The following is a 72,089-nucleotide window of genomic DNA, read 5'->3' as shown; positions in this document are numbered from 1 at the left end:
TTCGGCTTACACTTCCATGCTGCTGTTCATCACCAAAGGAAGTCAGGACTGGAACTCAAGCAGGTCAGGGAGCAGGAGCTGATGCAAAGGCCATGGAGGGATGTTCTTTACTGGCTTGCCTCACCTGGCTTGCTCAGCCTGCTTTCTTATAGAACCAAGACTACCAGCCCAGAGATGGTCCCACCCACAAGGGGCCTTTCCCCCTTGATCACTAATTGAGAAAATGCCTTACAGTTGGATCTCATGGAGGCATTTCCTCAACTGAAGCTCCTTTCTCTGTGATAACTCCAGCTGTGTCAATCAACTTGACAAAACTAGCCAGTACAGTGGTCCAGCCCCTGGATGCTCCAGGGGCTTGGCTGATTGACACTCTTGCTCCCCCCTTGCGGCTGCAAACCACTTCAATTCCTTCAGTCCCTTCTTCAACTCCTCCATCAGGGACCCCACATTCAGTCCAATGGCTGGCAACAGGCATCCAATTCTGTATTTGTCAGGCTTTGGCAGAGCCTCTCAGGAAACAGCCATATCAGGTTCCCCATCAGCAAGCACTTCCCTGCATCCACAATAGTGTAAAAGTCCTGATTCCCAGGTGGGGCAGTCTCCAGATGACCTTTACTTCATTCTCTCCTCCACACTTTGTCCTTGTATTTCTCCCATGAGTACTTTGTTCCCCCTTCTAAGAAGCACTGAAGAATCCACACTTTAGCATTCCCTAAAAGTCTGTGTCTTTGGTATTTCGAACTTTCAAACTTTCGGGCTTTGATGAAGTCATTGTTTTTAATAGCTGAGTAGTAATCCATTGTGTAAATGTACAACATCGTCTGTACCCATTCCTCTGTTAAGGGACATCTGTTTCCAGCATCTGGCTTTTATAATTAAGGCTGCTATGAACATAGTGGAACATGTGTTCTTATTACAAGTTGGATCATCTTCTGGGTATATGCCCAGGAGTGGTATTGATGTATCCTCAGGTAGTACAATGTTAAATTTTCTTTGGAACTGCCAGACTAATTTCCAGAGTGGTTGTAGTAACTCCCACCAAAAATAGAGGAGTGTTCCTCTGTCTCCATATCCTCACCAGCATCTGCTGTCACTTGAGTTCTTTTATCTGAGCCATTCTGACTGGTGTGATATAGAATCTTAGGGTCTTTCGATTTGCATTTTCCTGATGACTAAGGATGTTGAACATTCCTTTAAGTGTATCTCAGCCATTTGACATTCCTCAGTTGAAAATACTTTGTTTAGCTCTGAACCCCAATTTTACTAGAGTTATTTGCTTCTCTAAAGTCTAAATTCTTGAGTTCTTTGTATATTTTGGATATTAAGTGTTTTCTTTTGTGATTGGGTTACCTCACTCAGGATGATATCCTCCAGATACATCCATTTGCCTAAGATTTTCATGAATTCATTGCTTTTAACTGCTGAGTAGTACTCCATTGTGTAAATGCACCACATTTTCTGTATCCATTTCTCTGTTGAGGGACATTTGCTTTCTTTCCAGCTTCTGGCTATTATAAATAAGGCTGCTATGAACATAGTGGAGCATATGTCCTTATTACAAGTTTGAAAATCTTCTGCGTATATGCTCAGGAGAGGTATTGCTAGATCTTCTGGTAGTACTACATCCAATTTTCTCAATATTCACCAGACAGATTTCCAGAGTGGTTGTACAAGCTTGCAATCCTACCAAAATGGAGGAGTGTTCCTCTTTCTCCACATCCTCACCAGCATCTGCTGTCACCTGAATTTTTGATCTTAGCCATTCTGACTAGTTTGAGGTGGAAACTCAGGGTTGTTTTCTTTTTTCTTTTTTTTTTTTTTACTTTTTTTTTCCCAATTTTTATTAGGTATTTAGCTCATTTACATTTCCAATGCTATACCAAAAGTCCCCCATACCCACCCACCCCCGCTCCCCTACCCACCCACTTCCCCATTTTGGCCCTGGCGTTCCCCTGTACTGGGGCATATAAAGTTTGCATGTCCAATGGGCCTCTCTTTCCAGTGATGGCAGACTAGGCCATCTTTTGATACATATGCAGCTAGAGTCAAGAGCTCCTGGGTGCTGGTTAGTTCATAATGTTGTTCCACCTATAGGGTTGCAGATCCCTTTAGCTCCTTGGGTACTTTCTCTAGCTCCTCCATTGGGAGCCCTGTGATCCATCCATTAGCTGACTGTCAATATCCACTTCTGTGTTTGCTAGGCCCCAGCATAGTCTCACAAGAGACAGCTACATCTGGGTCCTTTAGATAAAATCTTGCTAGTGTATGCAATGGTGTCAGCGTTTGGATGCTGATTATGAGGTGGATCCCTGGATATGGCAGTCTCTACATGGTCCATCCTTTCATCTCAGCTCCAAACTTTGTCTCTGTAACTCCTTCCATGGGTGTTTTGTTCCCACTTTTAAGGAGGGGCATAGTGTCCACACTTCAGTCTTCATTTTTCTTGAGTTTCATGTGTTTAGGAAATTGTATCTTATATCTTGGGTATCTTAGGTTTTGGGCTAATATCCACTTATCAGTGAGTACATATTGTGTGAGTTCCTTTGTGAATGTGTTACCTCACTCAGGATGATGCCCTCCAGGTCCATCCATTTGGCTAGGAATTTAATAAACTAATTCTTTTTAATAGCTGAATAGTACTCCATTGTGTAGATGTACCACATTTTCTGTATCCATTCCTCTGTGGAGGGGCATCTAGGTTCTTTCCAGCTTCTGGCTATTATAAATAAGGCTGCTATGAACATAGTGGAGCATGTATCCTTCTTACCAGTTGGGGCATCTTCCGGATATATGCCCAGGAGAGGTATTGCTGGATCCTCCGGTAGTACTATGTCCAATTTTCTGAGGAACCGCCAGACTGATTTCCAGTGGTTGTACAAGCCTGCAATCCCACCAACAATGGAGGAGTGTTCCTCTTTCTCCACATCCACGCCAGCATCTGCTGTCACCTGAATTTTTGATCTTAGCCATTCTGACTGGTGTGAGGTGGAATCTCAGGGTTGTTTTGATTTGCATTTCCCTGATGATTAAGGATGTTGAACATTTTTTCAGGTGCTTCTCTGCCATTCGGTATTCCTCAGGTGAGAATTCTTTGTTCAGTTCTGAGCCCCATTTTTAATGGGGTTATTTGATTTTCTGAAGTCCACCTTCTTGAGTTCTTTATATATGTTGGATATTAGTCCCCTATCTGATTTAGAATAGGTAAAGATCCTTTGCCAATCTGTTGGTGGTCTTTTTGTCTTATTGACGGTGTCTTTTGCCTTGCAGAAGCTTTGGAGTTTCATTAGGTCCCATTTGTCAATTCTTGATCTTACAGCACAAGCCATTGCTGTTCTGTTCAGGAATTTTTCCCCTGTGCCCATATCCTCAAGGCTTTTCCCTACTTTCTCTTCTATAAGTTTCAGTGTTTCTGGTTTTATGTGAAGTTCCTTGATCCACTTAGATCTGACCTTAGTACAAGGAGATAAGTATGGATCGATTCGCATTCTTCTACATTATAACAACCAGTTGTGCCAGCACCAATTGTTGAAAATGCTGTCTTTCTTCCACTGGATGGTTTTAGCTCCCTTGTCGAAGATCAAGTGACCATAGGTGTGTGGGTTCATTTCTGGGTCTTCAATTCCGTTCCATTGGTCTACTTGTATGTCTTTATACCAGTACCATGCAGGTTTTATCACAATTGCTCTGTAGTAAAGCTTTAGGTCAGGCATGGTGATTCTACCAGAGGTTCTTTTATCCTTGAGAAGAGTTTTTGCTATCCTAGGTTTTTTGTTATTCCAGAAGAATTTGCATATTTCTCCTTCGTTGAAGAATTGAGTTGGAGTTTTGATGGGGATTGCATTGAATCTGTAGATTGCTTTTGGCAAGATAGCCATTTTTACAATGTTGATCCTGCCAATCCATGAGCATGGGAGATCTTTCCATCTTCTGAGATCTTCTTTAATTTCTTTCTTCAGAGATTTGAAGTTTTTATCATACAGATTTTTCACTTCCTTAGTTAGAGTCACGCCAAGATATTTTATATTATTTGTGACTATTGAAAAGGGTGTTGTTTCCCTAATTTCTTTCTCAGCCTGTTTATTCTTTGTGTAGAGAAAGGCCATTGACTTGTTTGAGTTAATTTTATATCCAGCTACTTCACCAAAGCTGTTTATCAGGTTTAGGAGTTCTCTGGTGGAATTTTTAGGGTCACTTATATATACTATCATATCATCTGCAAAAAGTGATATTTTGACTTCCTCTTTTCCAATTTGTATCCCCTTGATCTCCTTTTGTTGTCGAATTGCTCTGGCTAATACTTCAAGTACTATGTTGAAAAGGTAGGGAGAAAGTGGGCAGCCTTGTCTAGTCCCTGATTTTAGTGGGATTGCTTCCAGCTTCTCTCCATTTACTTTGATGTTGGCTACTGGTTTGCTGTAGATTGCTTTTATCATGTTTAGGTATGGGCTTTGAATTCCTGATCTTTCCAAGACTTTTATTATGAATGGGTGTTGGATCTTGTCAAATGCTTTTTCTGCATCTACCGAGATGATCATGTGGTTTTTGTCTTTGAGTTTGTTTATATAATGGATTACATTGATGGATTTTCGTATATTAAACCATCCCTGCATCCCTGGAATAAAACCTACTTGGTCAGGATGGATGATTGCTTTAATGTGTTCTTGGATTCGGTTAGCGAGAATTTTATTGAGGATTTTAGCATCGATATTCATAAGAGAAATTGGTCTGAAGTTCTCTATCTTTGTTGGATCTTTCTGTGTTTTATGTATCAGAGTAATTGTGGATTCATAAAATGAGTTGGGTAGAGTACCTTCTACTTCTATTTTGTGAAATAGCTTGTGCAGAACTGGAATTAGATCTTCTTTTAAGGTCTGATAGAACTCTGCACTAAACCTGGCTGGTCCTGGGCTTTTTTTGGCTGGGAGACTATTAATAACTGCTTCTATTTCTTTAGGGGATATGAGACTGTTTAGATGGTCAACTTGATCCTGATTCAACTTTGGTACCTGGTATCTGTCCAGAAATTTTTCCATTTCGTCCAGGTTTTCCAGTTTTGTTGAGTATAGCCTTTTGTAGAAGGATCTGATGGTGTTTTGGATTTCTTCAGGATCTGTTGTTATGTCTCCCTTTTCATTTCTGATTTTGTTAATTAGGATTTTGTCCCTGTGCCCTCTAGTGAGTCTAGCTAAGGGTTTATCTATCTTGTTGATTTTCTCAAAGAACCAACTCCTCGTTTGGTTAATTCTTTGAATAGTTCTTCTTGTTTCCACTTGGTTGATTTCACCCCTGAGTTTGATTATTTCCTGCCATCTACTCCTCTTGGATGAATTTGCTTCCTTTTTTTCTAGAGCTTTTAGATGTGTTGTCAAGCTGCTAGTATGTGTTCTCTCCCGTTTCTTCTTGGAGGCACTCAGAGCTATGAGTTTCCCTCTTAGAAATGCTTTCATTGTGTCCCATAGGTTTGGGTACATTGTGGCTTCATTTTCATTAAATTCTAAGAAGTCTTTAATTTCTTTCTTTATTCCTTCCTTGACCAAGGTATCATTGAGAAGAGTGTTGTTCAGTTTCCACGTGAATGTTGGCTTTCCATTATTTATGTTGTTATTGAAGATCAGTCTTAGGCCATGGTGGTCTGATAGGATACATGGGACAATTTCTGTATCTGTTGAGGCCTGTTTTGTGACCAATTATATGGTCAATTTTGGAGAAGGTCCCGTGATGTGCTGAGAAGAAGGTATATCCTTTTGTTTTAGGATAAAATGTTCTGTAGATATCTGTTAAGTCCATTTGTTTCATAACTTCTGTTAGTTTCACTGTGTCCCTGTTTAGTTTCTGTTTCCACGATCTGTCCATTGATGACAGTGGTGTGTTGAAGTCTCCCACTATTATTGTGTGAGGTGCAACGTGTGCTTTGAGCTTTACTAAAGTGTCTTTAATGAATGTGGCTGCCCTTGTATTTGGAGTGTAGATATTCAGAATTGTGAGTTCCTCTTGGAGGATTTTACCTTTGATGAGTATGAAGTGTCCCTCCTTGTCTTTTTTGATAACTTTGTGTTGGAAGTTGATTTTATCCGATATTAAAATGGCTACTCCAGCCTGTTTCTTCAGACCATTTGCTTGGAAAATTGTTTTCCAGCCTTTCACTCTGAGGTAGTATCTGTCTTTTTCCCTGAGATGGGTTTCCTGTAAGCAGCAGAATGTTGGCTCCTGTTTGTGTAGCCAGTCTGTTAATCTATGTCTTTTTATTGGGGAGTTGAGACCATTGATATTAAGAGATATTAAGGAAAAGTAATTGTTGCTTCCTGATGTTTTTGTTGTTAAAGTTGGCATTCTGTTCTTGTGGCTGTCTTCTTTTTGGTTTGTTGAGGGATTACTTTCTTGCTTGTTCTAGGGCGTGATGTCCGTCCTTGTATTGCTTCTTTTCTGTTATTATTCTTTGAAGGGCTGGATTCGTGGAAAGATATTGTGTGAATTTGGTTTTGTTGTGGAATACTTTGGTTTCTCCATCTATGGTAATTGAGAGTTTGGCCGAGTATAGTAGCCTGGGCTGGCATTTGTGTTCTCTTAGTGTCTGTATAATATCTGTCCAGGCTCTTCTGGCTTTCATAGTCTCTGGTGAAAAGTCTGGTGCAATTCTGATAGGCCTTCCTTTATATGTTACTTGACCTTTCTCCCTTACTGCTTTTAAAATTCTATCTTTATTTAGTGCATTTGTTGTTCTGATTATTATGTGTCTGGAGGAATTTCTTTTCTGGTCCAGTCTATTTGGAGTTCTGTAGGCTTCTTGTATGATCATCGGCATTTCTTTCTTTATGTTTGGGAAGTTTTCTTCTATTATTTTGTTGAAGATATTAGCTGGCCCTTTAAGTTGAAAATCTTCATTCTCATCAATTCCTATTATCCGTAGGTTTGGTCTTCTCATTGTGTCCTGGATTTCCTGGATGTTTTTAGTTAGGATCTTTTTGCATTTTGTATTATCTTTGATTGTTGTGCCGATGTTCTCTATGGAATCTTCTGCGCCTGAGATTCTCTCTTCCATTTCTTGTATTCTGTTGCTGATGCTCGCATCTATGGTTCCAGATCTCTTTCCTAGGGTTTCTATCTCCAGTGTTGCCTCGCTTTGGGTTTTCTTTATTGTGTCTACTTCCCCTTTTAGTTATAGTATGGTTTTGTTCATTTCCATCACCTGTTTGGATGTGTTTTCCTGTTTTTCTTTAAGGACTTCTACCTGTTTTGCTGTGTTTCCCTGCTTTTCTTTAAGGGCCTGTAACTCTTTAGCAGTGCTCTCCTGTAATTCTTTAAGTGACTTATGAAAGTCCTTCTTGATGTCCTCTATCATCATCATGAGAAATGTTTTTAAATCTGGGTCTAGATTTTTGGTTGTGTTGGGGTGCCCAGGACTAGGTGGGGTGGGAGTGCTGCGTTCTGACGATGGTGAGTGGTCTTGATTTCTGTTAGTAGGATTCTTACGTTTCCCTTTCGCCATCTGGTAATCTCTGAAGCTAGCTGTTATAGTTGTCACTGTTAAGAGCTTGCTCTTCAGGTGACTCTGTTAGCCTCTATAAGCAGACCTGGGAGGGTAGCTCTCTCCTTAGTTTCAGTGGGCAGAGTATTCTCTGCAGGCAAGCTCTCTTCTTGCAGGGAGGGTACCCAGATATCTGGTGTTCAAACCAGACTCCTGGCAGATGTTGTGTTCCACACACTAGTTGTCTTAGGATCCCGCGTGGAATCCTGAGTGGGCCCGTGCAGGTGTTGGGCGAGTCCGCTGGCAAGGTACACTCGGGCTCGAGTGGAGCAGAAGGGGCTTGTGCCCCAGGTCAGGCCCCGGGTAGCCTGCTTCCCTATTTCCAGCTGTTTCAGGTTCATTGCGATTGGATTGGGGAAGTCGCTGTGTTCCACTCACCAGAGGTCTTAGGATCCCATGGGGAATCCTGTGTGGGCCCGTGTGGGTGTCGGGGGAGTCCGCAGGCAAGGTACCTCAGGGTTGTTTTCATTTGTATTTCCCTGATGATTAAGGATGTTGAACATTTTTTCAGTTGTTTCTCAGCCATTTGGTATTCCTCACTTGAGAATTCTTTGTTTAGTTCTGTATCCCATTTTTTAATGGGGTTATTTGATTTTCTGGAGTCCATCTTCTTAAGTTCTTTATATATATTGGATATTAGTCCCCTATCTGGTTTAGGATTGGTAAAGATCCTCTACCAAACTGTTGGTTGTCTTTTTGTTTTATTGACAGTGTTTTTTGCCTTACAGAAGCTTTGCAGTTTTATGAGTTCCCATTTGTCGATTCTTGATCTTACAGCACAAGCCATTGCTGTTCTGTTCAGGAATTGTTCCCCTGTACCCAAATCCTTGAGAATTTTCCCCACTTACTCCGCTACAAGTTCCTGTGTCTCTAGTTTTATGTGGAGTTCCTTGATTCACTTAGACTTGAGCATTGTACAAGAAGATAAGAATGGATCAGTTCACATTCTTCTACATGATACTGTGCCAGCACCATTTGTTGAAAATGCTGTCTTTTTTTCCACTGGATGATTTTAGCTCCCTTGTCAAAGATCAAGTAACCATAGGTGTGTGGGTTCATTTCTGTGTCTTCAATTCTATTTCGTTGATCTTCCTGTCTGTTGCTGTACCAGTACCATGCAGTTTTTTGTTTTTTTTTTTTTTTTATCACAATGTTCTTTAGTACAGCTTGAGGTCAGGCATGGTGATTCCCCCAGAGGTTCTTTTACTGTTGAGAATAGTTTTTGCTATCTTAGATTTTTTGTTATTCCAGATGAATGTGCAAATTGCCCTTTCTAACTCTATGAAGGATTGAATTGGAATTTTGATGGGGATTGCATTGAATCTGTAGATTGCTTTCAGCAAGATAGCCATTTTGACTATGTTAATCCTGCCAATCCTTGAGCATGGGAGATCTTTCCATCTTCTGAGATCTTCTTTAATTTCTTTCTTCAGAGACTTGAAGTTCTTATCATACTGAACTTTCACTCTTATGTTAGAGTCACACCAAGGTATTTTATATTATTTGTGATTATTGTGAAGGGTGTTATTTCCCCAATTTCGTTCTCAGCCTGTTTACCCTTTGTGTAAAGAAAGGCCAATTATTTGTTTGAGTTTATTTTATATCCAGCTACTTCACTGAAGCTCTTTATCAGGTTGTACTGGATAGTTTTGTGTCAACTTGACACAGCCGGAGTTATCACAGAGAAAGAAGCTTCAGTTGAGGAAATGCCTCCATGAGATCCAACTGTAAGGCATTTTCTCAATTAGTGATCAAGGGGGAAAGGCCCCTTGTGGGTAGGACCATCTTTGGGCTGGTAGTCTTGGTTTTATAAGAGAGCAGGCTGAGCAAGCCAGAGGAAGCAAGCCAGTAAAGAACATCCCTCCATGGCCTCTGCATCAGCTCCTGCTTCCTAACCTGTTTGAGTTCCAGTCCTGACTTCCTTGGATATAAACAGCAGTATGGAATTGTAAGCTAAATAAACCCTTTCCTCCCCAACTTGCTTCTTGGTCATGATGTTTGTGCAGGAATAGAAACCCTGACTAAGACACAGGTTTAGGAGTTCCCTGGTGGAATTTCTAGGGTTACTTATATATACTATGATACCATCTGCAAATAGTGATATTTTGACTTCTTTGTTTCCAATTTTTATCCTCTTGATCTCCTTTTGTTGACAAATTGCTCTGGCTAGGACTTCCAGTACTATATTGAATAGGTAGGGAGGAAGTGGGCAGCCTTGTCTAGTCCCTGATTTTAGTGGGATTGCTTTAAGTTTCTCACTTTTAGTTTGATGTTGGCTACTGGTTTGCAGTATATTGCTTTTATTATGTTTACATATGGGCCTTAAATTCCTGATCATTCCAAGACTTTTATCATGAAGGGGTGTTGGATTTTTTCAAATGCTTTCTCAGCATCTAATGAGATGATCATGTGGTGTTTGTCTTTGAGTTTGTTTATATAGTGGATTACATTGATGGACATCTATATTATAAACCATCCCTGCATCCCTGGAATGAACCCTACTTGATCATGATGGATGATCATTTTGATATGTTCTGGATTCGGTTAGTGAGAATTTTATTGAAGTTCTCTTTCTGTGTTGGGTCTTCATGTGGCTTAGGTATAAGAGTAATTGTGGCTTCATAGAATGAATTGTGTAGATACCTTCTGTTTCTATTTTGTGGAGTAGTTTGAGGAGAATTGGAATTAGGTCTTCTTTGAAGGTCTGATAGAACTCTGCACTAAACCCATCTGGTCCTGGTCTTTTTTTGGTTGGGAGACTATTAATAGCTACTTCTATTTCTTTAGGGGATATGGGACTGTTTAAATCATTAATCTGATCCTGATTTAATTTTGGTACCAGGTATGTGTCTAGGAATTTGTTCATTTCATCCAGGTCTTCAAGTTTTGTTGAGGAAAGTCCTTTGTATTAGGATATGATGATGCTTTGGATTTCTTCAGGTTCTGTTGTTATGTCTCCCTTTTCATTTCTGATTTTGTTAATTAGGATACTGTCCCTGTGTCCTCTAGTTTGTCTGGCTAAGGGTATATGTATTTTGTTGATTTTCTCAAAGAACCACCTCCTGGTTTACTCTTTAAATAGTTCTTTTAGTTTCTACTTGGTTGATTCCATTCCTGAGTTTGATTATTTCCTCCTGTCTAGGTGTGCTTTCAAGTTGCTACTGTATGCTCTCTCTAGTTTCTTTTTGGAGGCACTCAGAGCTATGAGTTTTCCTCTTAGAAATTCGTTGATTGTGTCCCATAAGTTTGGGTATGTTGTGGCTTCATTTTCATTAAACTCTAAAATGTCTTTAATTTCTCTCTTTATTTCTTCCTTACCAAATTATCATTGAGTAGAGTGTTGTTAAGCTTCCATGTAAATTTTGGCTTTCTATTATTTATGTTGTTATTTAAAGATCAGTTTTATTCTGTGGTGATCTTATAGGATGCATGGGATAATTTCAATATTTTTGTATCTGTTGATGCCTGTTTTGTGACCAATTATACGGTCAATATTGGAGAAGGTACCATGTGGTGCTGAGAAGAAGGTATATTCTTTTGTTTTAGGATAAAATGTTCTGTAGATATATGTTAAATCCATTTCTTTCATAACTTCTGTTACTTTCAATGTGTCTCTGTTTAGTTTCTGTTTCCAGAATCTGTCCATTGATGACAATAGGGTGTTGAAGTCTTCCACTATTATTGTGTGAGATGCAATGTGTGCTTTGAGCTTTACTAAAGTTTCTTTAATGAATGTGGATGCCCTTGCATTTGGAGCATAGATATTCAGAATTGAGAGTTTGTCTTGAAAGACTTTACCTTTGATGAGTATGAAGTGCCCTTCCTTGTCTTTTTTGATAACTTTGGGTTGGAAGTCGAGTTTATTCGATAGTAGAATGGCTACTCCAGCTTGTTTCTTTGGATCATTTGCTTGGAAAATTGATTTCCAACCTTTTACTCTAAGGTAGTGTTTGTCTTTTTCCCTGAGGTGGATTTCCTGTAAGCAGCAAAATGTTGGGTCCTGTTTGTGTAGCCAGTCTGTTAGTCTATGTCTTTTTATTGGAGGAATTGAGTATATTGATATTAAGAGATATTAACGAAAATTAATTGTTGCTTCCTGTTATTTTTGTTGTTAGAGTTGGGATTCTGTTCTTGAGGCTGTCTTCTTTTTGGTTTTTTGAAGTATTACTTTCTTGCTTTTTCTAGGTCATAATTTCTGTCCTTGTGTTGGTATTTTCCCTTTATTATCCTTTAAAGGGCTGTATTCGTGGAAAGAAAGTTTGTGAATTTGGCTTTGTTGTGGAATACTTTGGTTTCTCCGTCTATGGTTATTGAGAGTTTTGTTGGGTATAGTAGCCTGGGCTGGTGTTTGTGTTCTCTTACTGTCTTTTTAACATCTATTCAGGATCTTCTGGTGAGAAGTCTGGTGTAATTCTAACAGGTCTGCCTTTATATGTTCCTTGACCTTTTTACCTTACTGCTTTTAATATTCTATCTTTATTAGTGCATTTGTTGTTCTTATTATTATGTGTCAGGAGGAATTTCATTTCTGGTCCAATCTCTTGGCAGTACTACAGCTTGAGGTCAGGGATGGTGATTTCCCCAGAAGTTCTTTGATTTTTTTAGAATAGTTTTCGATATCATGGGTTTTTTGTTATTCCAAATGGACTTGAGAATTGCTCTTTTTAACTCTATGAAGAACTGAATTGGAATTTTGATGGGGATTGCATTGAATCTGTAGATGGCTTTTGGCAAGATGGCCATTTTTACTATATAGATTTTTCCAATCCATGAGCATGGGAGATCGTTCCTTCTTCTGAGGTTTTCTTTCTTCAGAGATTTGAAGTTCTTGGCATACATAGCTTTTACTTGTTTGACTAGAATCACACCAAGATATTTTATATTGTCTGTGAATACTGTGAAGGGTATTGTTTCCTTAATTTATTTCGCAGCCTGATTATCCTTTGAGTATAGAAAGCTACTGATTTATTTGAGTAATTTTATATCTAGCTACTTTGCTGAAGTTGTATATCAGGTTCAGAAGTTCTGTGGTGGAAATTTTGGGGTCACTTAAATATACTATCCTAAAATCTGCAAATAGTGATATTGTCAACTCTTCCTTTCCAATTTTTAACTCTTTGACCCCCTTTTGTTGTCTAATTGTTCTAGCTAGAAATTCAAGTACTATATTGTATAGATAGGGAAAGAGATGGCAGCCTTGTCTAGACGCTCATTTAAGTGAGAATGCTTCAAGTTTCTCTCCATTTAGTTTGATATTGGCTACTGGTTCGCTATATATTGTTTTTACTATGTTTATGTATGGGCCTTGAATTCCTGATCTTTACAAGTCTTTTATCAAGAAGAGATGTTGAATTTTGTCACATGCTTTCTCAGCATCTAATGACATGATCATGTGATTTTTCCCCTATAGTTTGTTTATGTAGCAGATTAGTTTGATGGATTGCCTTACATTGGACAATCCCTGCATCCATGGGATGATGCCCACTTGATTGTGGTAAATGATCATTTTGATGTGTTCATGGATTCAGCTTGCAAGAATTTTACTATTTTTGCATCAATATTCATAAAGGAAATTGGTTTGAAGTTCTCTTTCTTTGTTGGGTGTTTTGGTATCAGCACAATTCTGGCTTCATAGAACAAGTTGGGTAATATCCCTTCTATTTCTATGTTATGGAATAGTTTGAAGAGTATTGGTTTAGGTCTTCATTGAAAATCTGTTAGAATTCTGCACTAAACCCATCTAACTGGTCCTGGGCTTTTTTTGGTTAGGAGACTTTCAATGACAGCTTCTGTTTCTTTAGGGGCTATCAGACTGTTTGGTTTATCTGATGCTAATTTAACTTTGATGTTTGGTATCTGCCTAGAAAATTGTTCATTTAACCCATATTTTCCAGCTTTGTTGAGTATAGGCTTTTTGTAGTAGGATCTGATTTTTTTTTTTAATTTCCTCGGTTTCTGTTGTTATGTCTCCCTTTTCTTTTCTGATTTTGTTAATTTGGATAGCATCTCTGTGCTCTCTGGTTAGTTTGGCTAAGGGTTTATCTATCTTGTTGATTTTCTCAAAGAACCAGCTCCTGGTTTTGTTGATTCTTTGTATAGTTCTTTTTGTTTCTACTTGATCGATTTCAGCCTTGAGTTATCTTATTTACTGCCATCTACTCTCTTTGGTGTATTTCCTTCTTTTTGTTCTAGGGCTATCAGGTGTGCTATTAAGCTGGTAGTGTATGCTCTCTCCAATTTCTTTTTGGAGTCACTCAGGTGAGTTTTCTTCTAGGCATTGCTTCATTGTGTCCTGTAAGCTTGAGTATGTTGTGACTTAATTTTCATTAAATTCTAAAAAAAGTCTTTAATTTCATTCTTTATTTCTCTTTTGACCAAGTTATCATTGAGTAGGGTATTGTTCAGCTTCCATGTGTTTGTGGGCATTCTATAGTTTTTGTTGTTATTGAAGACCAGCCTTAATCCATAGAATGCATGGCATTATTTCAATCTTCTTGTATCTATTGAGGCCTGATTTGTGACCAATTCTATGGTTAGTTTTGGAGAAGGTACCATGAGGTCCTGAGAAGGTATGTCCTTTTGTTTTAGGATTAAATGTTCTATAGGTACCTGTTAAATACATTTGGTTCATAACATCTGCTAGTTTCACTGTGTCTCTGTTTAGTTTGTTTTTCCAGGATCTGTCCATTGATGAGAGTGGGGTGTTGAAGTCTCCCACTATTATTGTATGGGGTGTAATGTGTGCTTTGAGTTTTAGCAAAGCCTTTTTAATGAATGAGGATGCCCTTGCATTTGGAGCATAGATGCTCAGGATTGAGAGGTTATCTTGGTAAAATTTTGCTTTGATGTGTATGTAGTGCCCTTCCTTGTCTTTTTTGATAACTTTTGGTTGAAAGTCGATTTTATTTGATATTAGAATGGCTACTGCAGCTTGTTTCTTGGGACCATTTGCTTGGAAAATTGTTTCCCAGCCCTTTACCGTGAGGTAGTGTCCATCTTTGTCACTGAGGTAATTTCCTGTATGCAGCAAAATGCTGGGTGCTGTTTTCATATCCAGTCTGTTAGTCTGTCTTTTTGTTGGGGAATTGAGTCCATTGATGGTAAGAGATATTAAGGAATAGTGATTGTTGCTTCCTGTTATTTTTGTTGCTAGATGTGATATTATGTTTGTGAGACTATCTTATTTTGGGTTTGTTGAAAGAATATTACTTCCTTGTTTTTTCAATGGTGTATTTTTCATCCTTGTGTTGGCATTTTCCATCTATTATCCTTTGTAGGGCTGGATTTTTGGAAAGACATTGTGTAAATTTGGTTTTGTTATGAAATATCTTGGCTTTTCCATCTTTTGAAATTGAAAGTATTCCTGGATATAGTAGCCTGGAGAAGACAGGATCTTCACCTTATCCTCTTATTTACTGTATGGGTAGCACATATTAAATTCACTCGTCTTCAAAAATTTATATAATAGACTCACTATAGACTTTTATGTCTAAAATTTCTTAGCACTTTGGAGTTCGGGAAGCAATAAACTCTTCATTTATTATGTTTTATTATAACATTAAATTCACTAGGTACTCTTGATAGTGTCTTTAATAACTCCTTTTCTGTGAATATTTGACTGCAAATATTGATTGCTGTGCTTTTCCTGAAGATATTCATTCTTTCAGGCCTTGAGTTTGCAGTTCTCCAAGTACAGCTGTTGCAGGTACTATTCTAAACATGTGTTATAAAAAAGCCAAAAAAGAGGATTATAAGAAAACCCTATCCTGGAACACTTTATTTGTAAGGTTCAATAAATACTCAAAGCAATAATTAATGCCTTGGATGGAGATAGCTGCAAAGGAAAAATATAAAGAGGAGTGTGAGGGGTAGACATAACAAATCACTTCTTGGTATTGTTGCATCAGACAGATTTTCTAGCTAGGATAAAAAGGGATGGCAAGAATGCAAAAGAAAATAAAAATGCAACACACAACTATGTGGTGAAAATCTATCAAACAAAGGCTACAAGAACAATGATCATGACAATGTGAGTGTGTCCAGGGCAACAAGAAGAGAAGGAAAATACTGTGGCTATATTATAGTAAGTAGATGAGACAGTTGGTAAAAAAATGTATGTGCAAAAAATGAAGTAGGGTATTGCACAGAGGCTGTGGGCCATTGTAAGATTTACTTTCACTGGAAGCAGTCTATGAATCTCTTGAGGTATATATGGACAGAAAAACAATTTGCTATTTTCAATTTTAAAAGAATCACTCTTTAACATGTGTTGAGAATAAAGAGAAAGGTAGAACAGAAAGGGGATCACAAAGATACATGAGACTGATTGAAATAAGTGAGGGGAAAGGCTACAAGCTTTTGGATGAGAGTTGCAGATAGCATTGCACACATGAAAGAGCTGATAGCATGGGGTCTGAGAAGGTGTAAACTGCAAAGCTTAATGGTTCAGGATGGATGGAGTGTAAAAAACCTGAATGAAAACATAAAGTTTGGGTAGGGAACACTGCACTGAATGTTTCACAGGGGATTAGAATTCCATCAAGTAGGACTACACACCCAATTATAAGCAAGCTACAATCCATATAAGTACAGAGGTTAGATACAGAGGTTAGATACTCTTCAAACTATTCTACAAAACAGAAATAGAAGAAATACTACCCAATTCTTTCTATGAAGCCACAGTTATGCTGATACCAAAACCTCACAAAGACCTAACAAAGAAAGAGAACTTCAGACCAATTTCAATTATGAATATTGATGCAAAAATACTGAAAAAATTCTCACAAGCCAAATCCAAGAACACATCAAAATGATCATCCATCATGACCAAGGAAGCTTCATCCCAGGGATGCAGGGATGGTTCAATATATGGAAATCCATCAATGTAATCCAACTACATAAACAAACTCAAAGAAAAACAAGCAAATGATTATTTCATTAAGTGCTAAGAAAATATTTGACAAAATTCAGCAAACCTTCATGGTAAAATTCTTGGAAAGATCAGGAATTCAGGGTCCATATATGAACATAGTAAAAACAATATACAGCAAACCAGTAGCCTATATCAAACTAAATGGAGGGAAAGTTGAAGGAATATCTCTAAAATCAGGGAGTAGACAAGGCTCCCCACTCTCCCCTTATCTATTCCATAAAAGGAGGTCAAAGGGATACAAATTGGAAAGGAAAAAGTCAAAATATTACTATTTATACATGGTATGATAGTATACTTAAGTGACCCCAAAAACTCTACCAGAGAACTCATAAACCTGAAAAACAACCTTAGCAAAGTGGCTGGATATAAAATTAACTCAACCAAATCAGGGGCCTTCCTCTACTCAAATGATAAATGGGCTGAGAAAGAAATGGTGAAAACGACAACCTTCACAATAGTCACACACAATATAAAGTATCTTGGTGTCACCCTAACCAAACAAGTGAAAAATATCTATGACAGACAAGAACTTCAAGTCTTTGAAGAAAAAAATCAAAGAAGACCTCAGAAGATGGAAAGACCTCCTCCCATGCTCATGGATTGGCAGGATTAATATAGCAAAAATGTCCATCTTGCCAAAAGCAATCTTCATATTAAATGTAATCCCTATAAAAATTCAAAAACAATTCTTCATAGAGTTAGAAACAGCAATTCTCAGGTTCATTTGGAATAACAAAAAACCCAGGGTGGTGAAAATTATTGTCAAAAATAAAAGAAATTCTGAAAGAATCACCATCCCTGACCTCAAGCTACACTACAGAACAATCGTGTTAAAAACTGCACAGTAGTTGTACAGTGACAGGAAGGTAGATCCATAGAATAGAATTGAAGACCTAGAAATGAACCCTCATACCTATGGTCACAAGATATTTGACAAAGAAGCTAAAGCCATGCAGTGGAAAAAGACAGCATTTTCAACCAATGGTGCTGGCACAACTGACAGTGAACATATAGAAGAATGCAAATTTATCCATTATTATCTCCCTGTACAGTGTTCAAGTTCAAATGGGTCAAGGAACTCCACATAAAACCAGATACACTGAATCTAATAAAAGAGAAAGTGGGGGAAACCCTTGAACACATGGGCACAGGGGAAAAGTTCCTGAACAGAGCACCAATAGCTTATTCTCTAAGATCAAGAACTGATAAATGGGACCACATAAAATTGCAAAGTTTCTTTGAGGCAAAGGACACTGTCTAAAGGACAAAACAACAACCAAAAGATTGGGAAAGGATCTTTACCAATCCTAAATCCTATACGGGACTAATATCCAATATATACAAAGAACTCAAGAAGCTAGACTCCAGAAAATCAAATAACCCCATTAAAAATGGGTATAGAGCTAAACAAAAAATTTTCAACTGAGGAATACTGAATGGCTGAGAAGCACCTAAAAAAATGTTCAACATCCTTAATCATCAGGGAAATACAAATCAAAACAACTCTGAGATTCCACCTCACACCACACAGAATGGTTAAGATAAAAAACTCAGGTGACAGCAGATGCTGGCAAGGATATGGAGAAAGAGGAACACTGCTTCATAGTTGGTGGGATTGCAAACTGGTACAACCACCAACCACACTGAAAATAAGTCTGGTGGTTCCTCAGAAAACTGGATATAGTAGTACCTAAGGACCCAGCAATACCACTCCTGAGTATATACCCTAAAGATTCTCCAACATATAGCTAGGAAACATGTTCCACTATGTTCAAAGCAGCCTTATTTGTAATAGCCAGAAGCTGGAAAGAACCCACATATCCTTCAACAGAGGAATGGATGCAGAAAATGTGGTACATTTACACAATAGAGTACTACTTAGCTATTCATAAATTCATGAAATGCTTAAGCCAATGGATGGAACTAGAAAATTTCATTCTGGGTGAGGTAGCCCAATTACAAAAGAACACACATGTTATGCGCTCACTGATAAGTGGATATTAGCCTAAAAGCTCAGAATACTCAAGATACAATTCACAGACCACATGAAGCTCACTAAGAATGAAGACCAAAGTTTGGGTACTTCAGTCCTTCTTAGAAAGGGGAATAAAATACTCACGGGAGTAAATATGGAGACAAAGTGCAGAGCAGAGACTGAAGGAAAGGCCAACCAGAGACTTTCCTACCTGGGGGTTCACCCCAGATACAGTTACCAAACTCTGACACTTTTGTAGATGCTAATATATACTTGCTGAAAGGAGTCTGATATAGATGTCTCCTGAAAGGCCCTGCCAGAGCCTTACAAATACAGAGTAGGATGCTCTCAGCCAACTATTATACTGGATGTGGGGTCTCCAATGGAGGAGTTAAAGAAAGGATGGAAGGAACTGATGGGGTTTGCAACCACATAGAAAGAACAATATCAACCAACCAGACCTCCAGAGATCTGAGGACTAAACCACCAACCAAGTAGTACACATGGCTCCAGCTGCATATGTAGCAGCGGACAGCCTTGTCAGGTATCAATGGGAGGAGAGGTCTATGGTCCTATGAAGGCTCCATAGATGCCCCAGTGTAGGGGAATCCAAGGAGGGGTAGTGGGAGTGGTTGGGTGGGTGGGTGGGTGGGTGAAGGAATACCCTCTTAGAAGCAGGAGGAGGGGGGATGGGATAGGGAAACCTGGGTCAGGGGATAACACTTGACATGTTAAAAAAAATTTAAAAATACAATAATGTGTATGTGTATGTGTATGTGTCTGTGTCTGTGTCTGTGTCTGTGTGTGTGTGTGTGTGTGTGTGTGTGTGTGTGTGTGTGTGTGTGTGTGAGAGAGAGAGAGTGGGAGAGAGAGAGAGAGAGACAGAGAGAGACAGAGACAGAGAGAGACAGAGAGGCAGAGAGAGAGTAAGGAAAATTTGCTTTTTGCCTCTTTAACTTCATGATTGTGGGCAAGTTCATTTATTCTGCTGTTGCCTCACTGCAATTTCCTCACTGATATTAGAACCACCTTCCTCAAGCATACAGCATAGACTGAAGACTCTAGGAGTCATCTAAGCCTTCAGTATCAGATTGGGACTGCTGATATATATAGCATTGTAGAGTGAGAAACTACTAGATTCTTGGCCACTCTGGTATGAGACAGCCACTTTTGAACTATCCAGATATTGTCATAAAAGTCAATACAACAAATCCCTTTTCAATAAATATTCATGCTATAGGATCTGTTCCTACCTAATACAGCTGATAATACTGATCAACCAGGAAATTAAAGACAATAGGGCCAGCTCAAAATCTGTTTGGAAGTGTAACCTGTCTGCCACAAATGAAGATGTTCTAAAGAGATTCTTCTGTCTCAATCTTACTACCAGACTGCTGAAACAATTCAGACTGTTCACCAAAGAAATGGAAACTTCCACCAGCACTCGGGGGGAAAAAGGAATGTCAGGCTACTCTGGAGCTGAAGCCTAGATAATGATGGGTCAATGGTAGGCAAAATTATACCTTGATGAAACTACTCACATGTTCTGATCCTTGTTTGCCATCCACTTAACTTTGATCACATTTCAAGATCCTGAAGATGGACTTGAGAGACTTGGGGAACTCTTTATACCTCTTCTCAGAAAGGCTGAATTGGAAAATCTCCTTTTTCTTCTTTCTTCTATTAATATTGCTCTTTTAATTGGCTCATTGTTGATGGGTGTGTAGACCTGGCTTAGGGCATAAATAATGAACTGCAAATTTGATATCAAAAGGACTAGCAAGATCAGAGGAGTAGACTTTTGGATGTGAGAGTCTGTTTGTATAGAAGTGGAAAAATTGTAACAAAATGGGTTAAGGGAAATAAAAAAACAGAGTATCTTTGGGATTCAGGAGTAGGAAATGAGAGACAAAATGAGGACTATCAGATAGAAGGTTGAAAATGGCCAAGTGGGTAGAAATTATAGCTTACTTACTTACTAGGTCATTAGGCTTACCTTTGGGTTAAAAGTCATCTGGATTTTATACTGCCATAATACATGGTTGTGAAGTAAGTTAGTAGGCCATAAAATGTAGGTTGAAAATTATAGAATGAAGGAGCCTGATAATTGTAGAATGAATTCCCTTAAATCCCTCAGGAATTAGATACTGAATCTGGCACAGAGAAATAAGGGACCTGCTATTGATTAGTATTGAAGAATAATGGATAGCAGCAGTTGGGAGGAGGAGCCTGAGCATGAATTGATGGTAGGAGAGAGGTAGGAGAGTCCCTGGGAGGGGATGAGTCAGGAAGACAACATAGCAGGAAGTATTCAAGGGAAGTTTTATGATGGAAAAATAATAAAGTCATGAAATTTTCTAAAATGTCATGGGGACATAGAGCAGGGTGCAACAACCAGGAATAACCAGGAAGAAATGGGAAATATCTGTGCAGTAACAGGTCAGTCTTTTTAGGTTTGGTAGGAATTCCATCCAGTCCCATAATAAAGTGAGTGAAAATACATTTCAATAAAAGAAAAAAATTTAAAAACATTTCTGACTTAAATCAACATTATTTCTGCTTGTTACATTCATTCATTCTAGAGCAAACAACAAAAATTCATGTTTATTTATCAGTTAATTGTGTTTATGTGATATAAATCATATTTATTTATATATGTATCATATTTATGTGTATGTCATATATTACATGTTTTCTGTGACATGTGGAAACAGAAAAGAAAATCTGAAACAAAATCATAAGAAGAGGTGAAGTGAGAGTAGAAAAATGGGGAGATGGTAAATGCAGAATACATGAATGTATAAAAATAGTAAAGTGTGCCCCTTAATTCTAATAACCACTGATAATTATAGAGAAATATTTGTACAGTCAAAGAGAAAATGATTTAAGCCTTTCACTGTCCTTGTAGAAGTATTTTAACTCAGTATAATTTGATGAGGAAATCCAATTTTAAAATTGCCAAAACTTATTTTAAATCTACCAAAGAAACTACATTTCAGTGCTACTTAAATTTTGAATGCAAAATATTTATTTTCCAGTTCCAACCATTGGATTTTTAAAAAAGATTAAGATATAGTGACCTACTCTCTAAAAGTCTCAATTATATTCTGAGATGCTCCATCAACATCAGCTTGAAATCTATTTACATTGCTTAGAGATACCAAAGTTTTGGATTAGCTTGCCTTATCCAAATGACACAAAAGACATCAAGCTCTAATAATAATATTCATGACATTTTATATCTTTTTTTGCCTTTGTTTTTGTTGTTGTTCCTGCTGTTGTTGGGTTTGTTGTTGTTAATGGTGGTGGTGATGTGTGTGTGTATCTGTGTGTGTGTGTGTGTGTGTGTGTGTGTGTATGTGTGTGTGTGTGTGTGTGAGAGAGAGAGAGAGAGAGAGAGAGAGAGAGAGAGAGAGAGAGAGATCTCATGTAGCCCTGGTTGTCCTGGAACTCACTCTGGAGACTATGCTAGCTGGCCTCAGACCCACGGAGATCTGTGTGTATTTACCTCTCATGTGCTGGTATTAAAAGTGTACATGCCTGGCTCAAAGCACTTTAACTTTATTTAATCATTTTCTTTACAATCCAAATTTTATCCCCTTCCATGTCTATCCTCTGACTGTTCCACATCTCATACCTCCTCCCCACTGTTTCCATGAGGATACCCTCACCTCCCTAACCCCACCCCACCAGACCTCTCCCCTACCTGGGGCCTCAGATCTATGGCGGTTTAGGTGTATCTTCTCTGACTGAATCCAGACCTGGAAGTCCTCTGCTGTATATGTGTTGGGGGCCTCATATCGGCTGGTTTATGCTACCTGGTTGGTGGCCCAGTGTCTGAGAGATCTCAGAGGTCCAGGTTGGTTGAGACTGCTGGTCCTCCTACAGAGTCACCCTCCTCCTCAGCTTTTCCCAGCATTTCCCTAATTCAACAACAGGAATCAACTGCTTCTGTCCATTGGTTGGATGTAAATATCTGCATCTGACTCTTTCAGCTGCTTGTTGGGTCTTTCTTAGAACAGTCATGATAGTTCCCTTTTTGTGAGCATTCCATAGCCTCAGTAACAGTGTCAGGCCTTGGGGCCTCCCCTTGAGCTGTATCCCAATTTGGGTCTGTTCATGGTCCAGCATTTTTTGTCTTAAGAGCAGATTTTTCTTGTTTTTTTGTTTGTTTGTTTGTTTGTTTGTTTTTTGTTTGTTTGTTTGTGTTTGGTTTTGGGTTATTTATTTATTTATTTATTTATTTATTTATTTTGGTATTTTATAGTATTCTTTTTTTTTTTCCATTTTTTATTAGGTATTTAGCTCATTTACATTTGCAATGCTATACCAAAAGTCCCCCATAGCCACCCACCCCCTCTCCCCTACCCACCCACTCCCCTTTTATGGCCCTGGCGTTCCCCTGTACTGGGGCATATAAAGTTTGCGTGTCCAATGGGCCTCTCTTTCCAGTGATGGCCGACTAGGCCATCTTTTGATGCATATGCAGCTAGAGTCAAGAGCTCCGGGGTACTGGTTAGTTCATAATGTTGTTCCACCTATAGGGTTGCAGATCCCTTTAGCTTCTTTGGTACTTTCTCTAGCTCCTTCATTGGGGGCCATGTGATCCATCCAATAGCCGACTGTGAGCATCCACTTCTATGTTTGCTAGGCCCAGGCATACTCTGACAAGAGACAGCTATATCAGGGTCCTTTCAGCATAATCTTGCTAGTGTATGCAATGGTGTCAGCATTTGGAAGCTGATTATGGGATGGATCCCCGGATATGGTAGTGTCTTGTCCAGGATAGTTAAATATTCATATTTTGGCAAGATATCGAATCTGTACAAAAGTTAATATTTTTCCACTCAGGAACGAAGTGCAGTCTATTGCACTGACACCAGCTAGGGTCCCATTTCCCTTGCTAACTATTCAATTTAAAGTTAGATTTGGTTATGTCTACAAGACCTATAAAATTCTGATTTCTAACTGAACTTCCCTTTAATGTTATTAATAATATAAAAGATATGAAGAAACACAGTTTTATGAAGAGAACATTTGAAACAACATTCTTTTTCTACCTGAATTTTTTACTTTATTTTATCATTAAATAATTACTAATTTTGTTATTTTATACTTCATTTACTTCATAAAACTTAAATCTGAGTTGCTAAAACAGATCGGTTGAGTAACCACAACTAAGAGCTATGTAATCCACTAGCTATCAAAGATTAAATTTTCCCAAGAATTAGAGCTAGCCATGTCCCAGAACTTAGGGACAAACGTGCTCCAATGAGCCAGGGTTAGATACCTGTCCTTGATAAGCCCATTAAAAGAGTCATATTGACAGTAAAAAGCAAAGAAATGAGATTTATTCAGTGTGGCCACATTGTGAAAAGTGAAAAAAAAAACAAAAAACAAAAAACCCCACCCAGCAGCACCCCTAAGTCCATCCTCAGAGACTTAAATCAGCTGAAGTTTGAAATAGAGAGCTAGGAGTAGGTGTACCTGAGCAGTCAAGGCCGAGGTTTGGCCCTTCCCACTTCCTACTAATACTGACTCTTCTGTAAGGTAGTCTGACAAGTGGTAAATCACTTTCCTATAGAAAAGATTTCTGCACTGACTGGCCAAGGTTTAGACTTTTTCTTCTCCTAATATGTGATCCCTGGGAAATATCAAGTTCTTGATAGCCCATTGTTTTCATAGTCTGATAACCCAAATAAGGTACACAAGTATCTCCTAAGATATATTCATTCTTGCTGTGCAAGCCTTTTATAGCTACTCCACATGAGGTGATAGGTATCTCCGGAGAAGAAGCTACAATTAAAAGACAAATAATTTCTTCAAATACCCTAATCATCCTTTAAAATAATTCAAAAGATACAGGTGGTATGGGCACAGGGAGAAAAATATATCATTAGTTCAGTTAAATACGATGGCATTGGCAGGTTTTTTGTTGGTTAAATACCTACCTCCCATATCTGCTGCCTTTACTTCTTAGGACACATAGTATTGTTGATTTTAACTCAACATAATTATCCAATTATGTATTACATGTAATTTTTCTACTGAGGGTGGAAAAAGGAAGGAAATTCACATCACAATGGCCAATAGATTCGATGATATGATCCAGTGAGTTCTTCCTTGGATCACAACTTAAAAGCTATGGCTATGTCTTTTCCTCATGAGACTCAGATCGCAAAAAGGGAAAACTACTTTTGTCCTAACACTTAAGTGTCATTGCTGGTGACATTCCACTGACATGGTTGTCACTCTGAATATGCAATTAAATAACCAGAGCAGACTTGTAAGCTCATTTCCTGTTTAACATCACATGTTTCTTGGATATCCATACACTTCATGCACTTTCTCTGCAGTGCTCAGGTAGATAGTCAGAAACCAGCAAGCTTAGGGGTGATTAGGATGTGTTCCTTCCTCAACAGCTTTTACTCCACATCAATGTCCCTGAAACATTTCCAGTTGGGAAAGTATAGCATCTGGCCCTCCTTGGAATATTAGGTATCATGTGAGAGGAGTGAGTTATGTATCATAGCAGCCTCTCCTTTATACTAAAAATATTTAAAGACTGGGGATGAAAGTTGAGGTCACTCATGGAAAGGCTGCTTTATTCTGGTAAAGTGGAGTCTCACATAGATTATGTTTCTTTGTTTTGTTGCTTAACTCTTTTACAACTACTCTACTACATTAGTTTTGTTTTGTTTTGTTTTTTGTTTTTTAAATCAAAATAATGGTATCTGACTTGCAATCCTGGCCCTAGGTGAAGACATGACATTCTAAACTACCTAAAGGATTATAAAATCACAAAGACATACTACATTCTTCTGAGGTAAGAGTTAATTCAAATAGCCTAGACAATTACTTAAACAAAAAAGTTCTTCACAAAAAGGTTGTTGTCCCAGAATCTTCAAGAAATGTGATCCACAGAAAAACATGGTAAGGAGGGAATATATTTTTGCTTCAATTAGGTACATGTTCAGAATCTTTTCCCTCAACACACTTGGTCACTGCTATGCCTGCCCACGTTCTGAGTTTTTACTTAGGAAGCAAAAGACTTTTTTCCATCTTTCTATCTCTCTATACTATTTTTTGCTGGGTCTGGAGTGGCTGCTTATGAAGAGGTGTGACACAGTTCCTGCCCCTGGAACATCACCAGGTCACTGATTCCCATGATGGTTGCTGTTGCCCTGAAGCTGATCTGCTGTCTTTACTCCTTTCAATCTTTCTTTCTGGGGAATATACTTCCCCCATTACTCAGAGCTAATCACACCATAATAAAGGAAACAGAAGCAGTTCTGAGGAATGATGGTGGTCATGAGACTGTGAAGGATGAGGAATAGGCCTTCTGCTTGGCCATTAGGACCATGGGAAAGGAGCTAGACAACAAAACCACAGAGGCTGTAAAAGTCCTTTGTAGAAATAGTTCATTGCCATACTTGGCCTTGAACTTGGAATCATAAGGAGATAAATGTACCCTCCAGCTGCATTAATTAGCCATGGAGAACTTGAGGACATCAAGCATAGAGAGTTAAAGTAGTCTCAAGAAGAAAAGGTATGGATAGAAAATAGAAATCTATAAAATACAAGTGAATGACAGATGGGCTTATTTTATAGGAGAAAGGGTTATGCATGATCTAGAAACGAATAGAATTAGGAGAATATACAAGGCCATGAAATTGCTAGGATGAGGAAACAAAGATTAGAGAGTAAAAAGATCATGTAGAAGCATATAAAAGGTTAGCACTTCATTATCCTAGCTACATGAAGAATTAAAGATGATAATATGTGGAGAGATATTAGAGAGAGCTAACCACTTTACCTGAACAAATTTTAAAACTTTGTAAGAAATCATTTTAACCTCAGTAATCTGTCACCTTTCTGTTTTTACAGGAAAACGGTTACTAAAGACTGCTGTTTGCTGTACCAGGAAACTGCAAAAGCTGTGCCCAGCTACCCATGAAGAACAGGCTGTATAAACATAAGGAAATGCCCTTTTGTTTTGTGTTTAGTTTCTGCTCTAAGGAAGCAGGGGTTGGGACTATTGATCTGGCACTCATACAATTTATGTAAATTTAATGATTTCTAAAAATATTATTAACAATTATCAAAGCCTTGATGATGTAACATTTGTAAATTAAAGACTGTTCAGGCTCTCTGATTGGGAAAAGGAAAAAGAATGAAAAAGGAAGAGAGCAAAAGCATGAAATGAATGAGAAGGCAAAAGGAAGAAGGAAGTATGATGAGAATCTTCAAGAACAGAGAGAGCACCTGAACTGACAGCTTGCATCAGCTACTGACTTCAAGTCATTACTGAATTAGAACCATTCCCATTTCTGCCTTTCTCAAGATCCTCCTCATGCTGAGGCTGGACCTCAGCAACTTTTAACTCTTTTTTTCCATCTTTACATTCTATTCTTGTGGGTCCCAGGGCTCAAACTCAGGTTATGGAGCTTGAGGAAAAGTGTCTGAAGCTGGACCATCTCACTTGCCTCTCTAAATTTTTAGAGTCTAATGCTGTAAGCCAAATGAAGGACGGGATATAACTTCTTCACCATAAAGTAGAAGAAACCAAGCACTCTGATTGCAGCAGCCTCCAAACCAATATATCATTCTACAACTGCTGTGTACATCAGGGACCAACAAGCAGAGAATTTCTGACTGTTCCTGGGATTGAACTTGACTTGGTCCCCTGTTGTTGATGTGGCTTAATCATATGCTCACTTAGTGGATATGAACACACCATTTTCTGCTACTTTCCCAAGCCTGGCTCTGGACACTGACTTTCCCACTGCTAGTTTTGGGTTCCTTATCCTACCAATACAGATGTGCATTTCTCATAGCCCATTTCGCAAACCTCTTGAACTCTTTAATATAACTCCACTATATAAACTTCATATATAAAAATGTACTTATTATGTGCTTCATGATATGTGATATGAGAGTTAATATTTAGTAATTAAAACGAGATAAAAGAACCTGCATTTGCCACTGTTGAATTCACAAAATAGATGAGATTATCAGGTAAACTACAACCATTAAAATTGGGGAACCTTGTGAATTTCTGTTGTTCAATAAATTCTGACCCTGTGAAAAGACAAAAATGTATTTGTTCTGTTTCTGGAATGGTGTGCTCATGATGAGGAACTTGCAGCCAGAAGCAGTGGATGCCTTCCAAAGAAAGATTTATAAGTTGTCAAGTGTTATATTAAGTCAGTATTCATTAGAGGAGCAGAAACAATAGAGTGAATTAAAGGGCGGTTCATATGATATAATCTGGCTAATCCAGTAATGGCTATCTCAGATCAGAGAGGCTAAGAACATGGTAAGTAGGTCAGTCCATAAGTGTCAATAGGCCCAATATGTTGCTAGAGGCCTGGAGACCTGCTAGCCTTTTCAGTTTATGTTAGAAGCCAGAAGAATCGGGTTCTAATATCAGCATAGTAATGCCACAGTGACAGCAACAGAAGAACTAAACTTCCAACAGGAGTGAAGGCAGGCAGCTGAAAGCAAATCTTTCCTTCTCCCACATCCTCTTCTTCTGGGTTGCCTCAGAAGTTTGTTGTCCATATCTTGGGTAGGTCTTTCTAGTTCAAACATCTCTTTAAGATAGTCCCTCAGGAAAGTACCCAGTCTTTCATGTGACCGTACAGGAGAGGCTGGAGCTGAGGCAATGGTAGGCATTGGACCCCACCTTGGCCAGACTGCTTAGTTATGCATTTCTTCCTTCTATTGAAAACATTCTCTCTGCTGGGCATGGTGGTTCATGCCTTTAATTCTAGCACTCAGGAGGCAGAGGCAGGTGAATTTCTGAGTTCGAGGCCAGCCTGGTCTACAAAGTGAGTTCCAGGACAGCCAGGGCTATACAGAGAAACCCTGTCTCAAAGAAAGAAAGGAAGGAAGGAAGGAAGGAAGAAAGAAAGAAAGAAAGAAAGAAAGAAAGAAAGAAAGAAAGAAAGAAAGAAAGAAAGAAAGAAAGAAACAACCCTTTTTCTGCTTTTTGGCTTAATTTGGCTCTTTTAGTGGTTTTACCAAGGACAAGTGCCAGAATGTGTCTTGTTAAAGCACAAGCTGTGACCACAAGCCTGTTAACACCATTGCTGAGGCTGCCTGCTTTATTGTTTTTAAAAGTTCTGATTCTGAAAGTATTCCTCTTATCCACACCCCACACCCACTTGGCAGCTACTAAGATTGGCAGCTAGACTGCTTTGGGTTTTGTTTTGTTGTTTTTTTCCTCAAAAATTCACATAAATCTTCCTCAGACCATATTTAGCTACAAGAGACCCTAGAACAAAACGAAACCTGTGAACAGGAAGGAAAAGGGAGGTGCCTGATTCTGAGTGTGATTTCAGTCCCTGATCTCATAGAGCCCTATCTGAGCCTCAGCAGATGGTCAGCAGCCTGGCAGGCTGGAGGAAGGTGCATGTCCACCTCCAACTAGACTCTAGAGCAACAATCTGAAGACTGGAACTGGGCTTCAAGGGTACAAGTAAGTGAATGGTGTGAAATGGCTAGACAGATAAGTACAATAGACTTAAAATCTAGAGTAGAAAGAGAAACAATGAAAAGTAGAGGCATTCATAGACTGTAACAAGCTAAAGCCACAGATAGGAATTTAACATTTTCATGTTGCTAGAACCTGAGGCTCACAGAAAAATCAGACTTTTGTCCATGCCACCTCCAAGAACTGACATCAGAACAGGAATTGAATCTTTAACCTGTGATCTATTCAGAAAGCTAAATGCTAAAATCTGTCTCTTCAGAGCCTTCTTTTGTTGGCTCTTTTAATTTCTCCTTTTGTTGGGATGGGTCAGGAGCTTGGTAAACATGGCTTTCATTGAAAGCATTGAAAACGTTTCCTCTGTGATGGTTCCAATCATCTATATGACATACTAGTTATAGTCAAATCTTCGAGATCTCACTCCTTGGCCTCTCGGATTAGGAAGGCAGCTGATTTACTGAAGCTGTAAGACTCTTAGAGACATCCTATTTTTCTCTGCCTCCTTGGTAATCTGTTGACCTGGGAGCAATGGCCAAACTATTGATGTTTCTTTTAGCTTCTATATCCTCATTGATTTGGGCCTCTAACTGTGATTATTGAACAACCAGAGCTTCAGTTACAGCAATATTGATGAATGAATAAAATTTGGTTCTATTACACTAAAATGAAACTTGACAAATATTTTTAAACAAACCTTTATTTCTTTAAGACAGAGTTTCCTAATTAGAAACCATACACAGCTATTTTAATAAAACATATCCTTGCTCTTTAAGCAAGTTTTATAAACTATAATACTTTCATATTTACTTGTGCACACTTGTGTGTGTGTGTGTGTGTGTGTGTGTGTGTGTGTGTGTGTGTGATGGGAATCTGGGAGACACAGCATATGTGTGGAGGCCAGTTCTGAGGTCTGAGGACGAAACTCAGTCCTCCGGTGCCTTTACCCAATGAGCTATCTCACTGACTCAATATACTATTTTCAAGTTTTAACTTTTATAAACCATTTTGTGATACACATAAACTTTCAGTTTTATCCAATCTCTTTATTAGAATGATCTTTTACCTTAAACTCTACAAATCAAATGCCCTTTCATTTAAAATTATGCTTTTAGAATTTTTACAAAAATATATTTTGTATTCATAGTATCTTATATCTTTCATTTTACTTGATAATACTTATTGTGTTATATATCTTTGAGCCAACAGGATTTAGAAAACTCTTGCTTCCTAACAAGAAATCGACACGAAACTGTATTTGAAACTCAGGCAAAGTAAGTTCGCAGGCCTGGAGTCTGCTTTCTCTTTCATTCTGTTTTTGTCTTTCTGGTCTTAAAATTATAAGATAAGAAACTTAGGGAGAAAGCTGCTCTGTTTTGTTTCTTTTAATGGAGGAAAACACAATCAGGTAGCAAATAGTTTTTACGCATTAATGACACAACTGTTAGTTAAAATTTATCTTCAAGATATACTTTGTTGTGTTCACAATACTAAATAAATAACCATTTTAAAGAACTGCATGAAGTAAGCATCCCTACATTATGTATTCTACTGTTTGTGGGGTCGGATCTTCTGTAATTCCCATTATGAAATGGAAAAGTACTACAAAGATATTTTGCAAATGTGTATGTGTATATAGTTATCATTCTTTATGTATCACAACCTTGATGAAAATCTTACATTATCATCTACATATTAAGGATTATTTTTTTCTTTTCCATTTTGTATTAGGTATTTAGCTCATTTACATTTCCAATGCTATACCAAAAGTCCCCCATACCCACCCACCCCCACTCCCCTACCCACCCACTCCCCCTTCCTGGCCCTGGCTTTCCCCTGTACTGGGGCATATAAAGTTTGCATTGTCCAATGGGCCTCTCTTTCCAGTGATGGCCAACTAGGCCATCTTTTGATACATATGCAGCTAGAGTCAAGAGCTCCAGGGTACTGGTTAGTTCATATTGTTGTTCCACCTATAGGGTTGCAGTTCCCTTTAGCTCCTTGGGTACTTTCTCTAGCTCCTCCATTGGGAGCCCTGTGATCCATCCATTAGCTGACTGTGAGCATCCACTTCTGTGTTTGCTAGGCCCCGGCATAGCCTCACAAGAGACAGCTACATCTCGGTCTTTTCGATAAAATCTTGCTAGTGTATGCAATGGTGTCAGCGTTTGGATGCTGATTATGAGGTGGATCCCTGGATATGGCAATCTCTACATGGTCCATTCTTTTATCTCAGCTCCAAACTTTGTCTCTGTAACTCCTTCCAAGGGTGAGTTTGTTCCCACTTCTAAGGAGGGACATAGTGACCACACTTTAGTCTTCATTTTTCTTGAGTTTCATGTGTTTAGGAAATTGTATCTTATATCTTGGGTATCCTAGGTTTTGGGCTAATATCCACTTATCAGTGAGTACATATTGTGTGAGTTCCTTTGTGAATGTGTTACCTCACTCAGGATGATGCCCTCCAGGTCCATCCATTTGGCTAGGAATTTCATAAATTCATTCCTTTTAATAGTTGAGTAGTACTCCATTGTGTAGATGTACCACATTTTCTGTATCCATTCCTCTGTTGAGGGGCATCTGGGTTCTTTCCAGCTTCTGGCTATTATAAATAAGGCTGCTATGAACATAGTGGAGCATGTGTCCTTCTTACCAGTTGGAGCATCTTCTGGATATATGCCCAGGAGAGGTATTGCTGGATCCTCAGGTAGTACTATGTCCAATTTTCTGAGGAACCGCCAGATTGATTTCCAGAGTGGTTGTAAAAGCCTGCAATCCCACCAACAATGGAGGAGTGTTCCTCTTTCTCCACATCCATGCCAGCATCTACTGTCACCTGAATTTTTGATCTTAGCCATTCTGACTGATGTGAGGTGGAATCTCAGGGTTGTTTTGATTTGCATTTCCCTGATGATTAAGGATGTTGAACATTTTTTCAGGTGCTTCTCTGCCATTCGGTATTCCTCAGGTGAGAATTCTTTGTTCAGTTCTGAGCCCCATTTTTTAATGGGGTTATTTGATTTTCTGAAGTTCACCTTCTTGAGTTCTTTATATATGTTTGATATTAGTCCCCTATCTGATTTAGGATAGGTAAAGATCCTTTCCCAATCTGGTGGTGGTCTTTTTGTCTTATTGACGGTGTCTTTTGCCTTGCAGAAACTTTGGAGTTTCATTAGGTTCCATTTCTCAATTCTCGATCTTACAGCACAAGCAATTGCTGTTCTGTTCAGGAATTTTTCCCCTGTGCCCATATCTTCAAGGCTTTTCCCCACTTTCTCCTCTATAAGTTTCAGTGTCTCTGGTTTTATGTGAAGTTCCTTGATCCACTTAGATTTGACCTTAGTACAAGGAGATAAGTATGGATCGATTCGCATTCTTCTACACGATAACAACCAGTTGGGCCAGCACTAATTGTTGAAAATGCTGTCTTTCTTCCACTGGATGGTTTTAGCTCCCTTGTCGAAGATCAAGTGACCATAGGTGTGTGGGTTCATTTCTGGGTCTTCAATTCTATTCCATTGGTCTACTTGTCTGTCTCTATACCAGTACCATGCAGTTTTGATCACAATTGCTCTGTAGTAAAGCTTTAGGTCAGGCATGGTGATTCCACCAGAGGTTCTTTTATCCTTGAGAAAAGTTTTTGCTATCCTAGGTTTTTTGTTATCCCAGATGAATTTGCAAATTGCTCCTTCTAATTCCTTGAAGAATTGAGTTGGAATTTTGATGGGGATTGCATTGAATCTGTAGATTGCTTTTGGCAAGATAGCCATTTTTACAATGTTGATCCTGCCAATCCATGAGCATGGGAGATCTTTCCATCTTCTGAGATCTTCTTTAATTTCTTTCTTCAGAGATTTGAAGTTTTTATCATACAGATCTTTCACTTCCTTAGTTAGAGTCACGCCAAGATATTTTATATTATTTGTGGCTATTGAGAAGGGTGTTGTTTCCCTAATTTCTTTCTCAGCCTGTTTATTCTTTGTATAGAGAAAGGCCATTGACTTGTTTGAGTTTATTTTATATCCAGCTACTTCACCGAAGCTGTTTATCAGGTTTAGGTGTTCTCTGGTAGAATTTTTAGGGTCACTTATATATACTATCATATCATCTGCAAAAAGTGATATTTTGACTTCCTCTTTTCCAATTTGTATCCTCTTGATCTCCTTTTGTTTTGGAATTGCTCTGGCTAATACTTCAAGTACTATGTTGAAAAGGTAGGGAGAAAGTGGGCAGCCTTGTCTAGTCCCTGATTTTAGTGGGATTGCTTCCAGCTTCTCTCCATTTACTTTGATGTTGGCTACTAGTTTGCTGTAGATTGCTTTTATCATGTTTAGGTATGGGCTTTGAATTCCTGATCTTTCCAAAACTTTTATCATGAATGGGTGTTGGATCTTGTCAAATGCTTTTTCTGCATCTAACGAGATGATCATGTGGTTTTTGTCTTTGAGTTTGTTTATATAATGGATTACATTGATGGATTTTCGTATATTAAACCATCCCTGCATCCCTGGAATAAAACCTACTTGGTCAGGATGGATGATTGCTTTAATGTGTTCTTGGATTCGGTTAGCGAGAATTTTATTAAGGATTTTTGCATCGATATTCATAAGAGAAATTGGTCTGAAGTTCTCTATCTTTGTTGGATCTTTCTGTGGTTTAGGTATCAGAGTAATAGTGGCGAGAGCCACAGAGCTTCTTAGGCAGCGTCATCTTTGGCTCCAGACAACCGGCCACCTTCCTGGTGAGAGCACAGGGGTTTGTGCATCAGGCCCTGGCGGCGGGAGCCTCCTTGGCTCCGGGACTCCGCGGAGGGCAGGCTGCACGGGTGAAGGTGTGGAATACAGAGGACAGCCGTTTCTGGGACAGGCGAGAGCCACAGAGCTTCTGAGGCGGAGCCATCTTTGGCTCCAGACAACCGGCCACCTTCCTGGCCAAAGCAACACAGCTTCTGGGAAAGATCCTGTTTTGGGCCTTCATCTTCAGCCAGGAGGAGGTCCAAACACCAGTTAACTGTGCACCTTCCCTGAAAGAGGAGAGCTTGCCTGCAGAGACTGATCTGACCACTGAAACTCAGAGGAGAAAGCTAGTCTCCCATGTCTGCTGATAGAGGGTAACAAAATCAACAGAGGAACAATCTCTAAACAAAGACAACTATAACAACTAACTCCAGAGATTGCCAGATGGTGAAAGGTAAACGTAAGAATCCTACTAACAGGAACCAGGACCACTCACCATCATCAGAACCCAGAACTCCCACTTCGCCCAGTCCAGGGCATCCTAACACACCTGAAAAGGTAGACCTGGATTTAAAAGCATATCTCATGATGATGGTAGAGGACATAAAAAAGGAATTTAATAACTCACTTAAAGAAATACAGGAGAACACTTTTAAAGAGTTACAAGTCCTTAAAGAAAAACAGGAAAACACAATCAAACAGGTAGAAGTCCTTATAGAAAAACAGGAAAACACATCCAAACAGGTGATAGAAATGAACAAAACCATACTAGACCTAAAAAGGGAAGTAGACACAATAAAGAAAACCCAAAGTGAGGCAACGCTGGAGACAGAAAACCTAGGAAAGAAATCTGGAACCATAGATGCCAGCATCAGCAACAGAATTGATGTACCTTTTTCTTAAACCTTTATGTGTCAGTAATCTCTTTTTCTCTTTTAATACTGACCTGGCTGTTCTGTTCCTTTTCTTCTTTCATATAAACTTCATTTGGTTGGTTATTTAGAAAATAACTTGGTGGGAGTTTTGTTAAGATTATAATGAATCTATAATGATCAAGCTGTAAATAACTAGTGTGATAATTGATATGCAGTGACTACATACCTGGGTAGAAGATGTCTAGAATTTGTGCAACTGAATGCCTGTGAAGATTTTTTTCAGATAGGGTTGACATGTCATACGGTGAATAGTAAGGAAGCACCTGCCCTGAATAAGAGTGAGATTATTAACAGTATAAACTGCTCCAATGAAGAAGTGAGATGAAGCAAGATACAAGCTACCTTTCTTTTCCCAATGACTGTTTCTATTGCTGTTGCCACTGCTGACATTAGAGTCCAGGTATTCAACATGTACTCAATTTCAGCAACTCTTCAAGGCTTTATCATTAAACTGAGAGTGCAACAGCATTCTTACTGGATTGTGAACCTAGTTCATAGCCTCTGTAGGACGTAGTTGAAAATTGTACATCTGCCCTATTCATACCACGTGAGCAAATCTAATGAATCTATTTTTATAATTTATATATGCATACATTCTGTAGACTCTTTTCATCTAGAGATCCATAGGGCCATTGGAATTTTAACAGCATGAAGTGTGGAGTATGTCTTCATTGTTTACATATTCTTTAAGCTATTCTATCAGAATTTTAGTCTTCTTCATATAAGTCTTGTACATGTTTTGTTAAGTTTGCATTTAACTGCTTTAAATAGTAATGGGCTTTTAACTTGAAGCATCATTCAATTATTTTTTGTTGATATACAAAGAGCATTTATTTACTTATTATTTTTTAATTATATCAGGGTCCTGTCAGCAAAATCTTGTTGGCATCCACAATAGTGTCTGGATTTGGTGATTATATATGGGATGGATCCCCAGGTGGGGCAGTCTCAGGATGATGATTCCATCAGTTTCTGCTCCACACTTTATCTCTGCAATTCCTTCCATAGTTATTTTGTTCTCCCTTCTAAGAAGGATCGAATTATCCACACTTTGGTCTTCCTTCTTCCAAAGTTTCATGGGGTTTGTGAATTGGATCCTGGGTATTCTGAGTTTCTGAGCTAATATCCACTGATTAGTAAGTGCATGTCATGTGTATTCTTTTGTGATTGGGTTACCTCAGTCAGGATGAGATCCTCCATATCCATCCATTTGCCTAGGAATTTCATGAATTCATTGTTTTTAATAGCTGAGTAGTACTCTATTGTGTAAATGTACCATGTTTTCTGTATCCATTCCTCTGTTGAGAGACATCTGGGTTCGTTTCAGTTTCTGGGTATTATAAATGAGGCTGCTGTTAACATAGTTGAGCATGAGTCCTTATTACAAGTTGGAGCATCTTCTAGGTATATGCCCAGGAGTGGTATTGCTGGATCCTCTAGTAGTAGTATGTCCAATTTTCTGAGGAACCACCAAACTCATTCCCAGAGTGGTTGTACCAGAATCTGCTGTCACCTGAGTTTTGATCTTAGTCATTTTAATTGGTGTGAGGTGGAATCTCAGGGTTATTTTGATTTGCATTTCTCAGATGGCTGAGGATGTTGAACATTTGTTTAAGTGCTTCTCAGCCATTCAGTATTTCTCAATTGAGAGATCTTTGGTTAGCTCTGTATACCATTTTTTTAAAATTTGTTTCTCTGGAGTCTAACTTCTTGAGTTCTTTGTACATGTTGAATATTATCTCTCTATTGGGTTTAGGATTAGTAAAGGTCTTTTCCTGATCTGTTGGTTGCCTTTTTCTCTTATTGACAGTGTCATTTGCCTTACAAAAGCTTTTCAATTTTATAAATTCCCATTTGTCAATTCTTGATCTTACAGCACAGGCCATTGGTGTTCTATTAAGGAAATTTTCCCCTGTGCCGATATGTTCAAGGCTCTTTCGCACTTTGTCCTCTATAATTTTCAGTGTCTCTGGTTTTATGTGTAAGTCCTTGATCCAGTTGGACTTGGGCTTTGTACAAGGAGATAACAATGAATCAATTCACATTCTTCTACATGTTAACTGCCAGTTGAGCCAGCATCATTTGTTGAAAATGCAGTCTTTTTTTCCACTGGATAGTTTTAGCTACTTTGTTAAAGATCAAGTGATCATAGGTTTGTGGGTTCATTTCTGCATCTTCAATTCTATTTCATTGATCTACGTGTCCATCACTGTACCAGTACCATGCAGTTTTTATCACAATTGTTCTGTAGTACAGCTTGAGTTCAGGCATGGTGATTACTACAGAGCTTCTTTTATTGTTGAGATTAGTTTTTTGAATCCTAGGTTTTTTGTTATTCCAGATGAATTTGCAAATTGCCCTTTCTAACTCTGTGAAGAATTGAGTTGGAATTTTGATGGGGATTGCATTGAATCTGTAGATTGCTTCCAGCAAGGTGGCCATTTTTACAATATTAATCCTGCAAATCCATGAGCATGGGAGATCTTTACATCTTCTGAGATCATCTTTGAATACTTTCTTCAGAGATTTGAAGTTCTTATCATACAGATCTTTCACTTCCTTAGTTAGATTCACACCAAGGTATTTTATATTATTTGTGACTATTGTGAAGGGTGTTGTTTCCCTAATTTCTTTCTCAGCCTGTTTATCCTTTGTGTAGAGGAAGGCCACTGATTTGTTTCAAATATTATATCCAGCTAGTTCGATAAAGTTGTTTGTCAGATTTCAGACTTCTCTGGTAGAATTTTGGGGGTCATTTATGCGTACCAACATATCATCTGCAGATAGTTATGTTTTGACTTTTTCCTTTTTAATTTGTACCCCTTTGATTTCTTTTTGTTGTCTAATTGCTCTGCTTAGAATTTCAAATACTATATTGAATAGATAGGGAAAGAGTGGGCAGTCTTGTCTAGCCCCAGATTTAGTGGGATTGTATCCAAGTTTGTATCCATTTTGTTTGATGTAGGCTACTGGTTTGCTGTATATTGCTTTTACTATGTTTAGGTATGGGCCTTGAATTCCTGATCTTTCCAAGTTTTTTATCATGAAGGGGTGTTGAATTTGTCAAATGGTTTCTCATCATCTAATGAGATGATCATGTGGCTTTTTCCTTTGAGTTTGTCTATATTGTGGATTACATTGATGGATTTCAGTATGTTGAACCATCTCTGCATTCAGGGGATGAAGCCTACTTGATCATGATTGATGACCGTTTGATGTTTTCTTGGATTTGATTTGTGAGAAGTTTATTAAGTATTTTTGCATCTATAGTCACAATGGACATTTGTCTGAAGTTCTCTTTCTTTGTTGGGTCTTTGTGTGGTATAGGTATCAGAGAAATTGTGGCTTCATAGAACAAATTGGATAGAGTACCTTCTGTTTTTTATTTTGTGGAATAGTTTGAGGAGTATTGGTATTAGGTCTTCTTTGAAGGTCTGATAGAACTCTGTACTAAACACATCTGGTTCTGGGCTGTTTTTTGGTTGGGAGACATTAATGAGTATTTCTATTTCTTTAGGGGATATGGGTCTGTTTGGATAGTTTATCTGATCCTTATTTAACTTTTGTACCTGGTATCTGTCTAGAAAATTATCCATTTCATTCAGGTTTTACACTTTTGTTGAATATAGACTTTTGTCATAGTATTTGAAGATTTTTTGGAATTCCTGAGATTCTGTTGTTATGTCTCCCTTTTTATTTCTGATTTTGTTAATTTGGGTACTGATTCCATGCCCTCTAATGAGTCTGACTAAGGCTTTATCTATTTTGTTGATTTTTCTCAAGTAACCAGCTCCTGGTTTGGTTGAGTCTTTGTATAGTTATTTTGTTTGACTTCAGCCCCGAGTTTGATTATTTCCTGCCATCTATTCCTCTTGGGTGAATTTGCTTCTTTTTGTTCTAGAGCTTTCAGGTGTCCTGTCAATCTGCTAGGGTATGCTCTCTCCAGTTTCTTTTTGGACGCACTCAGAGCTATGAGATTTCCTCTTAGGAATGCTCTCATTGTGTCCCAAAAGTTTGGGTATATTGTGGCTTCATTTTCATTAAACTCTAAAAAGTCTTTAATTTCTTTATTTCTTCCTTGACCAATTTATCATTGAATAGTGTTGTTCAGCTTCCACGTGTATGTGGGTTTTTATTATTTATGTTGTTATTGAAGATCAGCCTTAGTCGGTGGTGATCTGATAGGGTGCATGGGATCATTTCAATCTTCTTGTATCTCTTGGGCCTTGTTTTGTGAAAATTTGGAGAAGGTACCATGAGGTGCTGAGAATAATGTATATCCTTTTGTTTTAGAATGAAATGTTCTATAGATATCTCTTAAATCCATTTGTTTCATAACTCTTAGTTTCTTTGTGTCTCTGTTTAGTTTCTATTTCCATTATCTGTTCATTGATGAGTGTAGGATTTGAAGTCTATCACTATTATTTCATGCAATGCAATATGTACTTTGAGCTTTAGTAAGGTTTCTTTTATGAATGTGGATACCCTTGCATTTGGACCGCAGATGTTCAGAATTGAGAGTTCTTTTTGGGATATTTTACCTTTGATTAGTATGAAGTATCCCTCCTTGACTTTTTTGATATCTTTAGGTTGAAAGTTGATTTTATTCTATATTAGAATGGCTAATCAAGCTTGTTTCTTGGGACCATTTTCTTGGAGAATTGTTTTCTGGCCTTTTACACTGAGGTAGTATCTGTCTTTTTCACTGAGGTGGATTTCCTGTATGCAGCAAAATGTTGGGTCCTGTTTACATAACCAGTCTGATAGAATATGTCTTTTTATTGGGGAATTGACTTGATTGATATTAAGAAATATTAAGGAAAGAAAGATTGTCCCTTCCTGATATTTTTGTTTTTAGGAATGGGACTCTGTTCATGTGGCTTTCTTCTTTTAGGTTTGTTGTGGTACTTTCATGATTTTCCTAGGGTGTAGTTTCCCTCTTTGTGTTGGAGTTTTCCCTTCATTAGCCTTTGCAGGGCTGGATTCATGGAAAGATATTGTGTAACCTTCGTTTTGTCATGGAATACCTTGGTTTCTCCATCTATGGTAATTGAGAGTTTTCCTGGGTAGAGTAGCCTGGGCTTGCATTTGTGTTCTCTTAGGGGCTGTATGACATCTGCCCAGGATCTTCTTTCTTTCATAGTCTCTCGTGAGAAGTCTGGTGCAATTCTAACACGTCTGCCTTTATATGTTACTTGACCTTTTTCCCTTACTGCTTTTAATATTCTTTCTTTGTTTTGTACATTTGGTGTTTTAATTGTTCGGTGATGGGAGGAGTTTCTTTTCTGGTCCAATCTATTTGAGTTCTGTAGGCCTCTTGTATGTTCATGGGCATCTCTTTCTTTAGGTTAGGGAAGTTTTCTTCTATAATTTTGTTGGAGATATTCTTTGGCTCCTTAAGTTTGAAATCTTTCTTCTCATCTATACCTATTATGCTTAGGTTTGGCCTTCTCATTTTGTCCTAGATTTCCTGGATGTTTTGGGTTAGGATCTTTTGGCATTTTGCATTTTCTTGTTGTTTTAATGTTCTTTATGGAATCTTCCACACCTGAGATTCTCTCTTCCAGCTGTTGTATTCTGTTGGTGATTCTTGCATCTATGGCTCCTGATTCCTTTCATAGTTTTTCTATCTCCAGATTTGTTTCCCATTGTGATTTCTTCATTGTTTTTATTTCCATTTTTTGATCCTGGATGGTTTTGCTCAATTCCTTCACCTGTTTGGTTGTGTTTTCCTCTAATTCTTTAAGGGATTTTTGTGTTTCCTCTTTAAGGGCTTCTACCTATTTACCTGTGTTCTCCTGTATTTCCTTGAGTGATTTATGTCCTTCTTAAAATACAAGCATCATGAGATATGATTTTAAATCTGAACCTTGCTTTTCCATTGTGTTGGGGTATCCAGGTCATGCTGTGGTGAGAGTACTTGGTTCTGATTATGCAAAGTAGTCTTGGTTTCTGTTGGTAAGATTCTTGCATTTGACTTTCACTATCTCGTAATCTCTGGTGTTATATGTTCTTGTTGTCTCTTGATAGAGCTAGTTCCTCCTGTGAGTCTGTAAGCCTGTGTCAGCACTCCCTGGAGAAAGCTCTCCCCTGGCAAAGCCATTGCATAGAGTGCTGCGGAATTGCATAGAGTCCTGGGTACAGATGTAGGACTGAAGGACCCTGTCCCAGCTGTTCTGCTGCTTCTGCGACCTGTGTGATCCTGGGTCTTATTTTAACTTATTTTATCTGTGAATGAAAGTAATATTATTTTTAGCTACACTTTCCTATATAGAGATTTTATTTGCTTTTATTACCTTATTGACTACCTATGAATTCAAGTTGGGTATTGAATAAGAGTGAAGAGAAAAAAAAAACCCTTGCTTTGTTCCTAATCTTAACACAAAACCTCTGATTTCTCAATATTAAATGTTATCTGCTACCTATTTGGGGTTTTTTCGCATATGCTTTTTATCAAATTAAATATTGTCCTCTCTTTTTCAATATGCTTAGATTTTTAAATCAGGATTAAGTGTTGAATTTGGTTAAAATACTTTCTTAGCTGATGGACATAATCATGTGATTTTCTTCTTTAGAGTACTGATATGAAATATGTTCATTATTGTTCACCTATTAAGCCAGCTCTCCATACCTAGGTAAAGCTCAGTAGGCCATGATCAAAAATTCTACTCTCTGTGTGTGTGCGCGCGCACGCACGTGTGTGTGTGTGTGTGTGTGTGTGTGTGTGTACTTTATTCATTCTTTGTGAATTTCACATCATGCACCCCAATCCTATTCATTTCCCCATCCCCTCATACCCACCTTCTACCATTGCAACTGCAACCCCCAACAGAGAAAAAAAATCATTTGTAAGCTGTCTCTATCTGTCCTCCTGACTCCCTCTCACTCTCTATGTTTTGTTCCTATATTCACTCCCTATCAAATGGTTGCTTGCTCTGCCTCTTGACCTATGGTTGACTTTATTTAATGTTGTTTACAATAAACAGTAAACTCTTGGATTAAAGGTGTGTGCTAGGACTGAGCCATACCACAACTGAAAACAGGTTTTTCCAGTATACAATCTCAGTGTGATCAAATATTCTGCAACACCCAACTCTCTTGCTCTCCTGACCCAAGTGCCAGTTCTGCCTGCCATAAATGGCAAGGGGTGAAGGTTAAGGAGGGCATCTCTCCCTCATCCACACTGTTGCACAGCAGACAAGTTGCAGGGCCAGTTCACCCACACCCCTACTACCAGGACCACCTCTACTGTGCTGTCCAGATGAGGTACAGGGCCTGCTATCAAAAGTGCTGCAGCAGGTGAGGGGCAAGGTTCAGATCCATGACTCCATCAAGGTCATCTCTCTCCTCCACTGTTGGTGGTAAGGACAAAAGGGGATTTCTCCCTTGCCAATGCTACCACACAGCAAAGAAGAGGCAGGGCCAACTCTCCCACATTCATACCTTTGGGGATGACTTGCTCATGCCTCTACCACCAGGGTCAGCTTTTCTGTGCTACACAGGTAAGGTACATGGCCTACTCTCCCAAGTGCTGCAGCTGGTAAGGAGCAGGGACAGCTCTCCTGTTCTCATGACCCCAGGACCAGGCCTCCCATCTGTTAATGGCGGTGAGAGGGCTAAGGGGAGGAGAGTATCTCTTCCCTCATCTATGCCACAGCATGGGAGATGTGTGGTAGGGCCAGCTTTCCCACATTTGTATCCTTGGGCCATCTCACCAGCAACTCCAGGGGCTCTCTATTCTTATGCCCTCAGAGCCAGCTCATTCAAGATGCCCAGGTGAGAAATGGAGCCAGCTCTGCACAGCCCTCAAACCTCAAAATTACCTGAACCCAGACCAGAGACATCTATCTTGGTTTTGGTAGTAACAGATCCTGCTGCTGCAGGGCTACAAACCCAGTCAAAGCCCCTGGTAGCAGAACAGGATAGAGCCCTACCCTAGTCCCAGGTAGTATCACTGGCTACTTACATCAGGCTGTTTCTCACAACACTCTAGTCTCCAGTTCTGCCTTTCTTCACTGTGCCCTTATATTTCTGTTTATTTTTCTCTTCCAGTTTTCCACTTACTTGCTTCTCTTAGTGGCACCCAGGGTCTCAGTGTCTGGGGTCATCTCAGGAGCACTATGCCCTGCTTGTGCATTATGGTACCTGGCAGGGGTAATCTTGAGCATGGTCTGTCCACCTGCAAGCATGCATAATGCCAGACTAGTGATGATCTCAAGTACTTCCTGTTCAAGCCCCATGGTGCTAGTCTGGTAGTTGTCTAGGACTCACACCTCACCCAGCCCACCCAAGTGGCCCCATGTGAGTCATCTGTCTCAAGCTCACTCCTGTTTGGGTCCCACAATCCCAAGCAGTGTTCTTCAAGTCTCCATCTTGCTCCCTCTCCGGGGACCCCATTTGGGCCTGTGCAGAACTGGTGGGTGTCTCAGGCTATTTTCAGGAAATGTTAGGCTACAGATGATTCAGATGTTTAACTATCAGAACAGTGAGTGGAGCATAGACATAGCCTCTCTCCTCTCTGCCACCTTCTGACACACATGTGCCACAGCAGTCATACCTGCAATGCTCCTGGGGCAGAGTCTATTATGTATTGTTGAATTTTATATGATAATAATGGTTTCTGAGATATAAGAGATATTTGTTTGCAGATTTCCTTTTATGTAATATCTCAATAATGATTTGGAAGTAAAGTTATGATAGCTCCAGAGAAGCAATTGAGAAGTATGATATATTTTTTTTAAGTGTTTTCAACTTAGTGTCATATCTTCTTAAATATGTCATGTAATTCACTGGTGTTTTGAAAATTTACTCATTGTTGATTAATATAAAATATTACATTTCAGATTATAATTTCATATTTTTTATCTTTGTTTGTTCTGGGTATTAAACCTGGAACCTTGTTAATACTAAGCACATGGCCCAAATCTGTGCTCATTGCCACCTATATATCCAATACTTCTAAGATCTTCATTCTATTCCTCCATACTGACACAATTTAGGAAACTTATTTGCTTCTTCATAAGACTGGCCTTACCTGGGGCTGAAAAAATGGTTTAGTATTTAAGAGCACTGACTGCTCTTCCAGAGGTCCTGAGTTCAATACCCAGCAATCTCGCAATCTCATGGTGGCTCACAACCATTATATATGTATGTATGTATGTATGTCACAACCATTATATATGTATGTATGTATGTATGTATGTATGTATATGTGTATATATATATATATATATATATATATATATATATATATATACACACTGGCCTTAACATAAATAAAACCAAGGCAGATTGTGTACAAGGCAGGAAATTTTCATACAACATCTAGTCATGAGATCAGTAATCACAAAACTGGGTTTTATGGTATAAGGAAATCAAATCAAAGACATGTCTTACATTCTAATCTACATTCTGATATGAAAAAAATGAAAATTTTTGTTAAGTCATCCAAATAAAAAATAATCTACAGTCAAATATGTAGCCTTAATAAGTATCCTCTGCAGTTGATAACCATGCAATTAAAAAGCCTGTGCAGTTCAACTCCTATTTAAGAACCTCCCAGTCACTCTTTGCTGTATAATTTTGTGTACAAATCCTCCTTTGCTTGGTATACAATGTTTGTTCCATATGTCTAAATTATTTTCTCTTGGTGATGAGAACCTGGGAGCACTAACTAGAAATCTCTTTATCTGGCCTTTCTTTCCTAAATACTTACAAAGATCTCACCAGTGGTGGTACATATAGATGCAGTATACAGGTAAAGCAGCTTTACAAAGTTTGATATTCACACGATGATAATGTTGAATGCCAAATTATTTCAAAATAAAAACTGAAGAGTAGAAAAGAACAAACATCAGATATAATACCTATTATAGCCATTACAATAAATGTGTATGAAGGCAAAATGATAGAGCTGAAAAGGTAATTAGATTAAACAGAGATTTGAGAAGTCGTTTGAAAGCCTTTGGGTACCAAATTTACACTAAGTGAAAGAGCAGATAAATATTATAATTATTTGTCAATATGAGGGTGCCTTTGAATACGACAATAATTGTAGGAGAATTAGAAACATAATAGGTGCAACTGATGCATGAGCTACCTCATTTTATTTTTGGGTAAATTGCCTGAGGGTGTGTGTGGGGTGTGTGAGTGTGTGTGTGTGTGTGTGTGTGTGTGTGTGTGTGTGTGAAAATGTGGGAATAACACTGAGGAAATGCTATTAATAGACTAGTGGATTAGAATACACATATACAAACATGTCTGGCTCCAGTGCATTGGAAGCTGTGTAATTAATAGAAAAATAATATATCAAAGAGCAAGATGAGAAACCACAAATAAACAAGTATTAGCCAAGATAAATGTGCTTTTAGAAGCATGAAAGACAAAATCAATACTGAATGATTTAAAATGAAGTGACAAAAATTAGGAATAGCGTGGATATAAGTTTCATGGAAACTAACATAGAATAGCTAAAGAAATAATGGAACAAGTCTTTAAGATGTAACAAGAAAATTTTAACATTTTAACATTTCAACCATTGCTTTGCTGATTGTCATACCATGGAGTTTATGGAGAATGAAGTGTTAAACCCAGTCTATAGCACCATACCTCACAATGGCAACTAGATGCACTGACTACACTTAGTACAAATGTGGACAGTAATGTGACAAAGATACTAATGAAAATACAAAGTTCAAAATTAAAGGTAGGGATGAGGAGTTCCTTCAGACTTAAAGACTTGAGACACTCATTCTATTGGCCAAGAAATAAATGCTTACGAAGAGTAAGATTTTAACTAAGTGCCTGTTCTTCACACAGTCATGAACACAGCAGAGAATTTTCATGACAAGCCTCAGTCCAGAAGCAGAAGAAGACATGATCTCCAGGAGATGCTGAATGACGTGGGACTGTCTGTTGACTACTGGCTGCCTAAGCTTCAGGAAGACCTGGGTGTGACCTCTGCCCAGGCCTTGCAATATTTGGACAAAAGAGACCTCCAGAAGCTGAAGTCACAGACACAACACACATGGGAGAAAAAGGCTCTAGAGAAGCTGCTGGACCTCTCACAGCCAAATAGTGTTGCAGAGCTGCAGGAGACTCCAGGGGAGATGATAAAGAGCAGGCAGAGGCAGGCAGGACAGGCACTGCAGGCTTTGAGGGCCTTTCAGTCAGAAGGGAAGCACAGAGAGGAAGAGGCAGTGAGGAAAAAAGAAGCAGAGCTGAGACAAGCAATGGAGATCCCTGAGGAATGCTGGCCAATGGCTGAAGTGTTCCTAAAAGACATCACTGAAATAATGGAGAGACATCTCAGTCACATGGAACAGACCCTGGCTCACAGACCAAACCTCTCAGATGGAGACCTGGTAAGATGAGCATCTGGAGGGCTGGCCCTGCAGGGGATTTATAAGCCACCAAAAGGACTTAGTGGCAAGGAGAGAAGAGCTTCTCAGGGTCCCCAAGAAATTCTTCCTCTTTGGACCTGAACAAGGAAAAAGGATGGAAGCTAAAGAATTCACATCTTCTCAAGCAGAATCCATGTTCACTGAAGCTGTGGAGAAGCTAGGATTTGGAGCAATTGTATCAATCAAGGATGGACTCTGGGGGTTTAGTTCAGAATTTGATATCAAGCAAAGCAAACATTCAGAATGGAAAGACACCTACCAGTCATACTCAGACAATTCTTATTTCTGTTCAGCAAAGTATAGCTATGTGCTCCTGGCCTCCTTCCACTTTCAAACTGATAAGCTCCAGCTCTCCATAGCTGCTCTCAAGGAATTGAAATTCATTGAAGAACAACTGGAACACACTGAAGGACCAAATACATCCCTCTCACTGAGAAACAGGACGGAGAATTTCTTCAACAGATTTGGTTCTCATGCTAATCAAGGCCCTTTTCACCTTGGGGGAATCTACTGCTGGAAGGCCATTTCAGAGGGTTTCAAAATTGGCCAGCTGGATTATGTGAAGCAACAGGCAGCAGAGGCCTTAGATAGTTACATAAGGGAGAGCTATAATGGCTTTGGAGTTGAAGTTGGAGCAAGGATGAAAACATCAGATTCATATTCAGTAACATCCTGCCAGAATGCAACTAATCAACAGCTCCAAATCAGTGTGCAAGTTTCTGTATCCCAGACAGGTGGACCAGCAGAAGCAAGTGGAATTGTCCAATGGACAGCTAGCCTTCTCACAAGCAACAAAACCTGGTCTGTCATTGACAAGGAACTTCACTTGGTGCCCATTTGGGACATCATCCTCAACAGCCACAGAAGTGATTTTAAGGACCCCCTTCAAGTGGCTAAATGTTTGAAAAACAACTACACTGCACTGACTAGCCTTTCTGATCAAATACAGGATGAAGAATATGTGTACAATACTGGGCAAGAAATTAGACTTTTTAAAAAGAATATGAAATCCCAAGAGGTTTCTGATTATGAGGGAAGACTGAAGACACTGATAGTTCCATGCAAACACTGCATCAAAAAATTAAAAATTATGCCATTTGGATTTATATGTTTTTCACAGACTGGCAATTGCAGAATTTTCTACTAAGCACAGTCAATGTTCTGAAAAAAGCTGCCACTTATATAACTCAATTTATTAATGCACAGGTGTGTAGACTCCATGATGGAGACTATAAAGCCACAACTTCATCGTTACAGATGAAAAAACAGTTGCAATGGCTCTATCCTAAAAGAAAACAGACTTATAATCAACAAAATCATGAGAACAACACAAAGCAAATGTTAGAAGTGGGACCTTTCCTGGACTTACTCCAGTGACTAGGATTAGAACATTTTTATCCAAAAAGGATGAGCAGAGCTGACTTCCATATGATCTACAAAACATCTGTACACAAGTCCCAGCCAACATCTGAACAGGAACTTCCTTACTATTTCCTACAAAAACTACTGATGTTGGATTGCAGGTTGAGAAAAATGACCTTCAAAGATGAAGAAGACCATGTCTCTAACAATTCCTTCTGTCAGAAAAATGAGGCTTTTGATCCATATGAAGAGTCCTTTGAAGACAGTGATGACATCATGATGTCATTAGCCAAAAAGTCACAGCCCCACATTCACCCAATAGATATCCAGATGGCCATTTTTCACTGTGCAGATGATCTTACCAGGCAATATATTTTGTCCAAACTTTCCATTTGTCAATATGCACTCCCTCTTGTGGTACCAAATCCCAACACTTCTGAAATGGAATTCCTTCTCTGGTCTCTCAGACAAATTAGGAGGAGTTGGCAAGAATTAGGTGAGTCACCACAGGACAAGAGCTACAGTCACAAGGATCAGCAGATGTGTAGTATTTCTACCCCCATTGTGTCCTTCATTAGAGTTGGAAATGGCCTCTCTGCTTCCAAATCTCAGATCATGAACTCTCTTCTCAGTAAAAGTAAACATGATGTGTTTTTTCACAGACACTGCAGAGGAAGCAACAAACATTGTCTCCTGATGGGGGGGAGTGGTGGAAATATGCTGGTTCTGCCCTGGAGGCCTTGATGATGACATATTTGATAAGTGTCTGACATTCACCAATCTTCATGGAGATGCCAAGAAACATAGAAAACAACTAAAATTCCTCCAAGATGTCTCTTCTCTCATTGTGATCCTCATGTCAGCTTCTGATAACAATAAAGAAAACCAAAAGTTTGTCAGACACCTCTGCCAATCACCAAGACCTTTGATCTGCTTGATTGATGACAAAGAAAAGGTTGACACAAATAATTCTGGTAAAAAAATGAGAATTGGCATCAAGAATAGAAATGAGGCAGAATTAACAGAGGTACTCACAAATGCCATCAAACATTTACTGGGATTCTCTGAAACTTCTCTCAGCATAGAAGACTGTTCAGAGTTGACTAGTAAACAAGGATTTCTAGTTGATGAAGACCAGAGAGTCTGCAAGGCAGCCAAAGAAAAGGCTGAAATTATAATGGCTCTACTAGCAGACTGGAAATTATCAAAGATAAAGGAAAATTTACTTCCCCTTCAGGGAAAACTCTGGCATATTTGGTGTAAAAAAGACAAAGAACTCTATCATCTAACAGAAAAAGGTAATCAGAGCATTGAACAACATAAAAGTGAGATTCATACACAGAAACAAAGAATACGATAAAAAAAAGTCTCTAATCTCAATGATGTAATGCATTCTTTCCTGGATATCCTTCAAGAATATGAAGAGGCATCCTTCAAACAATACTTCTTGCACTGGCTGAGTTTGTTTTTGCACAACTTAACCATAAGATATTTGGTGAAATTGCAGCAAGAACAAAGATCACTGTGGTCAATAGTACAAACAAAAAAGCATAAGAAAGGTAACAGCAACTCCTTGCAACTCTGGCAAAATCAAATAGAAGCTATCTCCACAGAGATCATTGCCTGTACATTCGGGACTGAGCACCTTCTTCGAGAAGTTGGGCAGGTCTATGAAGCTCTAGAGGAAACAGCTTCCAATAAAGATGAAAGATTTCTCTATCTACCTGACATTGCTGCAGACCTGATGATAGCTGGTGTGCCCATTGAGCTGATGGATGGGGATGCTTCATATGTACCCCTAATGTGGGTAGCAGCTATTTTTGAGAAGATCACAGAGAAAGTTGGAGACAAAAGGCTGTTTGTTCTCTCTGTCCTTGGCCTTCAGAGCTCAGGGAAGTCTACCCTACTGAATGCCCTGTTTGGTCTACAGTTCACAGTCAGTGCAGGCAGGTGTACCAAGGGGGCCTACATGCAGCGCCTGAAGGTGGAAGAGACATTCACAGAAGAACTTGGCTTTAATTATGTGCTTATTGTAGACACAGAAGGACTTCGAGCTCCAGACCTCAACAACAAATCCCAGAAATGGGACAATGAGTTGGCAACATTTGTCATTGGCCTTGGAAACTTGACTCTGATCAATATTTTTGGGGAGAATCCTTCAGAGATTCAGGACATTCTGCAAATATCTGTTCAAGCATTTCTGAGAATGAAACAAGTAAAAATCTCCCCCAGTTGCCTCTTTGTCCATCAAAATGTGGGAGAAGTTACAGCAAAAGACCAAACTATGGAAGGACGGAGGAGACTGGAGCAGAAACTGGATGAAATGACAGCATTGGCTGCTGAGTTGGAAGACTGCTCAAACATAACCCGCTTCAGTGATGTAATTAAGTTTGATGCTAATCAACATGTCTACTACTTTGCTCACCTCTGGGATGGCAATCCCCCAATGGCCCCTCCCAATCCCCGATACAGCTACAATGTTCAGGAACTAAGGAGTGCAATACTTTTGACTGCCCAGCTCAAATCTAGGGGGAGGATCTTAAAAATCTCAGATTTCAAATTCAGAGTTCAAGATTTGTGGAAAGCCCTTGTCAGTGAAAACTTTATTTTCACTTTCAGGAACACCCAAGAGGTCATAGCCATGAGCAAACTGGAAACCATGTATAACCACTGGACCTGGGAACTGAGGCGTCATGTACTGGACTTAGAGAATCAGCTGAGCAATCAGATTCAAAATGGGAAAATATTAATACTCACACCCAACTTACTGGAGGATCCACTTAGCAAGAAATACACAACCATCAAACAAGAATTTGACAAATATTTTGAAGAAGACCCAGATAGTGAAATACAGGTTCAATGGAAAGCAAATTTTGAATATAAGCTACTAATCCTTAAAGATACTCTTATTTCAGACACCAGGAGGAAATGCAATGAACTTATCAGTCTTAAAAAAAGTCAAGAAATACTAGATAACCAAAAGTCACAATATGAAAAGCAATTGTTAGAGAGGAGTCAAAAGTTAGCTTTAGATTTGAAGGGTAAGGAATTAAGTGATGAAGATTTGCATGAGAAATTCAGTCAACTTTGGAAAAGTTGGATACATACTGTGTCTTCCAAAGCCCCTCATGTCACAGAGCCTAACATTGATTTGGACTCTGAAAATATCCTCCTTGAATATTTCAAGAAGGACAAAAATATTGTGGAAAGACTAAAAATAATGTCTGGAGAAAAGTTTGAAATCATGTATGACAAAAATATCCAAATGAAAAAAAAATACCTTTTACTTAGAAAGAGTTTAGAAACCTGTCATGTTGAATTCATCAAAAAGACAACCAACAACATTCAGTTAAAATTTAGAGAAACACTTGAAAACATTTGGAAATAAAAGCATGATTACAGTCAGAATTACTTTCATGAAATCTTGAGGGTCATAGAAAATGAGCTGAAATCTGAACCCTGTGAGAGAGACTACACATTTACCAAGACTACAACATTGACTTATCCTTGTACTTATTCCAAAGAGCATCCAAGGATTTCAAGAAAATGCATGAGGCCTTCAAGAGTGCAAATGACCCTGTGAACTATCTGGAGAGAAAGAAACGTGATTTCTTTATGAATTTTAAGATCTCCTGCCAAGGTGCCATCTCAATCACATCCTTTGTTGACTTCCTATTGCTAAAGCTCATGCCTGCTATCTCAGATACCATATGGAAAATAATGGTTCATAAAGTAGCTGGAGACATGAGAACCACATGCCCTGAATTCAATGGAAACAGAGCTAACCTAGAGAAGTATATTCTCTATTCTCTAGCAGAAGAAGAAAATTTTGATAAGTACTGGCAATACCTTCATCATCCAGAATCATTTTTCAGGCAATACATTAGAGACCACATTAGAAGATATTGTTCAGAAAAAGAAAGTGAAAAAATAAAAACCTTTTTAAAAATAATTTTAGGTGACATCAAGAATAACATCCTATCTGCAATTCATATGTCCACAAAGGTAGCTAAAGCTAAAGGCAGCACTGCATCTGGCTGGCTGGATTTGTTCTGTTACCACCTATAGTGCAAACTGATCTTCCCAAGAAGAGACCTCATAAACATAGAGCACCAGGAGGTAATGGACACTGAGTTTCTCAAAGAAGTCATGAGCAAAGCTTTGTATCCTGAAATGAGGGAAGTAGAAGAAGATTGTTCAAGAAAGCCCATAGATGAAATTGTTCCTGACATTGAAAAAATTCTCTCTGAACATCTCTGTGGCTGCTGGAAACAGTGTCCTTTTTTGTAAGGCAATTTGTACAAACACCATTCCCCAACATGAAGGAGACCACAGTGTGCGATTCCACCGTCCTCAGGCTGTCAATGGTTGGCATAGGCATAAAACAGACCACTTTGTCATTGATTGTTGTACTAGTTCAGTAGCAAGTGATCGTTTCTTTATTTTACATGATCTACAGGAATTTCCATACAAGAAATATCGAGAAGCAGGAGGTGATTTTGCCACCTGGAGCATCACTCCAGACTCATCTACCCAGCCATATTGGAAATGGTTTCTCTGTCATTTCAGATCAAAGCTAGAAAAGAAATATGGGAAAAAATTTACAAAGATAGGTAGTATTCCAGATTTATGGACCAAAATCACAAAGCAAGAAGTCCTGAATGACTTACAAAAATAATAATTGCCACAAACAGAACACTCTATGGGACACAGAAATTCTGCTTTAACAAAGGAAGTCTAATGGAGAACACCATGCAGGAGGAGATGCAGTAGGCAGTTGAGCTTCCTTGAGATGGTTCACTTTATTTCTCAATTTTCCTGCTGATCAATATAAAGATAAACTTTTATAAGATTATTTAGATGAATTAATGATTTTATATACTTCCTGATTAGATTTAAATAGTTTTAGGGAGCTAGGGTAAATGAAAGAAAGTTTGAGATGGCATAAGTTGTTTTGCCAGATAGATATAATATATTATATTAAGAGCAGAATGTACTCCCTCCCTTGTAGACTAGTGAGGGCTACATAGGTTAGAAAAGGAGTATAGTGAGCTTTCATGCACTGCAAGAAGAGAGCTTGCCTGCAGAGAATACTCTGCCCACTCAAACTAAGGTAAGAGCTACCCTCCCAAATCTGCTTATAGAGGCTAACAGGGTCACCTGAAGAACAAGCTCTTAACAGAGACAACTATAACAGCTAGCTTCACAGATTACCAGATGGCGAAAGGCAAACGTAAGAATCCTACTAACAGAAATAAAGACCACTCACCATCATCAGAACGCAGCACTCCCACCCCACCTAGTCCTGGGCACCCCAACACAACCGAAAATCTAGACCCAGATTTAAAAACATTTCTCATGATGATGATAGAGGACATCAAGAAGGACTTTCATAAGTCACTTAAAGAATTACAGGAGAGCACTGCTAAAGAGTTACAGGCCCTTAAAGAAAAGCAGGAAAACACAACAAACAGGTAGAAGTCCTTAAAGAAAAACAGGAAAACACATCCAAACAGGTGATGGAATTGAACAAAACCATACTAGAACTAAAAGGGGAAGTAGACACAATAAAGAAAACCCAAAGCGAGGCAACGCTGGAGATAGAAACCCTAGGAAAGAGATCTGGAATCATAGATGCGAGCATCAGCAACAGAATACGAGAAATGGAAGAATCTCAGGTGCAGAAGATTCCATAGAGAACATCGACACAACAGTCAAAGAAAATACAAAATGCAAAAGGATCCTAACTCAAAACATCCAGGAAATCCAGGACACAATGAGAAGACCAAACCTACGGATAATAGGAATTAATGAGAATGAAGGTTTTCAACTTAAAGGGCCAGCTAATATCTTCAACAAAATAATTGAAGAAAACTTCCCAAACATAAAGAAAGAGATGCCCATGATCATACAAGAAGCCTACAGAACTCCAAATAGGCTGGACAAGAAAAGAAATTCCTCCCGACACATAATAATCAGAACAACAAATGCACTAAATAAAGATAGAATATTAAAAGCAGTAAGGGAGAAAGGTCATGTAACATATAAAGGCAGGCCTATCAGAATTACACCAGACTTTTCACCAGAGACTATGAAAGCCAGAAGAGCCTGGACAGATGTTATACAGACACTAAGAGAACACAAATGCCAGCCCAGGCTACTATACCCAGCCAAACTCTCAATTACCATAGATGGAGAAACCAAAGTATTCCACGACAAAACCAAATTCACACAATATCTTTCCACGAATCCAGCCCTTCAAAGGATAATAACAGAAAAGAAGCAATACAAGGACGGAAATCACACCCTAGAACAAGCAAGAAAGTAATCCCTCAACAAACCAAAAAGAAGACAGCCACAAGAACAGAATGCCAACTCTAACAAAAAAATAAAAGGAAAAAACAATTACTTTTCCTTAATATCTCTTAATATCAATGGACTCAATTCCCCAATAAAAAGACATAGACTAACAGACTGGCTACACAAACAGGACCCAACATTCTGCTGCTTACAGGAAACCCATCTCAGGGAAAAAGACAGACACTACCTCAGAGTGAAAGGCTGGAAAACAATTTTCCAAGCAAATGGTATGAAGAAACAAGCTGGAGTAGCCATTTTAATATTGGATAAAATCGACTTCCAACCCAAAGTTATCAAAAAAGACAAGGAGGGACACTTCATACTCATCAAAGGTAAAATCCTCCAAGAGGAACACTCAATTCTGAATATCTACGCTCCAAATGCAAGGGCAGCCACATTCATTAAAGACACTTTAGTAAAGCTCAAAGCACACATTGCACCTCACACAATAATAGTGGGAGACTTAAACACACCACTTTCATCAATGGACAGATCGTGGAAACAGAAACTAAACAGGGACACAGTGAAACTAACAGAAGTTATGAAACAAATGGACCTGACAGATATCTACAGAACATTTTATCCTAAAACAAAAGGATATACCTTCTTTTCAGCACCTCACGGGACCTTCTCCAAAATTGACCATATAATTGGTCATGAAACAGGCCTCAACAGATACAAAAATATTGAAATTGTCCCATGCATCCTATCAGACCACCATGGCCTAAGACTGATCTTCAATAACAACATAAATAATGGAAAGCCAACATTCATGTGGAAACTGAACAACACTCTTCTCAATGATACCTTGGTCAAGGAAGGAATAAAGAAAGAAATTAAAGACTTTTTAGAGTTTAATGAAAATGAAGCCACAATGTACCCAAACCTTTGGGACACAATGAAAGCATTTCTAAGAGGGAAACTCATAGCTCTGAGTGCCTCCAAGAAGAAACGGGAGAGAGCACATACTAGCAGCTTGACAACACATCTAAAAGCATTAGAAAAAAAGGAAGCAAATTCACCCAAGTGGAGTAGATGGCAGGAAATAATCAAACTCAGGGGTGAAATCAACCAAGTGGAAACAAGAAGAACTATTCAAAGAATTAACCAAACGAGGAGTTGGTTCTTTGAAAAAATCAACAAGATAGATAAACCCTTAACTAGACTCACTAAAGGGCACAGAGACAAAATCCTAATTAACAAAATCAGAAATGAAAAGGGAGACAACAACAGATCCTGAAGAAATCCAAAACACCATCAGATCCTTCTACAAAAGGCTATACTCAACAAAACTGTAAAACCTGGACGAAATGGAAAAATTTCTGGACAGATACCAGGTACCAAAGTTGAATCAGGATCAAGTTGACCTTCTAAACAGTCCCATACCCCTAAAGAAATAGAAGAAGTTATTAATAGTCTCCCAGCCAAAAAAAGCCCAGGACCAGACGGGTTTATTGCAGAGTTTTATCAGACCTTCAAAGAAGATCTAATTCCAGTTCTGCACAAACTTTTTCACAAAATAGAAGTAGAAGGTACTCTGCCCAACTCATTTTATAAGGCCACTATTACTCTGATACCTAAACCACAGAAAGATCCAACAAAGATAGAGAACTTCAGACCAATTTCTCTTATGAATATCGATGCAAAAATCCTTAATAAAATTCTCGCTAACCGAATCCAAGAACACATTAAAGCAATCATCCATCCTGACCAAGTAGGTTTTATTCCAGGGATGCAGGGATGGTTTAATATACGAAAATCCATCAATGTAATCCATTATATAAACAAACTCAAGGACAAAAACCACTTGATCATCTCCTTAGATGCAGAAAAAGCATTTGAAAAGATCCAACACCCATTCATGATAAAAGTTTTGGAAAGATCAGGAATTCAAGGCCCATACATAAACATGATAAAAGCAATCTACAGCAAACCAGTAGCCAACATCAAAGTAAATGGAGAGAAGCTGGAAGCAATCCCACTAAAATCAGGGACTAGACAAGGCTGCCCACTTTCTCCCTACCTTTTCAACATAGTTCTTGAAGTATTAGCCAGAGCAATTCCAAAACAAAAGGAGATCAAGAGGATACATATTGGAAAAGAGGAAGTCAAAATATCACTTTTTGCAGATGATATGATAGTATATATAAGTGACCCTAAAAATTCTACCAGAGAACTCCTAAACCTGATAAACAGCTTTGGTGAAGTAGCTGGATATAAAATAAACTCAAACAAGTCAATGGCCTTTCTCTATACAAAGAATAAACAGGCTGAGAAAGAAATTAGGGAAACAACACCCTTCTCAATAGTCACAAATAATATAAAATATCTTGGCATGACTCTAACTAAAGAAGTGAAAGATCTGTATGATAAAAACTTCAAATCTCTGAAGAAAGAAATTAAAGAAGATCTCAGAAGATGGAAAGATCTCCCATGCTCATGGATTGGCAGGATCAACATTGTAAAAATGGCTATCTTGCCAAAAGCAATCTAAAGATTCAATGCAATCCCCATCAAAATTCCAACTCAATTCTTCAAGGAATTAGAAGGAGCAATTTGCAAATTCATCTGGGATAACAAAAAACCTAGGATAGCAAAAACTTTTCTCAAGGATAAAAGAACCTCTGGTGGAATCACCATGCCTGACCTAAAGCTTTACTACAGAGCAATTGTGATCAAAACTGCATGGTACTGGTATAGAGACAGACAAGTAGACCAATGGAATAGAATTGAAGACCCAGAAATGAACCCACACACCTATGGTCACTTGATCTTCGACAAGGGAGCTAAAACCATCCAGTGGAAGAAAGACAGCATTTTCAACAATTGGTGCTGGCACAACTGGTTGTTATCATGCAGAAGAATGCGAATTGATCCATACTTATCTCCTTGTACTAAGGTCAGATCTAAGTGGATCAAGGAACTTCACATAAAACCAGAGACACTGAAACTTATAGAGGAGAAAGTGGGGAAAAGCCTTGAAGATATGGGCACAGGGGAAAAATTCCTGAACAGAACAGCAATGGCTTGTGCTGTAAGATCGAGAATTGACAAATGGGACCTAATGAAACTCCAAAGTTTCTGCAAGGCAAAAGACACCGTCAATAAGACAAAGAGACCACCAACAGATAGGGAAAGGATCTTTACCTATCCTAAATCAGATAGGGGACTAATATCCAACATATATAAAGAACTCAAGAAGGTGGACTTCAGAAAATCAAATAACCCCATTTAAAAATGGGGCTCAGAACTGAACAAAGAATTCTCACCTGAGGAATACCGAATGGCAGAGAAGCACCTGAAAAAATGTTCAACATCCTTAATCATCAGAGAAATGCAAATCAAAACAACCCTGAGATTCCACCTCACACCAGTCAGAATGTCTAAGATCAAAAATTCAGGTGACAGCAGATGCTGGCATGGATGTGGAGAAAGAGGAACACTCCTCCATTGTTGGTGGGATTGCAGGCTTGTACAACCACTCTGGAAATCCGTCTGGCGGTTCGTCAGAAAATTGGACATAGTACTACCGGAGGATCCAGCAATACCTCTCCTGGGCATATATCCAGAAGATGCCCCAACTGGTAAGAAGAACACATGCTCCACTATGTTCATAGCAGCCTTATTTATAATAGCCAGAAGCTGGAAAGAACCCAGATGCCCCTCAACATCGGAATGGATACAGAAAATGTGGTACATCTACACAATGGAGTACTACTCAGCTATTAAAAAGAATGAATTTATGAAATTCCTAGCTAAATGGATGGACCTGGAGGGCATCATCCTGAGTGAGGTAACACATTCACAAAGGAACTCACACAATATGTACTCACTGATAAGTGGATATTAGCCCAAAACCTAGGATACCCAAGATATAAGATACAATTTCCTAAACACATGAAACTCAAGAAGAATGAAGACTGAAGTGTGGACACTATGCCCCTCCTTAGAAGTGGGAACAAAACACCCTTGGAAGGAGTTACAGAGACAAAGTTTGGAGCTGAGATGAAAGGATGGACCATGTAGAGACTGCCTTATCCAGGGATCCACCCCGTAGTCAGCATCCAAACGCTGACACCATTGCATACACTAGCAAGATTTTATCGAAAGGACCCAGATGTAGCTGTCTCTTGTGAGACTATGCCGGGGCCTAGCAAACACAGAAGTGGATGCCCACCGTCAGCTAATGGATGGATCACAGGGCTCCCAATGGAGGAGCTAGAGAAAGTACCCAAGGAGCTAAAGGGATCTGCAACCCTATAGGTGGATCAACATTATGAACTAACCAGTACCCCGGAGCTCTTGACTCTAGCTGCATATGTATCAAAAGATGGCCTAGTCGGCCATCACTGGAAAGAGAGGCCCATTGGACACACAAACTTTATATGCCCCAGAACAGGGGAACGCCAGGGCCAAAAAGGGGGAGTGGGCGGGTAGGGGAGTGGGGGTGGTTGGGTATGGGGGACTTTTGGTATAGCATTGGAAATGTAAATGAGCTAAATACCTAATAAAAAAAGGAAAGAAAAAAAAAGAAAAAACAAAAACAAACAAACAAAAAAAGACACCTTCAATAAGACAAAAAGACCACCAATAGATTGGGAAAGGATCTTTACCTATCCTAAATCAGATAGGGGACTAATATCCAACATATATAAAGAACTCAAGAAGGTGTACTTCAGAAAATCAAATAAACCCATCAAAAAATGGGGCACGGAACTGAACAAAGAATTCTCACCTGAGGAATACCGAATGGCAGAGAAGCACCTGAAAAAATGTTCAACATCCTTAATCATCGGGGAAATGCAAATCAAAACAACCCTGAGATTCCACCTCACACCAGTCAGAATAGCTAAGATCAAAAATTCAGGTGACAGCAGATGCTGGCGTGGATGTGGAGAAAGAGGAACACTCCTTCATTGTTGGTGGGATTGCAGGCTTCTACAACCACTCTGGAAATCAGTCTGGCGGTTCCTCAGAAAATTGGACATAGTACTACCGGAGGATCCAGCAATACCTCTCCTGGGCATATATCCAGAAGATGCTCCAACTGGTAAGAAGGACACATGCTCCACTATATTCATAGTAGCCTTATTTATAATAGCCAGAAGCTGGAAAGAACCCAGATGCCCCTCAACAGAGGAATGGATACAGAAAATGTGGTACATCTACACAATGGAGTACTACTCAACTATTAAAAGGAATGAATTTATGAAATTCCTAGCCAAATGGATGGACCTGGAGGGCATCATCCTGAGTGAGGTAACCCAATCACAAAGGAACTCACACAATATGTACTCACTATAAGTGGATATTACCCCAAACCTAGGATACCCAAGATATAAGATACAATTTCCTAAACACATGAAACTCAAGAAAAATGAAGACTGAAGTGTGGACACTATGCTCCTCCTTAGAAGTGGGAACAAGACACCCTTGGAAGGAGTTACAGAGACAAAGTTTGGAGCTGAGATAAAAGGATGGACCATGTAGAGACTGCCATATCCAGGGATCCACCCCATAGTCAGCATCCAAACGTTGACACCATTGCATACACTAGCAAGATTTTATCGAAAGGACCCAGATGTAGCTGTCTCTTGTGAGACTATGCCGGGGCCTAGCAAACACAGAAGTGGATGCTCACAGTCAGCTAATGGATGGATCACAGGGCTCCCAATGGAGGAGCTAGAGAAAGTACCCAAGGAGCTAAAGGGATCTGCAACCCTATAGGTGGAACAACAATATGAACTAACCAGTACCCTGGAGCTCTTGACTCTAGCTGCATGTGTATCAAAAGATGGCCTAGTCGGCCATCACTGGAAAGAGAGGCCCATTGGACATGCAAACTTTATATGTCCCAGTACAGGGGATCGCCAGGGCCAAAAAGGGGGAGTGGGTGGGTAGGGGATTGGGGGTGGGTGGCTATGGGGGACTTTTGGCATAGCATTGGAAATGTAAAAGAGTTAAATACCTAATAAAAATGGAAAAAAAAAAGAAAAATAATATGGCTTTGAGGTTACAATGGAGAAAAAGATAGATGAGACAAAGATAGATAAGAAATGTTAGGTAGGTATGAGTTTCAAAAGAGGAATACACAATCAGTAATCCTGTTGCAATTCCCTCTTGTGTGATGATTTTATTCTGTTTTTTAAAAACATGGGTTCTGGAGATTGTTTTTAGAAAATTTGGAACTTGTGGCTATGAGGTAATCATTTCCTTACATAGAGAACTTTTTCTTAGATGGTTTTAAAAGAATAAGAGAAAAGTAACGTTGTTGGCACTTACTTCATTCACCAACTGTGTGAGCATGTGCCTGATTTATATCATCACCAACCCCACATCCCTTTCTTGGATCATTTTCATATCTAGTCTTCAACATCCTACTATCAATTTAGGTTTCATTATAAATGAAGTAAGTAAAAGTAAATTAGTTACTATTGCAAACTGGAGAATTTTCTAATAAAATGATTTTATTACTCTCTGATTTAATATCTCCTGCTTTATCTTTATGTACTAAATATGTTAAAGTTTTATGTTTTGACTTTTTTGCTTGCTTACTTTGATTTTGGTTGTTTTCTGTTTTGTCTTTTGGGATGGTATTATTCTCATGTGTTTATTTTTTTATTGTATGCTTGTTTGAAAGAAATAAAAATAATAATAATAAAATTGTGTTAGTAGGGAAATGGAGAGGAACTGAAATGAATTGAGAGAGGAAAAACATGATCAAATTTGAAATTTCATATGAACCCCTCAGAGTTTGCAGAGATTGAGTCACAAACCATGCATGGTCTGGTTTGTGGCCTGCTAGCACACATATAGCAGAGGAAAGCCTTGTCTGAGCTCAGTGGAAGAGGATGCACCTAATCCTGCAGTGACGTGACACATGAGGGCATGAGGGTGGGGAGATGCTGGTGGGAGATGAGATGGGAGTGGGTGGGTGAGTGGGGGACCACCCTCTCAGGGGCAAAGGGGAGGGAGAATGGGGTGAAGTTCTCAGAGAAGGAGGACCAGAAAGGGGGACAACATTTGGAATACAAATAAATAAAAAAATTAAATAATAATTTTAGCAAATGAAAGAGAAAAAAAGAAAAAGGTTTTCAATAAAATGAACATAAAAATTAAAGCCTGGTGTTATATATAGATCTGAGAAGGACTTATACCTGAAATTATATGATGGTGATCAGGTAAAAAATGTGGGGGGAGGGCTATGATGTTTGTGATTGTTTGCATATGCTCATCCCAGGGATTGGCACTGTTACAGGTTTGGCCCTATTGGAGTAGCTGTGGCCTTGTTGGAGTAGCTTTATCACTATGGGTGTGGGCTATCAGACCTACTTCCAGCTAGCAAATCAGTCTTCTCTTAGAGGCCAGCAGATGAAGATGTAGACCTCTCAGCTCCTGCTGCTCCATGCCTGCCTGGATGATGTTATGTTCCTGCCTTGATGATACTAGACTAACCTCTGAACCTAGGGAGGTTTTGATGTTTGTGATGGTTTGCAAATGCTCAGCCAATGGAGTGGCAGTATTAGAAGGTGTGGCTCTGTTGGAGTAAGTATGTCACTGTGGGTGTGGGTTACCAGATCCACTTCCTAGCTGACTGAAAATCAGTCTTCCCTTAGAGGCCAGTAGATGAAGACTTAGACCTCTCAGCTCTTCCTCCACCATGCCTGCCTGAATGCTGCCATGTTCCCGCCTTGATAATACTAGACTAACCTCCAAACCTGTAAGTCAGACCCAATTAGATGTTGTCCTTATAAGGATTGTCTTGGTCATGGTGTCTGTTCACAGCAGTAAAAGCCTAACTAAGAATTAACAATGATTGTGAATTTCGCGTGATCTACACTAACCTAGGAGACATGCCTGCAGGTACACGAGTAAAAGGTATTTTTAGATTGGGTAGTCTATGTACATGAGAGATGACAATGATTAGATAAATGGAGGCAGAGGACTGTCTGTAGCTGGGAAGCACTATTTTCTGGGCTGAAGTCCTAGACTGCATAAAAAGGAGAAATTTCCCCGAGCACAGAGCATTCACTGTTCCCCCTTTATTGGAGACCCAGTGCTCAAGTTCTTGCCTCTACTACTTCTCCCCACCTTGAACTCAAACCATGAACTGAAAGTATTCTTCCTTCAGTTGACTTTGTCCAGTATTTTGTCCCAGCAATAAGTATTGTTACCTAATTTGAGTAGGTACTATTCTGCTCATAGGATAAAATAACCAAAAGCTACTTTCAGAAGAAAAAGATGGTTTTGGCAAAGGTTCCAGAAGTCTAAGAGTCCATCACAGTGGGGAAGTATAGCAACAAGAATCAGGAGCAAGAAGTTGAGAGGTCACATCTCAACTGTGCAAAACAAACAGGGCAAACTGTAAGTGCATGAGGCTGTAACTCCTAAGCCTGATTCCAGTGTTATACTTCCCACAGCAAAACTACATAGGTTGAGAAGAAATGAGGTATGTCCTAAAAGTGTATACCTCCACAAACAGTGTAATCAGTCAGGGACCAACCACTGACATATATAAGCTTATGGGCTACTTCTCATCAAAATCACAATATTCCACTCCTGACCTCTATAGGCTCAGACCAATATCAAAATGCAAAATGCATTTAGTTCAACATTTTTGAAAATCTTCATAATATTTAATAGTCTCGATATTGATCAAAACTCCAAAGTCAATTGTGAAACTTGAGGAAAACTCCTAACTGTGACACCATGAGCAATTATGAAAGATAAACACAAGTTTTTAAAAAGAATTACATATTTTCTTAATAGTAGAATTTATATTCCCAATTCAAAATGTGAAAGATGAAGGTATATTGAGGAAGAGTAAAGCAAAGCAAGCAGAAAACAAGCAGGGAAAACAACCAAGTACCGTAGCTCTATGTCTAGTGAATAAAGTGTAGATATATTTAGTGTCAAAAGACTTTGATGTATGCAGCCCTCCAGCTGTGCTGCCTATAACACACAGTTCTCACTTATTCTTTTCTCCCTCTCTGTATGTGGCTCCCCTTGGCAGATATCTCACGCTTCAGATATCTTCAACATATTGGGAACATGTAGCATATTTTTTTGAGGAATATTCACATTGCTTCTTATAAGGAATCCAACAGTTTACACTCCCACCAACAATAAGAGTATTCCCCTTTCCCAGCTTCCTCACCAGCATTGCTTGTGATTTGTATTTTGGATATTCTGACTGTCTTACAATGAAATTCAAAGTAGATTTAGTTCACATTTCCCTGAAAGTTAAAGATATTGGATATTTTAAAAACTATATCTTAGTCATTTTTTATTTCTTCTTCTAAGAACTGTGTTTAGCTCTATAAGCCATTCTGCAATGGGGTTGTTTTCTCAGTGTTTAGTATTTTAATGCTTTATATATTATATACAGTAACCCTTTGTCAGATGCAAACTTAATGAAACTTTCCCATTATTTTTTTACCATCTTCATCATGGTGTTCTTTGCTATCCAGAAGCATTTTGATGTCAAGAGGTCCTGATTGTCAATTTTTATTTTAATGTCTGGGATACCACAGTCATTGTTCAGAATGTCCTTTCTTTATGCATATAAGTTGAAGGGCATTTTTCTACTTTCTCCCTTGTTGAAATCAGATTATCAGGTTGTGCTGATTAAATGTTTTTCACTTGACACAAGCTAGGATCATATGGGAAACTCAAGAAAGAATTTCAATTTGATAATTGCCTGTTTCATATTTGCTTGTGGGTGTCTGTCTATGGGGAATTATCTTTAATAATGATTGATATAGGAGGATTCACCCACTATTATTGTAACTCCAGGAAGAGTGATCCTACATTGTATATACGAAAACAACTGAGCAAGCCATGAAGAAAAAGGTAATGAGTAACACTCCTCCACAGTTTTGCTTCAGGTCTTCCTTCTAAGATCCTGCTTAATTTTTTTCAGTAATGGACTGTAATGAGATACTGTAAGTCAAATAAACTGGTTCCTCTTCAAGTTGGTTTCATCCAGTGTTTTATCACAGCAACAGAGAAGCAAACTAGTACACAGTTTTTATGCTGAGGTTCATGATCCATGTATGATTGAGTTTTGCGACAGGATGAGAAAATGATCTAGTTACATTCTTCTAACTCAAATTATGCAAATGGACAATACCATTTGTTGAAGATGCTGTATCTATTCCAATGCTTATTTTTGGCCTCTTGTAAAGAATCAGGTGGCTGAAGGAGTGGGGACTTATATTTATGTTCTCAGCTGTATTGCATTGATCAACATGTCTGTTTATGGTGGTACCATGCTAATTTTATTTCAACAACCATGTAGCATGACAAATGCCTCGTGTTTCCTCTTCTATGTTGATGCTAGTTTTGAATATTCAGACAAGTATGTTTATATTTTAGGACCCATAGAAGTCAAAATAAATAACTAAGAAGGGGATGGATGGGTAAACTTTTAATGGAGGTGAGAAAAAACAGGTAGTATGAAGGAGTTAAATGATATGAAGGAATGAGAGAGTAAGGCAAAGAAGAGAATATAGGAAGGAATAAATAATACTGAAGCCCTTTGAAAATTGCATGTAAAAACTGACTACTGAAGAAGCATCCTGAAATATATAAATATACACATATAAAATCAGAAGAAGTTGAATTATACAATAAAGGGGAGAGAGATTCCATAAATACCTTAAGTTATCAAACAGAAAGCATAGTGCCAGATATGAGCTGCCTATTTTTCAAGTTGTTTGTCAGTAGAGAACATTGGCACAACAATCAAAGAAAATGGAAAATGCAAAAAGATCCTAACTCAAAACATCCAGGAAATCAAGGACACAAAGAGAAGACCAAACCTATGGATAATAGGAGTAGATGAGAATAAAGATTTTCAACTCAAAGGGCCAGCAAATATCTTCAACAAAATTATAGAAGAAAACTTTCCAAACCTAAAGAAAGAAATGCCCATGAACATACAAGAAACCTAGAGAACTCCAAATAGACTTGACCAGAAAAGAAATTCCTCTGGACACATGATAATCAGAACAACAAATGAACTAAATAAAGATAGAATATTAAAAGCAGTAAGGGGAAAAGGTCAAGTAACATATAAAGGCAAGCCTATCAGAATTACACCAGACTTTTCAACAGACTATGAAAGCCAGAAGAGCCTGGACAGATGTTATACAGACACTAAGAGAATACAAATGCCAACCCAGGCTACTACACCCAGCCAAACTTTCAATTACCTTAGATAGAGAAACAAAAGTATTCCACTACAGAACCAAATTCACACATTATCTTTTCAAGAATCCTGCCTTCAAAGGGTAATAACAGAAAAAAAAATACAAGGACGGAAACCACGTCCTAGAAAAAGTAAGAAGGTAATCCCTCAACAAAGCTAAAAGAAGACAGCCATGAGAACAGAATGCCAACTCTAACAACAAAAATAATAGAAAGCAACAATTACTTTTCCTTTATATCTCTTAATATCAATGGACTCAACTCCCCCCCAAAAAAACATAGACTAACAGACTGGCTACACAAACAGGACCCAACAGTATGCTGCTTACAGGAAACCCATCTCAGGGAAAAAAATAGACACTACCTCAGAATGAAAGGCTGGAAAAATTTTTCCAAGCAACTGGTCTGAAGAAACAAGCTGGAGTAGCTATTCTAATATCGAATAAAATAGACTTCCAACCCAAGGTCATCAAAATAGACAAGGAGGGGCACTTCATATTCATCAAAGGTAAAATCTTCCAAGAAGAATTCTCAATTCTGAATATCTATGCTCCAAATACAAGAGCAGCCACATTCATTAAAGAAACTTTAGTAAATCTCAGAGCACACATTGCACCTCACACAATAATAGAAAGAGACTTCAACACACCACTTTTACCAATGGACAAATCATGGAAACAGAAACTAAACAGGGACACAGTGAAACTAAAAGAAGCAATGAAACAAATTGATCTAACAGATATCGACAAAACATTTTATCCTAAAACAAAAGGATATACTTTCTTCTCAGCACCTCATGGTACCTTCACCAAAATTGACCATATAATTGGTCACAAAACGAGCCTCAGCAGATTCAAATTATTGACATTGTCCCATGCATCCCATCAGATCACCATGGACTAAGGCTGATCTTCAATACCAAAATAAATAATAGAAAGTGAACATTCACATGGAAATTGAACAACACTCTTCTCAATGATACCTTGGTCAAGGAAGGAATAAAGAAAGAACTTAAAGACTTTTTGGAGTTTAATGAAAATGAAGCCACAACATACCCAAACTTATGAGACACAATGAAAGCATTTCTAAGAGGAAAACTCATAGCTCTGAGTGTCTCCAAAAAGAAACTAGAGAGAATACACACTACCAGCTTGACAACACACCTAAAAGCTGTAGAACAAAAGGAGGCAATTTCACCCAAAAGGAGTAGACAGCAGGAAATAATTAAACTCAGGGGGTAAATCACCCAAGTGGAAACAAGAAGAACTACTCAAAGAATCAACCAAACAAGGAGCTGGTTCTTTGAGAAAATCAACAAGATAGATTAAACCCTTAGCTAGACTCACTAGAGGGCACAGGGAAAGCATCCTACTTAACAAAATCAGAAATGAAAGGGGAGACATAATAACAGATCCTGAAGAAATCCAAAACAACATCAGATCCTTCTACAAAAGGCTACACTCAACAAAACTGGAAAACCTGATGAAATGGACAAGTTTCTAGACAGATACCAGGTACCAAAGTTAAATCAAGATCAGGTTAATTATCTAAACAGTCCTATATCCCCTTAAAAAATAGAAGCAGTCATTAACACTCTCCCAACCAAAAAAAGTCCAGGACCAGATGGGTTTAGTGCAGAGTTCTACCAGACCTTCAAAGAAGATCTAATTCCAGTTGTACACAAACTATTCCACAAAATAGAAGTAGAGGGAACTCTACCCAATTCATTCTATGAAGCCACAATTTCTCTGATAGCTAAACCACAAAAAAAAACCCACAAAGATAGAGAACTTCAGACCAATTTCCCTTATGAATATAGATGCAAAAATACTCAATAAACTTCTCGCTTACCGAATCCAAGAACACATTAAAGGAATCATCCATCCTGACCAAGTAGGTTTCATCCCAGGGATGCAGGGATGGTTTAATATACAGAAATGCATCAACATAATCCAGTATGTAAACAAACTCAAAGACAAAAAACACATGATCATCTTGTTAGATGCCGAGAAAGCATTTGACAAGATCCAACACCCATTCATGATAAAACCCTTGAAAAGATCAGGAATTCAAGGCCCATACCTAAACATGATGAAAGCAACCTACAGCAAACCAGTAGCCAACAATCAAAGTAAATGGTGAGAAGCTGAAAGCAATCCCACTAAAATCAGGGACTAGACAAGGCTGTCCACTCTCTCCCTACCTATTCAACATTGTACTTGAAGTCCTAGCCAGAGCACTTCGACAACAAAAGGAGATCAAGGGATACAAATTGGAAAAGAGGAAGTCAAAATATCACTTTTTGCAGATGATATAATACTATATATACGCGACCCTAAGAATTCCACCATAGAACTCCTAAACCTGATAAACAGCTTCGGTGAAGTAGCTGGATATAAAATTAATTCAAACAAGTCAATGGCCTTTCTCTACACAAAATATAATCAGGCTGAGAAAGAAATTAGGGAAACACCACCCTTCTCAATAGTCACAATTAATATAAAATACCTTGGCATGACTCGAACTAAGGAATTGAAAGATCTGTATGATAAAAACTTCAAATCTCTGAAGAAAGAAATTAAAGAAGATCTCAGAAGATGGAAAGATATCCCATGCTCATGGATTGGCAGGATCAACATTGTAAAAATGGCTATCTTGCCAAAAGCAATCTACAAATTCAATGCAATCCCTATCAAAATTCCAACTCAATTCTTCAATGAATTAGAAAGAGCAATCTGCAAATTCATCTAGAATAACAAAAAACCTAGGATAGCAAAAACTCTTTTCAAAGATAAAAGTACCTATGGTGAAATCACCATGCCTGACCTAAAGCTTTATTACAGAGCAATTGTGATAAAAACTGCATGGTACTGGTATAGTGACAGACAAGTAGACCAATGGAATAGAATTGAAGACCCAGAAATGAACCCACACACCTATGGTCACTTGATCTTCGACAAGGGAGCTAAAACCATCCAGTGGAAGAAAGACAGCATTTTCAACAAATGGTGCTGGCACAACTGGTTGTTAACATGTAGGAGAATTTGAATCGATCCATTCCTATCTCCTTGTACTAAGGTCAGATCTAAGTGGATCAAGGAAGTCCACATAAAACCAGAGACACTGAAACTTATAGAGCAGAAAGTAGGGGAAAACATCGAAGATATGGGCACAGGGGAAAAATTCCTGAATAAAACAGCAATGACTTGTGCTGTAACATTGAGGATTGACAAATGGGACCTCATGAAACTGCAAAGCTTCTGCAAGGCAAAAGACACCGTCAATAAGACAAAAAGGCCACCAACAGATTGGGAAAGGATCTTTACCTATCTTAAATCAGATAGGGGACTAATATCCAATATATATAAAGAACAAGAGTCCAAGAGGGTGGACTCCAGAAAATCCAATAACCCCATTAAAAAATGGGGTTCAGAGCTAAACAAAGAATTCTCACCTGAGGAATACCGAATGGCTGAGAAGCACCTGAAAAAATATTCAACATCCTTAATCATCAGAGAAATGCAAATCAAAACAACCCTGAGATTCCACCTCACACTAGTCAGAATGGCTAAGATCAAAAATTCAGGTGACAGCAGATGCTGGCGAGGAAGTGGAGAAAGAGGAACACTCCTCCATTGTTGTTGGGATTGCAAGCTTGTACAACCACTCTGGAAATCAGTCTGGCGGTTCCACAGAAAATTGGACATAGTACTACCGGAGGATCCCGCAATACCACTCCTGGGCATATATCCAGAAGATGTCCCAACCAGTAAGAAGGACACATGCTCCACTATGTTCATAGCAGACTTGTTTATAATAGCCAGAAGCTGGAAAGAACCCAGATGCCCCTCAACTGAGGAATGGATACAAAAAAATGTGGTACATTTACACAATGGAGTACTACTCAGTTATTAAAATGAATGAATTTATGAAATTCCTAGGCAAATGGTTGGACCTGGAGGGCATCATCCTGAGTGAGGTAACACAATCACAAAGAACTCAAATGATATGTACTCATTGATAAGTGGATATTAACCCAGAAACTTAGTATAGCGAGATATAACATACAATTTGCAAAACACATGAAACTGAAGAAGAAGGAAGACCAAAGTGTGCACAATTTGCCCCTTCTTAGATTGGAAACAATCATCCATGGAAGGAGTTACAGAGACAAAGTTTGGAGCTGAGACAAAAGGATAGACCATCTAGAGACTGCCATATCCAGGGATCCATCCCATAATTAGCCTCCAAACGATGACACCATTGCATACACTAGCAAGCGTTTGCTGCAAGGACCCTGATATAGCTGTCTCTTGTGAGAATAGGCCGGGGCCTAGCAAACACATAAATGGATGCTCACAGTCAGCTATTGGATGTATTGCAGGGCCCCCAATGGAGGAGCTAGAGAAAGTATCCAAGGAGTTATAAAGATCTGAAACCCTGTAGGTGCAACAACATTATGAACTAACCAGTACCCCGGAGCTCTTGACTCTAGCTGCATATGTATCAAAAGATGGCCTAGTCTGCCATAACTGGAAAGAGAGGCCCATTGGACATGCAAACTTTATATGCCCCAATACAGGGGAATGTCAGGGCCAAAAAGTGGGAATGGGTGGGTAAATGAGTGTGGGGGTGGGGGAGGGTATGGGGGACTTTTGGGATAGCATTGGAAATGCAACTGAGGAAAATATGCAATAAAAAATATTTAAAAAAAGAAAGGGCAATCTGCAAATTCATCTGTAATAACAAAAAACCTAGGATAGCAAAACCACTTCTCAAAGATAAAAGAACCTCTGGTGAAATGACCATACCTGTCCTAAAGGTCTACTACAGAGCAATTGTGATAAAATACTGGTACTGGTATAGAGACAGACATGTAGACAAATGGAATAGAATTGAAGGCCCAGAAATGAACCCACACACCTATGGTCACTTGATCTTTGACGGGAGCAAAAACCATCCAGTGGAAAAAAGACAGCATTTTCAACGAATGGTGCTGGCACAACTGGCAGTTATCATGTAGAAGAATGAGAATTGATCCATTCCTATATCCTTGTACTAAGGTCTAATCTAAGTGGATTAAGGAACTTCACATAAAACCAGAGACACTGATACTTATAGAGCAGAAAGTGAGGAAAAGCCTTGAAGATATGGGCACAGGGGAAAAATTCCTGAATAGAACAGCAATGGCTTGTGCTGTAAGATCGTGAATTGACAAATGGGACCTCATGAAACTGCAAAACTTCTGCAAGGCAAAAGACACCGTCAATAAGACAAAAAGGCCACCAACAGATTGGGAAAGGATCTTTACCTATCTTAAATCAGATAGGGGACTAATATCCAATATATATAAAGAACACAAGAGGGTGGACTCCAGAAAATCAAATAACCCCATTAAAAAATGGGGTTCAGAGCTAAACAAAGAATTCTCACCTGAGGAATACCGAATGGCTGAGAAGCACCTGAAAAAATGTTCAACATCCTTAATCATCAGAGAAATGCAAATCAAAACAACACTGAGATTCCACTTCACTCCAGTCAGAATGGCTAAGATCAAAAATTCAGGTGACAGCAGATGCTGGCAAGGAAGTGGAGAAAGAGGAACACTCCTCCATTGTTGTTGGGATTGCAAGCTTTTACAACCACTCTGGAAATCAGTCTGGCAGTTCCTCAGAAAATTGGACATAGTACTACTGGAGGATCCTGCAATACCTCTCCTGGGCATATATCCTGAAGATGTTCCAACTGGTAAGAAGGACACATGCTCCACTATGTTCATAGCAGCCTTGTTTTAATAGCCAGAAGCTGGAAAGAACCCAGATGCCCCTCAACAGAGGAATTGATACAGAAAATGTGGTACATTTACATAATGGAGTACTACTCAGCTATTAAAAAGAATGAATTTATGAAATTCCTAGCCAAATGGATGGACCTGGAGGGCATCATCCTCAGTGAGGTCACCCAATCACAAAAGAACTTGCACAATATGTACTCACTGATAACTGGATATTAGCCCAGAAATTTGGAATACCCAAGATATAAGATACAATTTGCTAAATGCATGAATCTCAAAAAGAATGAAGACCAAAGTGTGGACACTTTGCCCCTTCTTAGAATTGGGAACAAAACACCCACGGAAGGATGTACAGAGACAAAGTTTAGAGCTGAGACGAAAGGATGAACTATCTAGAGACTGCCATATCCGGGGATCCATACCATAATCAGCTTCCAAACGCTCATACCATTGCATGCACTAGCAAGATTTTGCTGAAAGGACCCAGATATGGCTGTCTCTTGTGAGACTATTCCATGGCCTGGCAAACACAGAAGTGGATGCTCACAGTCATCTATTGGATGTATCACAGGGCCCCAATTGAGGAGTTAGAGAAAGTACCCAAGGAACTTAAGGGATCTGCAATCCTCCTGATGGAACTAAATTATGAACTAACCAATACCCCCCCCCCCCAGAGCTCATGTCTCTAGCTGCATATGAATCAGAAGATGGCCTATTTGGCCATCAGTGGAAAGAGAGGCCCATTGGTCGTGCAAACTTTATATGCCTCAGTACATGGGAACGCCAGGGCCAAGAAGTGGGAGTGGGTGGGTAGGGGAGTGGGTGGGGGAGCTTTGGGAGACTTTTGGGATAGCATTGGAAATTTAAATGAAATAAATACCCAATTAAAAAAATTAAAAAAAAAAGAAAAAGAAATACAGGACAGGCCTGGAGAGATGGCTCAGGAGTTAAGAGCATTGACTGCTCTTCCAGAGATCCTGAGTTCAATTCCCAGTGACCACATGATAGCTCACAACTGTCTGTGATGGGGATCTGGTGCCCTCTTCTTGTGTGTCTGAGGACAGTGTCAGTGCACTCATATACATAAAATAAATAAATAAATAAATAAATAAATAAATAAATAAATAAATATTTTTAAATGTGAAAGAAATACAGAAGAACACAGGTAAATGGCTAGAAGCCCTTAAAGAGGAAACACATAGATCCCTTCAAGAAATACAGAAAAACACAACCAAATAGGTGAAGGAATTGGACAAAACCATCCAGGATTCTAACATGGATATAGAAATATTAAAAAAATTACAAACGTAGACAACCTTGGAGATGCAAAACGTAGAATACAGATCATGAGTCATAAATACAAAC

General features: G+C 38.8%; 1 non-coding gene and 1 pseudogene across 2 annotated transcripts; one reads left to right on the top strand and one right to left on the bottom strand.

Moving 5' to 3' along the window:
* Nucleotides 1–28,811: 28,811 nt before the first annotated feature.
* On the top strand, nt 28,812–48,335 carry Gm4759 (predicted gene 4759; annotated as a pseudogene). Its single transcript, NR_003967.2, has 3 exons — nt 28,812–28,915; nt 30,134–30,198; nt 45,414–48,335. The product of NR_003967.2 is annotated as a predicted gene 4759 (transcript).
* On the bottom strand, nt 43,038–43,173 carry Gm22372. The gene has a single exon (XR_003947178.1). It is a non-coding gene; the product is annotated as a small nucleolar RNA SNORA17 (small nucleolar RNA).
* Nucleotides 48,336–72,089: the final 23,754 nt, after the last annotated feature.

The sequence above is a fragment of the Mus musculus genome, chromosome 7 (genome assembly GCF_000001635.26).
Source record: "Mus musculus strain C57BL/6J chromosome 7, GRCm38.p6 C57BL/6J".
In the NCBI taxonomy this organism is placed as follows: Eukaryota; Metazoa; Chordata; class Mammalia; order Rodentia; family Muridae; genus Mus; species Mus musculus.
This window is presented reverse-complemented; position numbering and strand designations above follow the sequence as displayed.